The 71881-nt window shown below is 39.1% G+C and overlaps 2 protein-coding genes across 6 annotated transcripts; one reads left to right on the forward strand and one right to left on the reverse strand.

The window, feature by feature from the left end:
• The first annotated feature begins 33817 nt into the window (after window positions 1–33817).
• On the forward strand, window positions 33818–54528 carry ppfibp1a (PPFIA binding protein 1a). Of its 5 annotated transcripts, XM_041029960.1 has the most exons (27): window positions 33818–33939; window positions 40156–40235; window positions 41683–41888; window positions 43221–43301; window positions 43651–43764; window positions 43906–44016; window positions 45527–45619; window positions 45846–45884; window positions 46328–46445; window positions 47301–47362; window positions 47470–47536; window positions 47691–47809; window positions 48037–48110; window positions 48588–48615; window positions 48855–49008; window positions 49161–49193; window positions 49923–50058; window positions 50146–50262; window positions 50446–50596; window positions 50810–50921; window positions 51014–51102; window positions 51310–51432; window positions 51545–51670; window positions 52190–52378; window positions 52642–52800; window positions 52900–52965; window positions 53050–54528. In XM_041029960.1, the coding sequence occupies exons 2-27, from the start codon at window positions 40172–40174 to the stop codon at window positions 53140–53142; spliced, it is 2724 nt and encodes a 907-aa protein (XP_040885894.1). In that variant the 5' UTR covers window positions 33818–33939; window positions 40156–40171; the 3' UTR covers window positions 53143–54528. The 5 variants fall into 5 exon arrangements, with proteins under 5 accessions (XP_040885894.1, XP_040885895.1, XP_040885896.1 ...); XM_041029961.1 differs by lacking the exon at window positions 49161–49193; XM_041029962.1 differs by lacking the exon at window positions 45846–45884.
• LOC121176033 (NADH-cytochrome b5 reductase 3) lies at window positions 53264–58620 on the reverse strand. Its single transcript, XM_041029965.1, has 9 exons — window positions 58488–58620; window positions 58073–58198; window positions 57801–57873; window positions 57402–57508; window positions 57181–57310; window positions 56984–57067; window positions 56465–56550; window positions 56232–56331; window positions 53264–55566 (listed from the first exon to the last, which is right to left on the reverse strand). Exons 1-9 carry the CDS (start codon window positions 58506–58508, stop codon window positions 55394–55396), a joined length of 900 nt encoding a protein of 299 aa, XP_040885899.1. The 5' UTR covers window positions 58509–58620; the 3' UTR covers window positions 53264–55393.
• Window positions 58621–71881: the final 13261 nt, after the last annotated feature.

Raw genomic sequence — 71881 nt, forward strand, 5'->3', positions numbered from 1 at the left:
GTCAGGAGGAAATAGACCAACATTATAGAGACACAAACACTGCAGAGGGAGGTTGGGACAGTTGGACGGGGTCGACAAAATGTCTGACTTTAATACTGCAAGGGATAAAGAGAAGGTCACTGTTTGCTTTCTGTATCCTACCAACAGTCAGCGTCTGTTTCTTTAAACTACGACCACAGTTGCTCCCGCAGGGTCATTCAATGCCAACTCACCCAGCATTCAGAACTTTTCCCACATTCAAGAAACCCTAAGCATAATTTACAACAAGGTCACATCAATCTAATACACATTTTCACATGGTTTTCTTGAAGGTTTTAGGAGACTTTGTATGAAATAACCCAAACCAGGATCTTTCCCTGACACCAGCCAATTCATGTCCCCGTCTGAACTTATCCAAACTTCAACCGTAGCTGTGTAAGATCAGAAAACAGGTTTTGACAAACTGCAGCCTCCTGCCAATAGCAACATCTGATCGGAAAACGCTTATGTCTCTCTCCAGAGTGAAATGAATGTTGTTGTTTTTTTCATCAGATGTGAACACCACCTGAGCCCAAAGGCTTTTTGATGCGTAAAACATCATATTACTTCGGTCTTTGCTGCTTCAGGGACAGTTTTCCTTGTGAGGACAGCATCTCTAGAAGTTGTGGGACACAGGAATAATGTTTATGATTCTACTCTAATCAAATATCTTCATGTAAGCTTTCCTCTTGTGTTTTTGAGGCTTTGTAGAGGTTATTTTGGCCATTCTTCATGTCACTTCCCTTAATCCTTAGTCTCTGAATCATCAGTTGCCACTGACACTTTATCATTTGTGGGCAATTAGATGACTGATCACTCATCTAATTAGATAAAGATACTTGGACAATTTGCAAAAATAATTACTCTCAGGAGACGACATTATCGTGCACAGATGTTCACAGACATCATATCAGTATCAATCCTCATGGAATAGAATTGAAATTTCTTTACAGTGTTCACATATAGCAAGTTGCAACTACTCTAGTTTTGAGCCCACTAAGTTTGCCAAATCTCTCACACACACAGTTGATGCTCATCAGAAAATAACTGGGTGGAAAATGAGATTAGGAAACAAGGGCAGTGGTGTGAGACGGCAAGAATACCAAACACGCAAATCTGCATTTAATTTGAGGTTGTTAAGGTTTGGGAGGTCTGTTTCTATGTGGACAGACTAAGAAAATTCACCCCAAGGCTATACAGAACAAAAAACAGACAAGATCTTTAACACATTTTCATACAGTTATGCTGCCGGTGGAGAAAAATGTGCATTTTGTGAGTAAAACTGTTGAAGGAAAGGTTATATCTCTATTTCTAAACCTTGGTTGCATTTTTCTCCAAATGCATGTCTGAGAATGTCAAATGTCACAGTAAATGTCAGCGGAGTGGCCACCGAGAAGACAGTGGAGTGAAAGTGTTCATATCTCCGACGGAGGGCACAAAATGTTCAGTCTCCTTTACTTGCACAAGAGGCTAAACAGCAGGACCTGTGGAGTTTCTTCAAGTTGTATCGAGCGGAGTGAATATAAGACGAAATACTGTTTGACTCCAAGTGTTGTAGCATCAGCAGGAGGTTTTTCTGGCGTTAACAAACGAACTTGCATTACATTTAAAAAAAAAAAAAAAAAAGCTGTTTATCATCTTCAGCATTATGATGTTGTTATCATGAAATGTCGGTGAGAGCAGGCGGCAGAGGATCCTCATGGAGACAGAAATGCTTTAAGGACATGGCCTCTTACATTTGCTGACATTAAGGGAGCCGGCGAGTGAGAAATGATTTAATCATTATCATTCATGAGCAGGAACATGGGTGGCTTCCAGCACGCTGCGCCGCTGCCTAAAACAAAACACAGCCAGCACAACACTGAAATTACAGCCGTAATTGATTATTTTGGAGACGGCGAGAACATCATCAGAAATCTGAATGCATCAGCACAACTTGGGGAAGAGAGCCAGTCCACTGTGAATGTCAGCCACACTCACTGTGGAAAAGAAAATCACCCAGAAAATAAAAATAAATAAACACTTAGGTTAGATGGTGTTTATCCCTGAAGAGCTGGGTAAATTTGTAGACCCGACTCTCATGGCTGATTTCACAAGTTCTGCCAGTTGTGTTAGAGCGATGGCAAAGAGTGTGAGAGTGGATCAGTTTGTTATTAAACGGCGTAATGACACCCTGGCTGCCCTCGTAGCACGCTCCTTAAAAGGCTGTTTTCTGTTAATTGTTCTCACAACACTTCGAAGCCGCTGAGGCTGGGATTTGTTGCCTGTGAGCGCCATGTGGCAGATTTAAAAGCTTCAGCGACGTGACAGGGATTATTTTCTTATGTTTACACACCCCAGAGAGGGGTGCCTCCATGCTCAATGTATTTTTGAAATGAGAAGACACTGTTTAAAGAGACTGTTTAAATACAAGGAGCTGAAGGACTGAAAGCCTCAACCAACAGTGGAAGTATGAAAATGTATAGATTTTACACCACAGGAATCTGAAGACTACACATTCTAATGCTGTGAACTAGGAGCTAAGAGCCAAATGAACACCACTAGAGGGAAGCTGGATGGTGCCGATGGAGGCGTGATCAGATCCTGAAGACCGTCGCAGAAAGTATCATCCTGGGAGCTGATTGGGCAAAGCAGTTCCAACCCTCTAAAGCACGCCATTGACTCTGGGCAAGCAGCCAAAACCCACTGGCTGAAATACTGCAGCCACCACCCTGGGACCAGACGCTGTCCTTTTTGTCTGAGTTCACCAAGAAAGCTGTGCGGCTGGAGCTGACAGTCCCATGGCAACGTCGCCTGGAAGAGGCCTCTGAAAGAAAGCTCAGCAGCTGTGAGCAGGCTGGATGGAGGGCGAGGTGTCTCCCAGTGGAGGCTGGATGCAGGGGGATTTTCAGCCCATTCTTCAGCCAGAGCCTCCAGGAATTTGGGAGAGAGGAGGAGGAGAGCCATCCACAGCACCACCGATGCTGCAGAGAGGACTTCGAGACTGATTCCATTACTCAAAACAGGAGAGCCATGGAGTCAGTAGATAAGTAGTTAGCCATCTGGACACAAGATGGGGTCTGGTCAGCCCCGGCTGAGTCACCTGAGGGACAGTGTATGATGTTGAATGCTCCCGAAACACCCGATTGTTCCCAGTATATCACTGATGATATGTCATAAGTAGACACAGAACAAAGATGTTGCAAAAGAGAATGAAATACATTTAACAGCCTCCTGTTAAAGAAAAAAAAGCCTCATTTGTGGTTAACCTGTTAAAAAGACACTTTCATTCCCCTCATGGTGCAGCTCTGATTTAATCACGGATTTCCTAATGGCTCTGTGGTTTAATTAGGCCATTTAAAGGTTAACTGCCAGGTCTGCGCCCACATGCACAACGGTCAGACATCCTTCACCACCGCGCTCCCTCCGCACCAGTCCTATCAGCTCCACCTGTGGCTATGGAAAACGGATATGGGGCCGATTTTCGCTGCATACTTTTATATAAATAATGAGAGTTTCCCAGCATGCATTCGCTCCATGTCACCTCGCACATTAATGCCTACAGAGCCTTTTTGTCACAGCAGGTCTCTGTAGAGATAATGCATTATATCTAGCACAGGATGCAATTAAATTATTTTAACTGGAACAATAAATCTGTGAAGTCAAGCTCCTTTTTCTTTATGTGATCATTCATTAACAACAAGACATTCCGAGCATGCAGCCACGGTATGCAGCTTCACATCTGTGACACTGGAGAAGACAATACTTTATACTCAATGTGATGTTTTTATCCTCTGTTTTACATCTTCTTCTTTGTATATATATGTTTTTTTTCTGTTGCTTTTATCTTTTTTTCCTATGGACCAGATGTCTGAAATAAGTATGACTGAACTGGCTTTAAAGAGATTACCCAGGAGACCACGGGGCTTGTCCGTGGTTTCCATCGCATGTATTTATCTTAGCACCAGAGTATAAGCTCAGCGGTTAAACTGAGGAATGGCTGTGTCAGAGGTGTTTACCACTGTGTTATTAATATTGATCAAGCTGTCATGTGTTATACTGTGACATGAGTTTGCTCGAGTGCTACGTGTAATCAGTGTAGTTTTATCATCTTGTGCATACTTCATGTAGACTCTGAGTCTTTTTAACATCAGTGGTGCATGTCTGCTGCATTGTATTTATACAGCATGCTAATGATGATTCCTTCAAAAATTGCCTTCTATGCTAACTGGGGAACCTTTAAGGTTTTTTATTTTTTATTGTACCTCATAAATACTAAAAAATATATATATAATCTCAATATGGTGCCAGCTATACAAGGCCTGCAGATTAGAACTAAACTTTACAGTGCCTCAGTCCATGATAAACCTCAGTCTGAATTAATAAGGAGCCAATCTTTCCGTCTCTTCATCTCTGTTTCACACAGGCGAGCACACATACTCTCAGCACGGACGCACTCGGCTAAGCGGTGACTGATCACGCTGTGAGCGCCTCACTGGGATGTTCGGAACAATTACCTCTGCCTCGCTGCCACTCAGGACCCCTCAGGTGAAGTCATTATCTTAACCAGAGGCTGCTCACTACAGTCACAATTAATTCACATTAACAGTGGAGCTTGAGCCACCAGGGCCATCTGGATGCATGGCTCCAATTATACTCATTACTGGACAAGGCAAGGTCCTCGAAATTGGGACTTTTTATTCCTGTTGCACAGCAGCTACAAAGCGAAAGGCACTTTTTGGAGTCTGCTTTACAAAAGGAAATGTAATGGTTGGTGAAGTTTAATGATAGGTGTATGGCTAGAACTTAACTGATCCTCAAATTCAAAGGAGTAATTTGACAAAAACTCTTAAAACTAGATGTGAGTCACAGTGGCATCCTCTGCAGTGGACCTGGAAGTCCAACTTTCAGATAAGGAGCTTAGAGAGGATCGTTTTCTCCTGTAACAACAACGTGTATATCGTATCCCTGTGGTTCTGACGCAAACCGCTGACTTTACTCGACAGTGCGGTCGTTCATTTTCTCAGCTGCACAGGAGATCTGGCACTGATGGGCCCTGTTGGTGTTGTGTTGGTGTTATATAATCCTCTCAGTGTGAAGCTGAACCTTAAACAATGAATCCTAGAGAGGCAGTGGCATTCGAAAGAGGTGGACTCATTTTTAATTTAAACTTTCTAATAATCTTGTTTGTTTACTTAAGATTAAAAATAAGTGCAGGTTGTATCTATAATGAATGAATGAATGGGATCACACCTTTAAGAAAGCAGCTGTTAACATGATTAAAAAAGGACATAAAAAATCCTTTTTATGTAGGAAACTGTCAAGTTACTCCTGCAGCAAAATCCAAGTCTCCATGTGTTCAGTCTTTTCCAAGCAATCCCCACTTCACCAGTCATTTTCTAAAAATGCAACTTTTGGTGGAACAACAGCAATTTCATCCATTTCAAATTAAAAGTACAACATAATAGAGTGTGCATAAACTGAAGGGATCTGAAGCCTTTCTGAAGGCCACAGTGTCATAGATAGATAGGTAGTTAGACCGTGTGTGTGTGTGTGCTCGGCTTTAGACCAGGCAGAGATGTTAGAGTGATTCTTGATAGACTGAGACTTTATTAACTGTGTCCTGGAGGGAGGCTGAATACCAGATACAAAACTTCTTATGATAAGTGAATATAATATACATAAATACCGAACGGGCACAACATGAAAAACCATTTACCACTTTTAATGTTGTGGCTGATTGCTGTCTTTTCTCTGGTTGATTTTTTGATGCACGTTCAAATCAAGAGCTTTACAAGGACATACTGAAGGCATCAGGCGTTAATACAGATTTCCTTTGATTTGCCTTGTCCTTGTTTTCAATTCAAAATGATTTTCCTTTTCACTGTAAATGCAATGTAAATTCAGTTTGAAAAAGCAGATCTGACCTAAGGGGAGTGTAATCATTATAATCGATGTGCTGTCTGCAGTCGTATCTTTCTGATTAAAGGCGCTGCAGCGGGGACCGTATCAGCGAGGCTCGGCTGAAGTTTGCGGTGGCTATTCAAGTGTTTTTCACTTAACCTGATTGTCGGAAACAAAGAGCCGTGTGCTCACTGCCGCTTCCTGCGTCTTGAAGGGAAAAAGAACATGAAGACTGTTCTCACTTAAAGCTGTTGCATCACAACAGTGAAGATATTAATTCATGACCATTTCCAAACTAATAAAACCATACATGGTTTTCTTCCCTCCCACACCCAGACAGATGAGCGTACTTTGCATATAATGTATTCACTGTCATATTAACTAATCAAGGTGCTTTCACACCTACCAGGAGATGGGAATTAAACATGCTGCTATATAATTCACAGCATTTGATTTTATCTTTTTTATATTTCCTCCACAGTGATGATTCAATCTTCAGATCCCCTCCTGTGACCTCTCCAAATATTACTCCTGAGAAAACAAGACCCACATTTGAATACTGTATATATTATACTATAAATATGCACACACACACGCACACACACACACACACAAACAGTGGCTTCAGACAGTATCCAGACCCCTTCACTTTTTGCACACCTGGATTTGGGCACTTTATCCCATTCTTCCCGACTCAGGCTCCATCAGATTGGAGGGGAAGTGTCTGTGAACTTCCGTCTTCAGGTATCTCCACAGATGCTCCGTGGGGGTTAAATCCTCTGCTGTGAAGCTCCATGATGCTACCACCATCATGCTTCACTGTAGGGATGGATTAGTCAGGTAATGAGCAGCGCCTGGTGTTTGCCAGACATAGTGTTTAGAGTTCTGGCCAAAGCGGGGGCTCAGTTTTTCTCTCATCAGACCAGCGAATATTTTTCCTCATGCTCTTGTTCTTTAAATGCTGCTGCCTTTTACTCAAACTGTCTCCCGTCTAGCATCTGTACCTTAAAGGCCTGAGTGATGGAGTGCTGCTGAGGTGCTTGTCCTTGAGGCAGATTCTCTCCTCTCTGCAGAGGACTTCTGAAGCTCTGTTAGAGTGACCGCTCTTGGTCACCTTCCTGACCAAAGCCCTTCTTGCCCTGTTACTTTCCAAACTTCTGGGAACAGTCAGAGCTTTAGAAATGGTTTATACCCTTGACCCGATCTGTCTATCTCACTGCAGTTTTAACTGAGAGTTCCTTGGATTTCACGGCTTAGTTTTAGTCCTGACATTCAGTGTGAGTTGTGGGGCTGTATATACACAGGCGTGTGACTTTCTAAACTGTGTCCAATCAGTTCCAATTTCCCATCTCAAGGAAAATTAAGGGACACAGGATGTACCCGACCAAACATCACATTTTATTTCATATTTCCTGTTTAGATGGGGGAAACCGCACGTACAGTCATTTCCACTTCTCTGTCCAGAGATTACTCCAGTGCAGACTGCCACAATTCAGTGTTGGTCTTTGATTGAGGCGTTGTCATGGTTACCTGGATGTTCGATAGATACGGGGCTAGACCGGAGAGACTCTCCCCACTTCTCTCAGAGCTATAATTAAACACGATTTAAAGCAAACCACAGCATTACTCTCTCTCGGTGGAGGCTGGTGCGGTTGTGGATATTGCAGGGATGTGGACGGTGTGTATCAACTCAACTCAACAAACTCTGTGACCCTCTGGAGAATAGGTTGCTGGCGTGCCAAGATGAATGGCGTGATAATCTCACATCAGACAAAAGCGTGGCATTTATTGTTCCCTTTGTTTTTTTTATGGGGAGTTAAACAGTTTAACTGCTGTTTTTTGTTGATGTCTGGTTTGTTTGTGTGCATGTGTGTCTCATAAATTATGTTGCATAAAATCAGATCAGCTCGGTTAAACTCTGACGATCTGAACAGGAAAATTTAAATAATACTGAATGAAAAGTCATGAGTCAGAGTGAAAGTTTTTTTTTCAATTATGATGTAAGTCACCCTGCGAACATTTCACAAGATAAACAACTTGTTCAGATTGTTCCCAAAAGAGGAAAAAAAAAAGAGGAATGACAATAACTTGTTCATTTGTTCGATGTGACCGTGTGCTCCTTCCCTGAATAGCTGGAAATAAATCTCATGGGAGGGGAGCAGATGAGACAGGAACACATAATCCCCGATAAAGTCACACGGCCTCGGCGACTTTATTAGAATCCTGAGGTACGTTTGACAGAAATCAGCTGCGCAGACACCCAAACAAACAGAGCTGGAGAGCGCAGTATTGTGCTACTTGCACTTCATCATCTATCTACACTGACAATCCCTCGATGAACACTGGATAACCTGTCCTTAAACCCTTGCCCACACACCAAAACACAGCCATGAATGAAGCTTCATTTGAAGGGCTCTTCATCTTCTCCAGCCTCAAAGTTTTTTTGTTTTTTTTGTTTTTTTGTTTTCCCAAGGTTATTAAAGGACGTAGGGAGGCACAGTGCTGGTTGTGGTTATTAATAAAAGGCCAAGATGCACAATGCTGGTTACGTAAGAGTGGATAGGTATCTTACATAACACCTGTTGTGCAAAGTCCAGCACCTGCTGTGATGGACACACATGAGGTGAAAATCCTCTTTTCACTCAGAAAAACCCAACGAGTCCTTTAACAGTGACAAAACGAGTCCTGGTTGATTGATTGAAGCTTTATTTGCTGTTTCCCAGACAATTCTCCTATAAATGGAGTCTGGAGTCTTCCAGGGGAATGATTGATGACTTCTTCAGTGTTTAGCCAATTAATAAACTGAACATGTTTTTTTAAGGCAGAATAAATTGGTTGTTAATTTAAAACAAAATAAAGATCAGAGCATAAAGATCATTAAGTTTGCAATAAATAATTCAATTTTTCAGTTTTTAAATGATGTTTTTATTTAATGGATTACTATCTTGTTTTTAACTGATTTCACCTTTTCCTGCCCTGATGAGCATCTGCAGGTTTTCTTTTCAGTCTGCCTGCTGCCCCAAACAACCTCCAGCAATAAGGCAGGACAGCCTGTTTGTAGTCTGAGAGACAAGACCCAGGACAAGAAAATGTCTGCAAAGCACATGCTGCATCACTAGCTACAGATCGATGAAGCTTGATGATGACCGAAGGTGACTCAGATGAGCGCATCAACATTTTTATCAACTCAGACCGTCTCTCGTGTGGATTGTGGTGGCTGGGCAGTCAGAGAACAGAGTTCGGAGAAACTTCAGTGAGAAAATCAGCCTGAAACAGTAAAAGTGAGGGGACATGTCCTTCCCATCCTCGGTGGAAATTACACCCTCGTTAAAACTGCTTTGTCAAAGTCAGGGAAAGGTCGTTGTAATGTTTAAAAGAAACCAGCAGTGACTGGCATGTGAACACTGGTCTCCCGTGTTAGTCAGAGGTTTTGTGATGCTGTTGTATCACGTTACATCGGCCTGAGCTTCTGTCAGATAACAGACATTACTGCACAACCACAAGAGATCCTGGCACGAACGTAAACCGTCATTTTTCTGAGGAAGGCAGACAAATACATTCTGAGTGCATAAAACTGGCAAAGACTCCAGACTCCATACATATTTACATCACTTGTTGATTCTTTCTTGCCTCAGAATAACAGTGACAACAAAGGAGAGACGAGATGAAACCAGCGCCCTGTCTTGCCTCTGGCTCAGACCTCCTGCAGGCGATGATGCTATCAGGCCGTCTGCACCCTCTGTATGGGTGAGCCACAGAGATAGCGTGCCTATAGGGACAAGCAGCTCATCAGCACATCACCTGGGACAAAAGGCTGATGCAGGAGGAAGGGATAACACTGTTGTGTAATCACAGCTAACAGAGACGCTGCTTCAGTCTTGGTCTATCTTCCTTTCGTTGGACTGAATTATCAGACTCGGGGTAATGGTTTTGGGGAATGGACGGGGCAGGGATGTAAAAGCCAGCAATCTGGGCTGTCAGGCTCTTCTTTATTTCACTCTCAGGCTTTTAGGATGCAGAGATTTGAGAAGTGGAGAAACAGAAATAGAAAGGATAGGACAGAAAAGCACCGATGCTGCCAGAGAAGCAGCTTGTTGATGGATGGATTTTTAAAAAATTTTTATTACTTCCCTCTTGTTTTAGGAGATTAGAGTGAAGCCACAGAAGATTAAGTAGATTTCTACCATGAGTTTGATCAACAAACTCATGTAGATATTCAGTTCGTCTGTGTTGAGCCAATCAATTGGTCAAACTTGGCTCAGAAAGCAGACTTTATATGTGATATTACAAATGACGTCATTCATTGATCGCTCCTATTGTACCTGGATGTTTTTATTAAGCCTCAGGAAGGAAACTCATCTTGGCAAAAACACTCTGCTGAGGTAAACACTTGTTTCTGTTATGCAACTGAGCGGTACCAGCAGCAAATCCCATCTGCAGGTGAATGCAGCATAGAATCACTCTTGTGCACCTGTTTGCTCCAGAATAAGAGTAATCGTGGAGCGCAATAAAGAGCATTCTTGTTGATGTCTGTCATCAAAAGCATGATGGGGTGTTTTCCGTTCTTTAAAAGAAAAAAAAAAAATAAGGTGGGTTTTCTCTGGCTTCTGGCTTCTGACTGTAGTCCCCACAGTTACAGTGATGAGGAATGAACGGAGGTGTGACTTTTAAGCTTCATCTGAACTCTGTGTTTTAATTAACGGATGTTTATTAGACTTTACAAATTGGATTCCAGCGAAGCTTTTGAGAAATGTTTTATACCTACAACATCTTCAGATTGCACAGTGAATTATAGTGAGAGTGTTCCTGTACAAGGAAACAGCACATGGCACCTTTAAGTAGTAGCTTTCGTCTTTGTGTGAATGTGTTAATTTGTCCGAACACTGGCATGGCCATCGTGTGAAGAAATGTTCTGTTCCGTGTCCTGTGATGTATAATTTCTGACCTGAAAAGGTACAAAAAGAACGTGACATCAAGATCAGTTATCACCTCCACTGTCTGTGCAAATGGTTGGCTGTAAAATCTCGCTTCAGCCCACAAGCCTTCAAGTACGATCACCATGTAAGAGTTCCATTATGCCTTTTGAGAGCAGTGCTGCTCATTAATGTGAACAGTGGATTGCCTCGACCCTGCACGTGAGTCCCTGCAAGTCCCTCTTTAGGAAAATTCCCCACTTTTTTTTCCTGCTCTGTGAACAGATCGTACTGAGAGCCAGACTCTAACAAACACATTCTAACTGCGAACATGAAGAGAAGCCACTTAGCAATTCTCTGGTTTTTTCGCCAATGAATTAATGACAGTCAAGGCTCCTCTGAGCCTCCTGTGGAGACGCTGAGCACTTGAAAGATTTCCTATTACAGTAGTAACCAGAGGTGTGGACTCGAGTCACATGACTTGGACTCGAGTCAGACTCGAGTCATTAATTTGATGACTTTAGACTCGACTTGACAAAATGTAAAGAGACTTGCAACTCGACTTGGACTTTAACATCAATGACTTGTGACTTCACTTGGACTTGAGCCTTTTGACTCGACAAGACTTGCTACTTTCCTCAAAAACCCAAAGATTAAAAAGGATGTTATTAAGGAACGCTCTGTATCTTTCTTTGTATGTGTGCGTCTGTGTGTGTATGTGCTGTTGGCACAACATCCAATCAAATTAGATCAACGTTGTTTTGATCCGACAGCATCCATCCAATCAAATTGCAGGACAACCAATGAAGACGGACTGTCAAACAGCGCGCTAGCTGGAAAAAATGATACCAAAGATAGTTTCGTTCGGGTATAAAAACTACGAGGTGGTCAATAAAAAACGAATTGCAGTATGCAAAACATGTGGCTCGAACTTCGTTCGACATCTGAAGTTGCACAAAGAAAGGTAAGTTCTGAATGAAAGCTTACATTTATTGGCTAAGTAGCTAATTTTTCTTTGCTGTGTAGCTAAATCATTGCAAACACGGTAATTTGTTGCGTCTACTGCGAGTTCACTCCCTTATTCATACCTTTGTTAAGTATTTTTTTAACAGGGCTATGGTTGAGGTACTTATACATAACATTAGTCAAGGTATCACACAGTAGACGGCGGTTAGCAGCAACGCATATTTTAGCCACCTACAAAGAGGCAAACCTAATAAAATCAAGGTCACTTTAAATGTGCGCTATATTAAGAATATGTGTACCGTTTTAGCTTGCTGTCAGACGGATTTTTCCGACAGGAAAACAAAGTTATACTGCTCGTTGCTCTTACTCTCTTGCAGTCCATTGACGAAAAAACAAGTTAGCTTGCACACGTGAGTTGCTGGTCTACGTGCTGCAACGTAACACACTAAAATACAAAATATATTATCACACAATGTTAAGATTGATATTAATAATATGAGTAATTAAGAGTAGTTTCAATACAGTTCATGTGTTGCTATAAGGGATGTTCTGACATCTGTTTAATATGCTTACCTCTTACATAATATATTATTGCTGTGTGGTTAAAAGGACTCGAAAGGACTTGAAACTCAAAGTGTAGGACTTTGGACTTGACTTGAGACTTGTCAATCTTGACTTTGGACTTGACTCGGGACTTGCCTGTCTTGACTTGGGACTTGACTCGGGACTTGAGGGCCAAGACTTGAGACTTACTTGGGACTTGCAAAACAATGACTTGGTCCCACCTCTGGTAGTAACACATGTGGGTGAAGAGAGGCTTCGCAGGCTCAGCGTGCCCGTGTTCGCCTGAATCTCTGGAGACTTTCATTTGCTGGTCTCTTGAATCTGAATAAACTGCTAGAAACACTACGCACCAGTGCAGTGGATGGAGCAAGATAATACAGTCTGTTGGCAGCTGGATTGACAGGTTGATTATTCTTATGGTATTCGTCTTGCTATGAAAAGAATTGAAATCATCTTCTCTTCTGATTTATGGTCATAAATCAGCCAGTTAGCAAATCTCTGCATCCTAACAACTCATTTGTATTTCTTGTGGTGTGTTTTATTGCCAGTAAAATTGACTCGGGAAGCAAAAGTTTCTCCTTGAAAATAAACTTAAGTATTTCTCTTGCAGATTGTTCAGTCTGTCTGGGTCTGAACGCAGCTGTCACTATGTCTGAGCGCTCTCTGTGCCTCAATTCAGCAAAGTGCTCTTTGCCCAAAACCTCTGGAGCCACACAGTATTAGTATTAGTTTTAACAAAATGATGGATAGCCAGAATAGCCTTACTTTTCTGCCATTAGTGGAGTAATTCTGGCACTTTTACACACTGCTACACACACACAGTGTGTCATGGAAAAAATTGCATTGTGAGACAGGTATGCAGAGCCGTCCATTAAATATCTCATTAAATATTTTAATATGGCCTTGGGCAGAGATCCACAGAGGGTCAGGACATTTACTCCCTTCATTAACCATTCAAAATGACAATGTCTTTGCTTTCTGGCCCCCACGGTTGGACCCAGTAATTACCATCTGAATAGAAAAAGTCTTTGGAATATTGTGATATACGGCGCACACTATAGATGGAAGCTATTGTTGTGATATTGCGTTTTCTGCCTGATTGTGAGAAGAATTATCTTCACTCGCTCAGACTTGCAGACGTTGGGCCATCTGGAAGAGGCAATGTAATAATTTTTTTAAAAATGCCATCTACCGTCTCCACTATCAGTTTTCATTTTAAGGATCGTGTCATATTGACCGTGATCAGTTTATTTAATCCGTCATGTTCCTGCTCTTCCACACGCAGGTGGATTATTACAAACCTGTACCTATCTGCTGATCTTGGCTGGCTGTCCCTCTCTCCTGGAAGCTTTTGCTTTTTCTGATCCAGTTCAATGTGACTCTGACTGAGGCTCACTGCCCTGCCAAGGTTCATAAAAAAGTTTCAAATCGCAAGGTCACATGAAGTTTTGTGTACGTGTGTTCATGCTCTGAGAGTTGTTTATCTTCTTTTGTCCACACTGGAAAAAGGCTCCTTTGCCACAGTTGTGTGGGGATGTTTGTTGTGTTTACACACTCGCTGTTACGTTGCTGACATGTTTGAGAAGCTTTTCCCGCATTGCCCTGAATTGATGTTGTGTTTTCATTGTCTGGAGCTGCTGGCTTTTATTTTGACTGCATGGGCACAACACAGCACAGCTTCTTATAGCTGTTAAGTATGACATATATGAATCATTATGTTTGCTTGGTTTATCTTCTGCTTATATCAAAATTATATGTTTTTCGCTGTTTGTGATTCAGGCCTGCCAATTATCAAAGGCTTTCAGGGCTTCGGTAAGAAAATCTACAACACAACGTTAAACAAGACATTCAAATTACAAACATACAAATATGCATAATGAAAGTATGTTCTAAATACTGAGTAAAATACAACTGTGGCTCCGAAAACAAACATATCCAGCATCGTTATGTTCAGATGTTCCCAGGATACAGTGGAAAGTGTCAAATCAAACTGAATAAATACATAAAACGCTGAGGGCTAATATCAGTGTGGATTAGACAAGAAGTCCTGCTCTGAATTTTTATTTATTGGGGAAACATTAATAAAACCTTTGGACTTTGGATGTATTAATCTCAACCCTGTGCAGCATTAACCCGCTCATGACTTCCTATACCACAAACATCTCTGTAAAATTGCACCCATGCTTTTTTTTTTCTCCTCTGCTTTACAAAAATGAGTTTCCGGAGGGTTTTTCTTATTATTGGATTGAGTTGACCTCCCACTCCCGCCCGAAACCATTAGTTTCAACTGCCAACCAGCAGTTAAGAATTCTGAATGTTAATACTTTTATTTCCTCTTTGTGTTTTCTGAAAGAGTCACATCAAAAGACAACCCTCGCACGGTTTCATCCAAGAAGTTAGTCGGCGGAGGTGGTAAGAGCTAACAGATCCTGACATGTCTCATCTCATTATCGATGTAGTTACTAAATGCTCAGCCATTAAATGCAGTGCCTTTGCTGTGTGATGTAGCGCCTCTGTTTGTTTACCCGGAGGCTTAACAAGCTTAATTTCCTCCGATTTTAGTTACGGCAGACTTTATTTCAAGCGAGGCGAGCGCCTCTGCAGTAAAATGGAACTATGGAAAACCCTGCCTCTTTCTGGAAAGTAACATCTTTTTGAATCTGAAGAAGTATATCTCTCTTTCATCACCATCTCCCTGATTTTAGCTGTAATGCTACGTCATCTGCAAATTTGAAAAGTGGAAAGCTGGAGGGACACAACCCTGGAGAACTCCTCTTTTCCCCCCATAGTTTAAATAAACCACTCCCAACATGCCTGGTGAGAATCCACTCAAACACTTTGGTGAGACTCAACAGTAATTTATGTGTTTTTGTTCCTGGATATCACCCCCCCCCTCCACTCTTGTGTGTCTGTGCTTCATTACTCTCACATCTCCCATAACCTTTAAATGCAGATGCATGTGCCCCTCCCGGCTAGCTGGGTGGTTCTCCTGCTGCCTTAAAGGTTAATAGATTTCCTGCCCCCCTTGTGCAGCGAAGTACGACGGGATGAGAGTCGCGGTCGTGTCGTATGTGCATCACATTTGTCCATTTGAGACACAAATAACAGTGGGAGCTGGATGACATCTGTTTGACAGTAATTTGATTGTGTCCTTCTCTTAGATTGATTTTTTTGCGATCTTTTGAAAAATTTATGGGAACATTTTGGCAGAGCTTACACACACACACACACCAAAACACACACCCTAAATGTGCAAAATACTCACACATTTGCAGTTACAAAACCCAAAAGCACCATCAAGCCACTTCAGTATACTCTGTCTCTGAGCGCTATGTTTCATAAAGAATAAGCTTCAAACTCAGGCCAGCCTGTGTTTTGGTTTGTGGGCAGAGTGGTGGCCTTACTACTTAGTAACCATGAAGGGACTCCCACTGTTCACCCATACAGGGTGAGAACACATGCCAGTGAGGGAAGAAAGAAAAAGGATTGAGCTATTGGAAAGGGCAAGGCGAGAACCGATGGGGCAAATTGATTTCTCTCAGGGAGACAGCAGCGCTGATGATCATGAATCGTATGTTGTGTTACATAAGCATCTTGCCACAGCTGAAGGGGATGACAGAAGTAAACAAGGCATAATTGCGAATACAGGCAATTGGTAGTGACAGGGTCGGTGACGTGGGGCAACTGGAAACCAGGGGGGGAAACTGTGCACTGGAAAGTCACCAGGAAATCCAGTCGTTCTCCATGGCATGATGGTCTCGCATCACGGAGAGCGTGTTGGAAAAAAATCCCTTTAGGTTTACTATCCTGCTTTGGCTTTCAAATGGTTCCACAGTGACAGTAGTTGGTGGTTACAGTGATATTCCGGAGTGGTTTTGGCAGTGAATGAATTTTTATTTGAGTCATGGTCAAGTGCAAGTTTCAGTCAGAGATAGTGTTCCTTACTGAGGGACATCCTGTTGTTGAAACATGGATTCCTGATGTGAGGGACACAGTGAACTTGAGCTGAGAAAGACAAAGAAAAAAAAGCATTTGAAAGTTACCTGAAACACACTCTGATGAAGTCTACTGTGCAGACAAATCGGTGGAGACAGTCATTGCTGACTGGATTTATATCATTAACTATTCTTTAAATCACCAGTGCAGAAATTGTGTCCAGACAGGATGAGAAAAACAAACATTGTAATGATGATGATAATGAGCACGAGCATGATGATTAGATTGTGTGATTGAGAAGTGCAATAACAAGACTCAACAGTCACGCTAATGACTCTGTTAGGCTGTACTTGTGCACTGTGGTGCTGTGAGCTGAACGATGTGTATGTACCTGGTCTAATCTTTACCCTGTTCACCATTTTTATGTATCAGCATGATAACATTTGCTAATTAGCGCTAAAGACAAAGTACAGCTGAGATGGATGGGAATGTCATTAAACTTATTCATTATAAACAACCCACTGTACCAAACAGCTGCAAATGCAAACCTCATTTGAGAAACGGGAGCCAGGATTGGTAGATTTTGTTTTGCCTCTCTTGTCCTTTTGATATTTAAAGGATATTAATCTTGAACATATAAAAATCTTATGCAATATGAAAAAAAAAACAAGACTTCCTGCATCAAAAAATGTGAGCTTGAGCTTCTCACCCCATACGTGTGGCATCAAATCTATTTTAGACAGAGATACTGAACAATAGAATAATAATCGGATTATATGGATTTCTGTTTTGCGCTGATTTTCACCCGTGGCTGTAACCCAGTACATTTTTTTATAGTATTATCACAAATAACACTTCTTTGAGGAAAAATAAACACCAGGTTTTTGGTTCTGTTTGAATCTAATACAACAAAAACATCAATGTACACTTCACAGGGAAGTGCGAAGGTCAAATCTGTTCTTTTGTATCATGAAAATTAGATTTTTGTACCATCATTTGTCGAGCTTGTTGTACAGCAGAAAGAGCATTGATTCATGGAGGTGCCAACTGCTCTGATGGGAATAATGCACTGTTCATTTAAACACAGCCAGAATCCCATTCATTAGCAGTGGAGCAGGCCTGGCTGTCTCTCTTGATGGCATCGCTGATTAGATTCTTAGCTCTGTACCGTCTTAACGTCATGTTCATGCTCATGAATCCAGAATAATCCATCTAGCAGAGTAATTTTTGTGTATTGTCAGGCAGGCGGCATTCACTGTCACAGAGCAAGCTCAAAGCCTGGCAGCAGGCATTTATTTGCAAGAACTATTCATTTTGTCAGTAGTCTCGTTAAATGGTGTTGTCATCCTTTGATGTTTCTGTCAGAAAAATTGAGCAAGTTGAGGCGTGTGTCAACACAATACTACAATTTTAATATATTTTGTGAGCAACCATGTGACCGGCCATTCTCCCCGGGGATTACGCTCGACTCTGCTTTTCCTCTCAGCTCTAAGAAGTATTTTAGCATCCTGCAGTTCATTGTTTTGGTACGTAACAAAGATATTCCAGCCATGACTCCTGCATGTTCTTGGATATTTGCTCAAAGCCCCAGTAGGTATTTATATTTTTATTAAAAACCGACTGACTCATGAGTCACAGTACAGAACTGTTGAATGTGCTTCAGCCTTTTCGAGCAGTGACTGAGAGGTTTTAATGTTCTTGTTCTTCTGTCAGGAACATTCTCGTTCCTGTTTGCAGACCGTTTGGCTGTGACAAAGTTGGCAGCGAAGACGGGGAGTGATCCACATCTCTGTGAGGCTCTGATCTGCTCATTATCAAAATTGCTCACTGGGCAGACAAGTCGTCTTTGTACCCGTGTGCACTGTACTCTGCTTGATGCATGTTTGTTTAGTCCTGTTACTGTTTACAACTACTGTATATTTTACTTTTTTTTGGATTGCAGCTTCAAATCCTTTAAAAACCATGTTAACAGTTAAAAATGAGAAGCATATTAAAGCAAACCATCAAAAAGTCATTATTACTGCTGCATTAAGTGAGTCATTTTGCACAGGTGTTCATTTTCATGTCCAGCTGAAAGGAGGTGGGTTGTAAAATTTAATTATTTCTCCAGAGGATTAGGTTACATCAGCTTCTAAAACTCTGTGAATATGTCTGCTGATCACAGCGATGAGGAAATATGCAGTAAACTGCTGTTTTCTTGTCCTTATTCGTCTTTCTTTTATTTTTGCAGCTTATATTTAGATATATTTGTCTGTTCAGTGGCGTCTGGCCTCTGGCTTCATCACTGACCTTTTAATACCCTTTAGAGCTTGAGTGCAGGTTGGGACAGTTTTGGATTTAACAAAGTCTAGCCTGAAAACAAAAAGCAGCCAGGCTTGTTTAATCAGGTTTTAGAGCAACCAGAGCCGTGGGAATGGGATGGCCAATTTTTTTTTAGGTGTACTATTATTGTTCTTCTTCTTCCAGTTGTTCCTCGTTTCAAAACATGAATGTTAATAATGTCTAACAGTAGCCCTGTAAATTTGTTTTTCTTGCTGTTTCACTAAACAAAAAGCTTTAAGAGAAAAAAAAAGAAAAATCCTTTTCTGCAAACTAACTGCACAGTAACTAAAGCTACCATGGTAGCATAAAAAAAAACTCAGCACCTCAAAATTGTGCTTAAGTGGAGTACTTGAGAGGATACTTTCCACCACTCTCCATGTGTAATTTCATAGTAAAACTTTATTTTAATTTTAAGACAAAAGGTGGCAAAAGGCTCACATCTTCTCCTTGTCTCCTGCCAGCTGGACTCTTAGATAAATCACAGACTGCTGCCAACAGGTCTCAGCACACTGCCAATACAATTACCGGACGTCCGTTAACTTCCCCTTTTTGTCCTTCCCAAATGCATTACAGCCTCCGCCTCCCAAACCTTTCATCAGACCTGAGAGCACATTTTGATGGACACACAGCCAGTTGTCAAGCTAATCAAGGTGCCTGTGAGGTACGCTGCTCTCAGTGTGGTGTTGAAGCCGTGGATGGAAATAATGAGCCAAGTCCTGCCTGTGACCCACAGCTAATGCTAATGCACAGTGCAGTCCCTCACTCTGCCCTTCCTCCTCACAAACATCAATGTCAGAAAACAAGAAAGGCTGTTTCCTGCAACACCCTGTCTGCCACAATATCTCTGTCATGCATAATTGCTAATGAAGTAGCTTTAGAGATTACTAGTTACCTTACAAGCCCAGTAAGCTATTACATTATTGAGGTTAGAGGGTAATTGCAAGCAAGCTAAAATATGACTGAGTACATGCACGGCTTCAGCAGAATCCCATTAACAGAGGAGAGGCGTGCATATCCGTGTTGACATGTCTGAGACATCCTGTAGCTTAGGTGAGGTATAAAGCTGTATTTATGTCCTAGAATTTGCTGCATGCACACACGAGCAAATTAAGCAAATTAATGCTCGAGTGGTGCAGGAGATGAGAATGAAGAGCCTGCAATTACAGCTGGTACAAGAAATGACTGTAAGAGCAAATCCCTCAAGGAGGCAAACGCGCTGATTTAAAAACCACCGAAAATAGGTTGTAATGCATTTCACACAACATGATTTTACAGATTCTGAAGAAAAAATAATGTCACTTACAAATAAAGCTGATGCCATAAAATTGGCTCTTCTCTGAATAAATTTTAATAATTAAATTGGACTTATGTTTTGGTGGAAGTAGCGTAACATCGTTATAGCGCTGTGAAATTTCTTATCAGGAAAGTTTCCAAAATTTTTTTCTTTTTGGCATTTAGCTGTTGATATTATCAGTAGCTACAGACAGACAAAGCAGGGAGAGAGATAAAATGAGATAAGATATATTTCATTGACCTTTGGGGAAACCTTTCTTGGCCTCAGCGTGAGCATCACTGCATTACACATCATTTATCTCCAGACAGACTTTACCAACCCTGTCTGCTAAAAGAGATTATATAAAACTCATTTGCAACAGCAAATTGTGACCAAATAACATTTTCTGTTAATGTAATGAGGATATGTCGTTGCAAATAGTATTTGGCAATTTGCGAATATGAATTACTGAATGTCCGTGTTTGTTTTCGGCCGGAATATCTGATCTTGTATTGACAACAGCATTATTAAACTTTTTAATGGTCATGTTTAGACTCTCACATCACTTGGTTAAAGTTAGGGAAAGATGGCGGTCTGCTTTAATAACCATCATCTTTCACTAACTTAAATCAAAGTGCTTTTGTTGGGACTGTGGATCCAAACCTTGGTCTGCATGTGCATTTGTAAAAGACAGAAAGAATAAAACATATGGATGGTGAAAGAAACACCTCAAACAAAGACAGGACACAGAAACAGGCAGCTGAAAACAATGTACTGAAATCCCCTGAGGTGGGACCCAGACTCAGCAAGAGAAGCGCAGAATGCAGAAAAGTCTGTAGATCGAATCTACACTTCTGTGTGTGTAACTTACTGACATCAAACGTGTGTGTGTGCGCGCGTGTGTGTTCCAGACATCAGGAAATGGCGTGCTTGAGCTGAACTTTAAAGGTGTCTGCTGAGTGTCCCTGGAATCAAAGTACAGGGTGCTGCTTTTCAGTCAGGACTCCCTCAACTCTGCCACAGAGAGGGAGGCTGGAGGGACAGGGACAGGGGATGTGATGATATTTCTCCAAAAATCCTCCCTTTTCTAGAGATTTTGGAAATATTCCCTGACCTCATGAGTCAGTGACATCATATACACCAAGTGGAAACCAAATGTCAAAGAAGTTACACTTCAAAAAGTAAAGTTCTCATATTTTTGTGTCAAAATTCTTTTACACTTGTACATTTTAGATGAGAAACTACTGCGATTGCTTGATTACAGAAACACAATTGTAAGTGCAGAGTGGGTGACAAGAAACAGAAAATATATTCAGCTTTCAGCAGTGACAGCTTGTGAGAACTGACTGGCATCAGTTTGGAGCTGGTACAGGGCTAAAATCAACAGCAGAAAGGGGTAAATAATAGTGAAATTTACAAATGAAATTTACAAAGTCATTAGAAAGAATTAGTAATTCTTTCTAATGACTGTTTCACTAAACTAACCAGCTAAAATTCTTGAAAACAGCACCATACGTGGCTCTTTCCTGTGTTTTGAATGAAATGTGAATCTTCTGCTCGCCCTGACGTATCTGCTGTCTCAGTACTAAGCTGCTATAAAGGGAAAAAGCCAAAGGGAACATCAGCAGGCATTGACAGGCTGCCACTGAACTTACGCAGGAAACCAGAGGCCGATCCTTTAAAGCATTACAGAGTGAAAGTGCCGCTGACCCCTGCTCTGTGTCAGATGCTGCTGCTGCTACCAGCTATTAATATATAATGGAAGGATGAGATGAATCACTGGTTCAACCTTCATCCATCAATAACACTGCATCGCAGTGTACTATTACTTAAGGATCAGCGACCCTGCAGTGCTGTAGAACAGCCAAAATAACTAAAATCCTCAGGGGGCTTTGAATGTCTGGAGAAGATCTGAGAACTTTCAGCCTGGATCAAAGTGGTGGATTGACCGAGAGACAGACAGACCAACTTTGCCGTCCCTAGAAACATGCTCCTATTGTGAACCCTAATAGAGCTTTGAAGGGTCAGTTCATCCAAAACACACTATTTTGGCTTTTAGCACATTAAGAAATCCTTTCAGTGTAACAGGTGGCCATTTAAATCCACATTTAAGTTCAAAGATTACCTCATGTTCCCTGTTTGAGTGGAGTGAAAACTGAAACACGTCTGTTGAAAGAGGAGCACCGATGACTTTTAAATCACGCAGGCTTACAAGAAGATATCAGCAGGAGTCGTGCAGCGTTTCTTTCAGCACAGCAGTCAGGTTTACTGGAGCAGGAGCGAACTGTCTAGACGATGGTTGACCTTTCTGTTGTGACCAGTGTTTTGCTGGATTTCAAGGCCTTTTGCTTGTTTTAGCATAACGTAAACTGACTGGTTACAAACCTTGACCTTTTTTTCTTTCACAAACAACATTATACTCTCTAAATACGCACTAAGGATAATTTAATGCATAACAAAAATTTGAATGTGTGACGAAGCCTGCATATTTTACCCAGTTTTTAACTTTGTTTCGCTTCTGTTTTCTCAACTTTCTATGAACAAGAGAGTTTATCTAATAAATAATTCTATCATAATTATTTGATAAAAGTGTGCAGGGAATGGACCAGTCTCTGTGCATTAACCAGCAGAAGACTGACATCTTCCCAAAAATATCTAATCCTTTGATAAAAGCATCATCATTCTGTTGCAGAAACACAGCAGACAGACCCCGAGCAACCTTTCCAAACTTCACTTCAGTGCACGACCCCGATTGTCAAGTGGGATTTCAGTATGTGTGTTTGTCTTGTGATGTTAGTGTCAAACACCTCCAGCGTGACGTCTGAAAAGCAGTTGGTCTTTTTCTGGCTACGGTCCAGCACCTCCTGCCGAGATTTCTGGGTAGTGCAGGCTGTTCTTTCGTGCTGCCGTCAGCAACAAGAAAAATTCGAAGATTTATTGCTGAATTTCATGTTTGGATTAATCCCTGGTTAGTAAATCACACCGCTAAAGGATACAAGAGAGAGGAAGAAAAGAGGAAAAATAATGTAAATAAAAGAGCAGCTGAAGGACAAACAAAGAAAAGACAAATACAGCAATAACTTTGAATATTACAGTGCAACAGTGTTTAAAATAAAAAAAACTGGATATGCAGGATGTTCATCAAAGAGATTTTAATCAGTAGAATTTGTAAACCTCCTCAACATACTGCAGTGCATCTCTTATATCCCTTTTCTGTAGCTTCAGCTTCTGACCAAAGTTCCTTTGTTGGTACAGCTTGTCTGTGTTTGGCATAATTTTCCAGACTGTTCCCACCGGCATACGATGATTTGACAGTTTTTGACTGATGCACCTGCAGTCTGGGCACAGATGATTTGGCCTCTTCAATCTCTGATGTCTCATGTGGCTTTGAAAACTCTCATATCAAAGCCCTGATTAGCAGCTGTTTGTCATTAGAATTAAAATCCCAGTCTGTAATGTTTTGACCACATGATAAACCATCACACAGCATGAATAACCTAGATTTAGTTGTTTAGATTTAGTTGTTGTCTAGTGTTAACAGTACTGGTCTGGTCATAACACTGTCAGTGTACTAAACCCCATTCTTAACCTTACTAGCAGCTTGACTCTAAGGATGACCGTGTGGCTCGGGCCACCATTTTGGTCCAGACTAGAAATATCTCAATGACTGTTGGTGTATATTCATGGAATTAGCAACGGATTTTCAAGGTGTTTTTAGTTTTGGTGACTTGGGATTGCAGAGGACAGTCTGTGTAAGACAAACACATTTTATACTGTCAAAGCTAATATTAGCTCTTTATCCCCACTAGAAATTATGTAATATTAACACAATGGGAGGCAGAGGTGGTGTTTACTGTACACATGAGCTTATCCCCCAGTCATTCTGAGAGAGCTTATAGCCTGCAGGAGATTTATAACAGGAATACTAAAGCAGGGACTCAGAGGGACGCCTACGCTTAACCAATTGTTTTAATCTGGGGATTTTTGTCAACAACTAGCAACACCTTATGTTTTACACTGAGCCCTTGTAGGTCTGCACTGTTTTCTCACTCATGAGAGGTGCAGAAAACAAAGAGCCACGGTACCGTGCATCTGCATTTCAAGAGACATATTTATAATAAAGGCACATCTGGAGTGATTACTCAGTATAGGAATGCTACAGTTCAGAATGTGTGAAAAGGGTTGCTACCACCAACTGCTCCAAAATCAGAGGTAGATATTATTACCCCCTGTGGCCCGAGCACTGGCAGCATCCTCTAGTCTGGATATTATTTTTCATTCAGAATTGTCCTTTGATGAAATGGTACAGTTCTGCTTTGCCCAACTGAGATGGCTAACCCAGGTCTGTTCATTTCTTTCCTCTGCATATTTAGAAAAGGTTATTCATGCTTTTATCTCTTCCAGACTCAAATACTGCAATGCACTCTATTCTGTTATCAGAGGGTGAAACATCCATAGACTGCAGTTGATACAAAATGCTGCTGACAGGCTGTTAGCACATACTAAAAGAAACGACCACATTATGCTGCTTCTTGCTGCCCTTCACTGGCTTCCGGTGAGTTTTAGTAATAATCTTATGATTAAAGTTTTCTTTTTATTTGGAGGCAGCACAACAAGACGTAAAAACAACTTTGACATTCAGTGGTAAACATGTTGACCAACAGTTGCCTGTTCTTACATTCAGAACACGGGGAACTACATAATCATTTAGTGTTATGTTTAAGTTTAATATTTACTCTCCTTTACGCTCTGTTTTTGGTCTCCACCAACTCCTGCAGGAAGTATCTGGCTCTTTAGCTCCTGAATGATCCACTATGTTCACCAGCGAGCTGCTAACTTTGTCTGTCCTGTCTATTGTCTGTACCTGAACAGGTAGCATACAGTGAGTTCATCATGGTCCACATACAAATAGTAATTTTATCCATTGTTGATATAAGATTATTGATTACAGCAGATTCAATATCAAAATATTGATTGGTGCAGCTTTAAGCGAGCATATGTTCCATGTTGTTTCAGCCTTGAAACTGCAATTGATTAAAGTATATTTGTTTTCTATCTGTTAAATATAATAGTCATCATCAGTTGTTATATTGCAGTGTCAGGGTGGGTGAGTTTTGTACATTCCTCCATTACAAAATGTGCAAATGCTGCACTCATCTTCAAGTACCTGTTCAAACTGTGTAATCAACATGCTCACACACACACACACACACACACACACACACACACACACACACACACACACACACACAAGGGTGAGCACATGCACACAAAAAGTGAAGTGTCTCTTGGTTGAAGGAGGAGAAATTTTCCGAGATGAGGCAGTAATGTGATCGCCTATAGTCAGATGGAGAGCGGAGTGGAGGCTCAATATAATCATAATTACATTTATGACAGAAACAAGCCACATCTCATCAGTCAGCGGTTTCGTTGTCCTTCCAGAGAGTGAAGTGGGAATATCACTTCACCCACTTCTAGCATATTAGGCTACAGTTAATTGAATGAATTGGACAAAGCTGAAACCACGCCACGAGTCTACTCTCCACATCGCCCACTCACAGGCTCATCTGTAATGTCATCCTTCACGCATTTGAAGATTTTCATATTAAATGTTTTGTCCGCTTTGATCACGCCTTAATACTTCTGTGATGCTTTTGATTATTAAGCCAGAATGATGTGGGTGGTGCTATACTGGTACCAGTACACTAAATGTAAATGTGCATAAATATAACAGCATGTGAAAAATAGTACATGTACCTTTTGATTTCCATTTATTAATCATAGAGACAAGAGGTTTGTTTACCAATCTGTGCTTACCCTCACAGTGAATTTAAACTCAGAAACATCCAACATGTTTGCCAAGACAGTTTTATTAGACGCCAGATCAAGAAGAGGCTTGGCGAGAGAAAGTTTCAGAGAAGGCTGCCACTACACAAGACAAGACATCAGGTTACTGTAATTGTAACCACACATCAGACTGACTGGAACTTGTGTGTGTGTGTGTGTGTGTGTGTGTGTGTGTGTGTGTGTGTGTGAATTATAAAATAGATATATTTAAATATACTATAAGGCTTGCTTGAAACAAGCGTAGTTTTAGCCTATAGCCTAAATAGGAGTGTGTATAATCTTAATTTAGCATGTTAGCATTCTATTGCAAATTAGCATGAAACAAAAAATGGCAGAGGCTGATGGAAAGTTCTGTTCAGTTTTACAGATATTCAGTCATAAATCAAAGTAGTACACAAATTGAAATTTTGTCCTGATGATCGAGTCCCACAAATTCATTAAACTAAAATATTACATTGCTTGATTTTTTGGAAAACAGTTAAAAAGACACAGTAGCAGACAATATATGTAATGTGAATACATACTAAGGACTGTTCACTTTTTGTAACTGTTAGTGATTGTATGTTTCCAGAGAAATAACAACCAAACAACATCTTTTATCTGTCTCCTTCCAGGTTATATTTTTTTAACAAGGGACAGCGCGATAAAAGCTTCAGAGCACAAACAAACAACAGGGTCTCGGATGGGGCATATTTAGTTCAAGCAAAAAAGGACACCATTTAACAGATGAATCATTTGCCTGTGCGCTTTTTGATTAAATACAGTCGGCTTTGCCAGGTTCCTCTAAGCCACTCAGTGTCGTAGAAAATTGGGTCAATTTAGAAACGTCCACATGTGCCAAAATATTCTCATCTCGGCATTTGCTTTGGAATGATCAACAGGGTGGAATGTGTTCAGGTCAATGTGGTGTGTAATGTGCTTCCCATGGCTCAGTGTGTCCTGTCTACCCAGCTGAGAGTTACAAGAGATGCTCGTGTGTGTTTCTGTGTGTGTGTGAGCGTATTTGCTGATGTCTGTGCCTTGATAATCTGAGAGCTCTGTCTGCTGCAGCCCGTTGCTAGGTTTCCCTGCGCTCTACCTGGCAGAAGATAAACCAAACAGATGCTTTTGTCTCAGGAAACTGTCCAATTAGTGAGTGACTGCATGAGGTATGCACATAAACATGGTATACATGATTTAAAAATAAGAAGACGAAGAAACCACATGTTGAACTTTGAATAAATCTTTATTATAAAACTTCTCTTAATATTTACTGCCTCAGAATCATTATCAGTTACGAATGTTCACTATAAGTAAGTACCTCATTAAGTTGAGGTTCTGTTTGTGCCAAAACATTATTTGTACATGTTTTTGGATTTTATTTCTTTGTCATCTGTTCTGTCTATTTCTCAGAAACTGTGGACAAACACAAGCAACAGACGTGCTAGAGAAAATCAAACAGCACAAGTGACATATCATAACAGATGACGATATACCATGCAGGTGAAGACCATCTAACACAACATCATGAGTGGATCTGTTATGTTTTAAATGACAGAGGTCAAACAGAAGCCATATATACAAAGCAGAAAGCCTCTGAGAGTTTCTCATCAGAGCTCGCTGGTTGTTTCTTGCTGCAGATGTAAAGCTAAAGGTGACTGTGGCTTTGAAGTTGTGGATTCCAGACTTTGGAAATCTCTATCTATCTCTGGACTTTATAAACACCTGAAGACCGAGCAGTTTTTACGCCAGCTGTTGCTGTTGACGTCTCCTCTGCAAAGGTTGTTAAAATGTTGCTGCACAGGAGAATAGAAAGGGTGACAAAAGGTGAATCACAGCTTTACAGTGAATCTTGGCTGTGTGGTTGACATCAAACTTTTTCAGCTGTGGAGGGAAGTGGAGTCGCCGGTGAGCTTTGCCAACAATAAGGTTGGTGTTTAGTTCCCATGATGGGGATTGGTGGATGGTCGATAGGGATTGGTGGACAGTAAATGTCACCTGCAGACAAACAGCCAAGTCTCAGCTTTACACTGTGATCTTGATGCGACCACTTAGTGAACTACAATAATATTCTGACACGAGTAGTTAAAAAAAGAAAATCAGTTTCTTGTATCTTCAGAAAGAGCTCATTTCTCATGCCAGAATGAAATTCCAACCACTGTTTCCATTACAATATTGACTGTAACTCTGTTATTATTATGGATATATAACAAATGGTGCATGAACATATGCATCCTCCCACATACATCTGTTGTCACTTGCATTACATGATTTTATGACGTTACAGTTTTGTATGTAAGATTTCTAATGGACTCTTCAACTGTATATTTTACTTTTATCTCCACAAGCTTCATGATTATATGAGCGACTCTTCCTGTGCCTAAAACTATGACAAATTATTTAAAAAATAATGCAGTACAGAGTTTAAAGCCGTACAGAAGAATAGAAATGTCAGTGGTGCTGTTGGCAGTTGCTTCTTCAGTTGTGGTGACACAGTTTAGACCGTTTAGGAATGCAATTAGTTGTTCTCTGTCACTCCTCACAGTCTGGGAACCCTGCACTACTTTCCAATATGGCCACCAGTTTATCACACCAACGCAAAGCGCTCTATTTTCTTGTCTCCTTTTTTTTTGTTTCCCTTTTCATCTTAAACGGTGTCGACTCAATGTCGACCAAGCGAAAGTCATTGTCACTGTGCAGCTCATTTGTGGTCCATCTCTCTCGGCCTGTTCACGTTGCCGTGGCTTCTCGCCACATCTGAGTGCAACATTTCAATTGGCTCTCCGCAGGGCAGCCGCTACTTTATTATTAGTCTCCTGACAACCAGGGAATAATTATGGGATGTCAGGAAGTTCTCCGTGGCTGATGGACAAAGCTATTTGTGGTGTGTTCCTTTCTTTGTTAGTGGAACTTGCACTTAAGAGGCAGAAGGGACAGCATCTGTGTGACATGCAGGGCTGAATGACTCTTTTCAGCAGCCTAGGAATAGAAATGCAGGGCTCAATGCCTGCAGTCAGTGGTGACGGTTGCTAGTGTCTTGTCACAGTATGTAAATCAGTTGTCACATGAGATTAGCAAAGTAAATCCTGCTTGCTCTTTGTGTAAGTGGATATAGACTATATGTAATGCAAGCTGGATGAGCGTTCAGTGTGCACAGAGAGAAATGACGATCAAACAAATTAGTCAGTTGTTGAATCTGGGAAGTCTGAAGAGTGATAAAGATTCCTGGAAGTTAAGATGAGTGAGAAAAGTGAGCAGTGAAGATGCTTTGAAGTGCTGTGATGAATACCACTTCACCGGGTGGATGTACATTAGGCCATGGATTTGAACCTGTCACTGAGGGGGGACTCAGGACCTTCAGGGACCCTGCCACCTGAGCTTTCATCTCATTAATTATCACCCTGTCAGGTGTGTCACATAAAAAATAAAGAAATAACAAAGGAATGTGATCTCCCGGACCTCATCAGCAGGGAGATGACTGATGAAATAAAACCGTCTCAGCGTCGCTTCCCTCAACTCTCAGCTAATGAAGGGATCACTCGTCCTTTCAAAATTGATCTCAGCAAATCCTGCGGGCTTGACGACAAGGAGAGTTTGAATCTCGTCACTTCAGCTGCTCTTTGCCTCCGGCGTGGTCACTTAACTTTTCTGATTATCTTCAGACTGAGAGAAGCTGTTTTGGCTGGAGATTTTGAACTGTGACTCAGCTTTTGTGTTGAATCTCACTGACTTTGGTGATCCCCTTACTTTTCTCTAGCGCCACCATGAGGTTGCACCTCAGGGCTTCAGTACAGCCTCACACAGCAACAACCCTTAGTCCTTCTTGTTAATTTCTGCTGCACCAGTATTAATGTAGTATGTAGTGTAACCCACATGGTCTCCAATCAGCTCTAATACACTCAGCTACATGGGTTGCATAAGAACTGAAATTGCTGATTGGAGTTTTAAACTAATTTTTATAAACAGTCATGAGCTGAAGAATGAATCACTCATGTTCAAAGCTCAGGATATAAAGCGATTTTAAGCTACTTGTTACTGTGACATGGTTGTTGTTTCTTCCATTTATCTCTAGAGAGAAGAGAAAGCTTCTGCAGTAGAAGTAATATGTAAGACATCACATAAAAAGAGAGAGAGCTGCAGCAACAGAGAGGAATTTTAAAGAGAGTAAAATCTGGATTTACTGTACGTGTCCACACGCATCCTTTTCAGGCTTCAGTGTCCACTGAGCTTTTGTGTTAATGGACTTCCTTCTCCTGCTGACAATAATGGCACAGCGAACGGTCAAATACAAATTGGCCCTCTCGAGATATCCTCCATAAACCTCATCCGACAATATGTCTATTGAAAAACAACCAAAACTAATGATTATTTTCGGTATTTTTGCTGTAGATGTTTTTCTTAGAGCGTGTGCACTGAAAAAAGTCATGTAGCTACAGAACAAAGAGCCCAACGTTAGATCTGCTTCTTTTTGCACGTGGCTCACCATGTTGGGAATTCAGTGCAGCTTTTAGGGCTGGCAGGTGACTCAGATTTGAATTATGATTTCTGTTTGCACTGCTGGATATCTCTGTAACCTGAGTGCTCCCACATCTATTAATGTGCACAAACAGGAGCACTTGACCTCAGCCTGGAGCCTCAACCAGAACAACTTGACATCAGTTCAGCCATGTTGGTTTTGAGTCACTTCTGGCTCCCCCACCATGCAAAGAAATTGAAAAATTAAAAAATTGTTACAGGGTTGTATCGGTACATCCAAGCAACGAGGTTGCCATGGCCACTAAAATCCCTATGATGCATGATAGGATGCTTTGGGACATTGTCTCCAGAGATTGTGCTAGATAGGCAAAACACTTCATGGAATCAGAACGATTGCTGGCTGAAGAGTTAAAGCTTTCAGCGACATAATTTACCTTCAAATGATCAGAGAAATGTGTCAGAATTCCAATCAGCTGTAGACGTTCTCCAGGATTTCACCAACAGTCGGCTGAGTGCTGTACTCAGAAAATCAGAGAAGCCCAGAGGAGGTGGTGAAAAATTAGTAATTGCTTTTACTGCTGTGATTGCTATACGATGAGGTGAGCAGGGACACTTTCCCATTAGACTGTGGCTCAGAGGAATATGCCTTATGAGACTCATTTGTGAGATGAGTTAATGCAATGTATATGACACCATACATGCTGAACACAGATGCATTCACAGAAAGGCAATGAGGCAGCTGAAATGCCATTTAAATTTACTTCATTACTCAGTCTGAAACGATAGTTTTGTAGGAACTTTATTGTCCACATTGTTGGAAATTGTCTTTGGCTTCCCCAGATAGAGTTAAAAATAAAAAGAATGATGAGAACAGGTGGCAGGGACACTATCAACTAACAACATGATTTGAAATGCATAAATACCTTGAAACTAAAAATCAGAACAAATCAAATCAAATGGGAAAGGCCTAGATTGAAGTCATTTTGGGTTAGCAATTTTTTTCACATCATTTGAAGAAACAGGCCAATTTAAGAGATGTTATTTCTGTAATTTGACTTACAACAACATATACAGGTGTGTCAGTGTCAGAAATACAGCGTTACATTCGGCAATGTTCTGATTGGCTTTATCGCTGGCACTGTACCAGGTTTATTGAATTACACAAAGAAAATCCAAGATATAGGCGATGATTGGAGAGGATTTGACTCATGCCAAGTCTCAAAAATAGTTGAGACAGAGTGAGACCTTGGTTTTTAAAGCTCAGTGTACAGAACTGCTGGAAACAACAAAAAAATATATTCTCAATATATTTTAATGTGCTGATCCACATTCAATACAGAATCTTTGTCACTGTCACAATAAATCTGTGTTTTCAGTATTATTCACATTCATTTAAGTCACAGCAGGCTGCTGCCTCCAATGTTAGTACCACAGCCATGCCTGGGCTTATGAACGAGTTCCACACAGTAAATTTTGGGAAACACTGATATCCAAGATCCAGTATTGGAAGAAACACTGAGTTCAGGTTTTGGAATTGGCATCAGGAGAGAAAAAGTCAGATTGGTGCATCCCAAATTTTATATTTTTCATGTCTCAAGGTGATTTGGAAATACATACATTTAAAAAAATGGTTGCTTAGCCTTTATCCACCTGACTAATCCTCTGATTCAGTGCCATGCCTACCTCACATCCACACACTGATCAGCCGAGCTATAGGTTAATACTTTAGCAGACAGTCCTTTTGTGCAGCCGCTATCAGTATGCACCATATTGATCTTCAAATCCAGTCAAGGAACTCATATGTGGAGGAGAATTAAATTTTAAAATAGAGCATAAACAGAAACACTTGCAAAATTTGTTTAGGATGCCAGACATGTATAAAAGCATAGAGAGGGCACAGCATTCTCCTTTCTACAGTTAAAACAAAAAGATTTGTCTGAAACTGCTGGTTATGGAAGCATCTGTTTAGTGTTATTACAACATATTGCACAACAGGCTGCTACAATATTGCCCCTTTGTTTCTCAGTGAGTCGGTGACTGATGTTTAAGCTTATACTGTCATTAAATCCAACACCATCATGCACTGTCCGTGTTTTCTCCAGACTTCATTCAGGGAGCCGAATCCCCTTCAGCTGTTCTTGTGCTGCAGGGACAGTCTGTTACATCGTGTCTATAAGACATGCACTTGTTGTATTGTGAGATAAAGTCAAGGCTCTTTCATAAGGGCAACTCACTGTGTTCCCTATTGTACTCCAAAGATCATGAGAACACCTCTAACTCCACCTGCTGGTTGAGCTGTTTTTGTGTTTGGCTGAACCCTCACATCACCCTCTAACTTGACTGTGTGAGAAAACATTTTGCAGAGTGTATTTTTTGACTAACAGTGGGTGATTATTCTACAGTGGACTGAAAATTAATATGACCTTTGTAGCTAAGTATAGGGCTTTTAATTTGCACTCAGTGTAATGTGATTTAGTGTCAGTTTACTCCCACCCAGCCCACCCACCCATTCTCTGACCACTCTATTATAGCTCAGACAGCTCGTTTGAGAAAAAAAAAACTGCCCTCACTAATCTCACTAGCTTCTCTGTTCTTACCAGTGCTATAAATACTGTGACAGCTGCTAATTCCTGATAATATAAGTTTACTTATTATGGGTAGTTTGCACATTCAGTCTGTTCAGGTTCACAGTTCTTAGTCTTATGCTATCCAGTATATGTATATACTGCCCTATATTCTTTATATATGTTGTTTAATGTGTTGCACCAAAGACATGATGATGATGACAAACATTTAAAAGCCCTGAGACAATTTAGATTTAGGTGATTTTTCACCTCATGCTTTTTACTGCTATAAAGCTGAGTTCAGGTTTTGTAGGTGAGATCGATGAACACACACAGGTGTTGCCTTCAATGTCGCCTCGAAATTTTCAGAGTTTAAGGATTAACTTATTGGCAGTGGTTCTTTAATATTTTGTGAAGATGGAGAGGAAGTGGAGTTTAAGTGCACTGAGGTATAACTATGACATATCAAGTTGTGTACGCTGCTAAATGCTGACAAGTAATAATAAAATATATTCAGGTAGACTTCTTCTCAGAGATTTATTACTTTCTTGAAAGGCCGCGAATATATTGAACGCATGCGCAGTGTTAAGCTGGAGAATAACAAAAATCATTTCCGGCAAAAACATTCAAAATACAGCGCATACTAGCCATCGGCTACTGAACTATGTTTCGTTCAGTTGACGTGATCACAAATGAATGAGACATTTAATGCTTGGGAAATATGGAGCAAAACATATACTTTGGGAATATATTACATGGAAATATATTAAAGCAGGAGTAACACTAGACCCGCACACTAAGCTTAAGGCAAATTGCACAAAAAGTGTGTGAACAAAGAACTTTCCTGTGAGGGTCTGTACATACAAACGAGACATTAATTACATCAATTATAAATCACGAAAGATTTACTTGCATTTACTGAAGAAGATCGAATTTGGGGAAAAAAAAGTTTTTATCCGACGAAGTTTACGCTTTTATTTTGAAGCCCAAAGCGTCGGGCTTCCTTTATGTGGCTCTCCGTCTGTTTAGCTTGACGCCGCTTCTTTAGTAGTTGGAATGAAAACTTCAGTTCACAGAGAAATTCAATGGGAAGGTGAACGCTAACTATGAAGCCCCGCTGAAAAGCGCTCAAAGTGTTTGGAGTAAAGCCTTCTGGAGACTGCGGTGTCCCTTCCTTAACATTTCTGGGTCGAAAACTGTAAGTTCGCCGAAGTTTCAGTGAACTTTTTTGGTGCTTTGAAAAGCGGAGTTAGCGTTAGTTTTAGCGGTTTGTTTATCCAAACTTCGCTGGACTGCTAGCTTAACTTTATAAAGTTCGCGACCAAAAAAAGCTAATTTGCGTGTTGTACTCATTTTAATTGGGCTTATCTTAGCTAAATATCAAGTGTTTGTGTTAGCTAATGTACTATCAGAGATTAGCTCATTATCGTTTGTTAACATTTTTTGACTTTCGAAGAAATCGTTTATCCCCGTTGGTATTTACAGTACATCCAGGATCTGTGGTGATTTAAATGGTTTTATTTTACAGCTTTGGTGTCTACAGAAACTAATCCAGACTTTACTCTCTAACTAATTTCCTCATAGCTAATATCCTATAGCCTTGTAGTGATATTTCATTACTATATTATGGTTTAGTGTATTTAACTTAGACTTCTCCACAAAGGCAAACTTCAGCATCACTGGTGCCCAGATTTCATATTAAGAAAAACTACATGTATAAACTAATAATTCGTGTCTGATACCATCCATGATAAGATAAAGAAGAAAATGTTATGAAAGAAAATCATATTTTTTCCTCATATTTGGTACATTATACTTTTAGTATGTGGCATTGTATTTGCTTTGTATGTGAAGGGCTTTTTTAATTTAACCACAGCTGATTTGTGCATCACATGTCCATTAATGTAGAAGCCAAATTATGAATCATTGCGGCGAACCTCCAGTCAGACTCAGTTTGGCTCCCGGCAGCAGTCACTGTAGCCGACAGTAGCAGCCAGCGCAGAGCCAGCAGTTTAAAGCTGGTCCAGTGTCAGCTTCTTTCATTATCAGCCTCAGACTTCTGCAGCCTTTGTTTGGGTAAACCTCTGTAGTATACAGTTCAGGAAAAACCTTCCTCCTGAGGCGCTGCATGACCTTCTGGCAGCCCTCCACTCTGCGTACGTCTGATGATGTCTTGGCTTCCAGGCAGAGAGCTGAAAGCATAACAAAGGATTTTATTTCCCTTTCTGACAATAACCATATTTGTATCCCCTGCCACACTCAGCACACACAGCTAACAGCTCGATCAGCAGCTCAGGAAAGTCATTCTGTTGCTAACAGCCATATCTGATGATACGGCGGGAGAACTTTTTGCATTGCTCTGTGATTGTTTAAGGGACACAAATAAATAAATCTAATCCCCTGGTGGCAATCATCTTCTTTCCACAGGCAACAGGCAATTTCTTGTTGCTCAGTCAGGTAAAGACAAAGTCCATTATCAACCCTGGTTTGCAGTAGCAGCAAACCTGGCCTGCTGTAAGATCAACATGCAGGAAATCCCAAAAAGGTTTCTAGTTTTTAGATTTTATTTTTCTTGACGCCTTGTGAAAGAAAATCGACTGGGATCTTTCCGTCTCAGGCACCTTTTTTCTTGACATTTGCATTCCTTGCATTCTTGGTGCAGTACTCTTGTGGTGCAGTATTTTGAAAGAAGGGACGTGTCACTTTTAAGTCACATGATATATTGGGATGTTTACACACTTCTGAAATCAAATTAAAATCTTAACTTAATCTGAAACATTTGTTTTGCAGGAACATAATTAAAGGCCAAGTTTTATATATGAGCTGTATAAATTCCTCCCTCACTTTAGGAAAGTTGATACTCTAGTGTGTGGTGTGATGTGATGAAAGCTGTACAGTGGCTTTTTTAGGTTCATTTTGTAGTGCTGTTAGTGCAGGCAGTACTGGGATTAGTGGGAAATGGCAGTTTCTGACAAAGAGGAAGACATTTCTCCAGAATGTGCCAGGAAACGCTTCCTGACAGGGCCGAGTGAAGGTCTTCCTGAGTGTGGGGATGCCTCTGTTTCAAGGCTGTTTATGATTTCAGCCCATTCATTGTAGGTACTCATGTAAAACTCATTTAACTTTGCATTACTTTACTTACAGAGTGTCTGAAATGATAGAATTCATACTTAGATATCTGCTTCTTTGCTGAAACCTTGATAACAAAAGCAAAGAAAGGCTGTTTTTCTTGGCTTGCTTAGATCTCTTACTCAGTTCCTCCAGCCCCTTTCCACCACCCTCTTTATTTTTTTCCCCCTCCAATGTGATTTCTGACTGTGATGTAGTTGGGGCCACGTGGAAAAACTGCAATAATTTGGGCTCAGTGTCGCGGTGCTAGCATGTGAGTCTCTGAAAGACAAAGACTTGTTTGTGCGGTGTCTCGATGTGGCCACCTCTGCTGCAGTGTGAAATAAAGCACTAGTTTAAAGCCTGGGCTGTTGTTTCTGTCAGGCAGTCTGACCTCACAGCAGCCCAGACTAAAACTCCACTGGACCATCTCTCAGGGGGATGTGTAAACAAAGGCAGTTGACTGGAAGTTGGATTTCACATGGGACTGACTTCCATGACTTCATGACGTGCTTCATGTCAACGCTACCTCTATAAGTACTACTGTAAATATTATTGCCGCTCTTAAATGATAGTAAATTAAATAGTTTGGAGTTTTGGACAGACAAGATGAGACATTTGAAGATGTGTTCCTGGGCTCTTTGTTAAATTTTCACTATTTTCTAGCATTTTATGTATAAAACAAACAAAATATAATCAGTAAATCACTCAATAGACTCTAAGATACAGCACAACCTGCAAGTGCTGCAGTTAAAACTATACTTATACTACCTAGTAATACAACTGCTACAGTGACTACTACAACTGCTTCTTCTGATACCACTTGTAGTTTAGATAATTAAGGTTTATTGAATTAGAAATTTTCATTAGATCAACATATCTCTTTCAAGAAGCTCCCCAGTGTATGATTGGTGTCACTTACCCTGTTACTTACCAGGACCGAGTCACAGTCACGCTTATTGCTGCTACTAATTGTCTTGCTGTGCTACAACTAATGCTACCGCTATTACTACTCTAAGCAAGTGCAGGTCTGAAATGCACATCTGTATCACAGCTGGAGCACAACTGTTTGAGGCACTAGCAGAGGTGTGTGTGTGTGCGTGTGTGTGTGTTTCAGAGGCCGACCACTCAGCATAGGGTCAAGTAATTCCACCCTATTTTCTTTTCACATGCATTGTCCCTCCCCCTTCCATATCCTTTCCATATCATATCCTCTCCATCTGGTTGATGTTAAAACCACCTCACAGCATCAGGAAAGTCAAAGCTTGCTTACTTATTTGCCTTTCTGTAGTTTTTTCTTCTCAGTTTTTGACTGAATAAAGCAGGATTTAGTGGTAAGGGGCTGGGGGAGGGAGAGTCTCAGAGGTCGGTGGCGATGTCAGTACCAGGCGTCAGTGTTTGGTTTTCAGGAGAACTAACCTGCTCAGGAATGTGTGCAGTGCTCACTCCCACACTGTGGAGTTATCAGTCATCATTACCTCATGGAGACACTTCTTCACGTGGCTGGAGAGATGGGCCCTCGTCTGTGGGCTCCTCTCTTGAGGTTTTGGTCAGAAGGTTCTTTCTGGATGACCTGTTCATCACTGATGCGAAAAGAAGTGGAAAATGTCTCAGCCTGGCATTTTAGAGGGTCTGGTTTCATGAGTGTGAAGAATGGAGGGACCAGTTTATTAGTTTCAGTTCTATTATCTTCCACATGACCAGCACATGATTGATTTTATTTTTTAATTTATTCCTGGTTTGATTCTTTCTCAGATGTAAATTGAAGCGAAATCCAGAATTGTGTGTTGACTGTTAAGAAGCTGTGTTTTCTACACAATGGGATTTCACATGAGACTCATAACACCACCTCTGATGTGGCTTTTATCACAGGAAAACAGAGGCAGGAGGATAGCAGCCTCTACTGTGCCAGAACACTGATTGGTTTTATCTTAAAATGTCCAGATTCATCTGTACACCCGTGGTTACACTGTGAGCAAAAGACTATATAGGATAATTGAATGGAGCGTGTGATAGCACACGCTGGTTTCCCTCTCTTCATGCCATTTGTTGTTTTCAGCATTCACACACGGAGATAGAAAATATTTGGATTCACAACAAAAAAAACGTCTTTTTGGAAATGAGACAAGCTTAAGGTTTCTCCCCCGGGGTGAAACGAGCAGCTGACCAAACACAGCTTCCACCCTGATGAGAGTGAGTGATGGTTTTCCATCATTCTCCGGAAATACCTGTGGAGGAAAACGCATTAGTAGTAAAACGTGTATCTGTGGCACTCCTCCACCCTCAATCCCCATGGGAACTGTAAAATTTAATTAGACAGCAGGTTGTTTTGTTTTGAAATCTGAGGCATTTTTGGGCTTGCTTATTGACCAAAGTCCTGTTTAGTCTTGTTCTGAATGACATGAAATGGTTAATGTGTGCATGTACATAACCAGTATTTTGGTCATAATCAATCTAAATGATATGTTTTATGCAGTAGTGCAAATACACAGCAAAGTGCACAGTGTTTTGGAAGAAATTTACTCCCCTCTCTGTGGTGTGTGAAGTTGAATTTAGGCAGTGGAACATTTAAAGGCCCCTTGTGTTAACAGCAGAGCCCCAGCCCCCAGCTCATGCAGAGGCCATTGGTTTAATTACGCTCTTAATGCCCATTTTTTACCCTGCTAGGTGTGACACTGTGACCCCAGAGAGGGAGGAAATGAAGTAAAGCCTGCAGCCCCTACCCCCGACCCCCCCACCACCATGGGCCGTCTGAACAAGTAGAGCCACTGTTTTTATGTTGTTAGTTCTGGACTTTAGCTGCTCCTTCCACAAACTGTGTGCTGTCTCGACTCCCTCAAATCAGATTTTGTTTGGAGTGATAAGTGTGTGCTCAGTGCAAGTAAAGCGAGAGACATGTGATAAGTGTTTGAATTCGGCGGTCATGGGGATACTGTCCAACTTTGTTGTGGAAGTTTGAGATGCCGAGCATGCCAGTGCTACGGGGCCTGAGACCCCTGGGAGAATAGTGCCATTATTCCAGATAGGAGCCCGGCCATAAGCACCCGTGACTGCTCGGCCACCGGAAATAAGGCCTGCTGGGTAATAAGTCCTGAAGATCACTTTGTTTTTTGTCTCTCAAGCAGTTTTTTTGTGGCACAGGCTGCAGGGTTAATTTGATGCAGCAGTCAATTGAAAAGAAAGAATGAGAGCTTGTACCATAACAGGATTAGTGATAACACAGTTATATTATTTTCAAATGGAAATGTAAAAGAGCATACAAGCAGGCTTTGTAGTTTGTAACTGACGCTTGCATGGGAGTGAAGTAATGCTCTGAACAATAAAAGTAATAGGGATGTTTACTTGAAAAATGATTATAAAGGAGTTGCCAGTTATTTTTCTGTGAAAAGACTAACCAATAAATTGACCAACCATTTCAGCTCTAAGAGTTTCTCTGGGGATTTGGATTTGTTCTCTGGCACTTATGCAGAATTCTGGGCTTAAGTCTTACTGACTGAAAAAAAAAATTACAAATCAACTGTTTTCTTTTGTCTTTCTATAAACATTTTTAATGCTTTTGTTTGAGTGAAGCCAGTGTGATAAAGTCTGTATTAGACTCTCCTTCGTGCTGTACATTTTGATTGGACTTGTTCACATGTGTCATGATCACTCAGAGCAAGTGTCCCTTTTTTCCAGCTTCACATGTATGAGAACTAAACATCCTTCACACCATTACTGGCAGCTAAATATCCAGCTAATCTCTTCTGTCGACTGCTACTTTTATATATATGTGTTAGTAAATTTCCTTGTTTCGGCTTGAGAAAGTCTGAAGAGGCAATGATGTTTACTTTAGTGAGCTGCTGTGGTTTTTGGTTTTGTTTAATTTGATTGAGATGGCTGAAAAAAGATCACATGGTCTATTTAGTAGCTGCTGTTGAGCTTTTGATCCTTTCACATGATCTTATTTTGCAGAAAGTTTTTGCCCAGTTGTCATAAAATTGTTCTGTTGATTTCCAGATTTTTCCACTTGAGATACTTTTGCCTCATTCTCTTTTTTTTAAATGTACAATAGTGCAGTATTTTGGAGGATGGTTGCTCTTCTGTTCAGATTTGAAATTCAGCATTGGAGCTTATTATTTTATGAAGTTTAAGGTTAGCTTATTAATTGACAAAAAGAACATCACCAGAAAAAAAAAACTTGTCTTGCTGCTGCAGACATCCAATAGCTGGCCACTGTAAACTTTGTGAAACCCCTGTCTGTACAATACATTGAGAGGTCTCTGTTATTGTTGCATTGGCTTCTCTTAAAACTCCTTTTCTGTTACAGATTCATTGAGCGCAAGATGATGTCTGACGCCAGCGAGATGTTGGCAGCAGCCTTGGAGCAAATGGATGGGATCATAGCAGGTAACCACATTGTACGCTTGGACTTTAAGACCTGGCCACAGCACTTTAGGTAGGCATGGCATACTATGGGGTCTAGCCACATCTGGAAACCATTAAATTGCAAGCTAGGAGTACTACGTCCAGTGGACGGTAACACAACGTGTCCTTCTTCTCCCACTCCTACCTGCAATTTAATGTAATCCTCCTGAATATACATAAAAGTTTGGAATAAAGATGAAATTGTGCTGCTAGATCACTGGCTCTTTCTCCCTCCACTCGATTGCTCCGCCATGTGAAACGAAAGAAAGTTTCCATTGTCCCCGCAGTGACGGAAACTAATGATTATTCAAGCTCGGCGAGTTTGGAAGACAAACTCCTGCTTAGGAACTTTTGGCCACATTCAGTATCCTTGTGCCACTGCAGATGAGCACAGCAGGCTTCAGTTTCAGAGTCCCTACTTTTCCGCTGATGTGTGTAATTATAGCGCTGACCTTTCCAATGGGAGCGAGGCGGCCGATCACATGACATCCCTCAGTCCCCCCCCGTTTCCACAGAAACCACAGCCGTCATCAAGCCCCACTCCCTCGCTACTGTTGCGGAAGCCATGATTGTTTGGATATTTATTTATTTAGCTCCATCTTTGTTACCACTGGACATCTTCATTATGGCTGACATTTAAGACGGATGACAGATGGCGTGGAGTAGGCTGATGCACGCCATGGGAACATCATGCACTTGTGTTCAGTCAACACGTTGCTGCATTTGCTTCCAAGAAAAATCAGAAAATGTGTTTTGAACACATATGACGGGGGGGGGGGGCATTTAAGGGTCATTATTACTGTGTCATATGATGCTTGATAAAACTTGACTCAGTTGCAAAAGTATGCAGACAACCTCTGTACAGTAAGGCCAGGCATTCAGCTCTGAAATCATCTGAAGTTGGCATGTTCTCATTCTCATGCTGTAAATGGCCAAAGCTGATGGCTGAAATTCTTGGAGATTTGTAGAACAACACAACCTGTACACACGGTTTTATAAATCTGACAGATGTGTATACATATTTCTTTGTTCATACAGTTTTAGTTGTGAACCTACAGAGTTTTATGTATTTGACTGCTGAGCTCTTTGTTTAACGGATGAAGCAGTTTTCTACCATCTGGAAAGAGACACAAGTTTGGAAAAAAAGAAATAAACATACAGTTACACAAAAACTAAAATTTATAGTTTTGGCTTGTCGTCGTGCCTCCACCACACCCACTGATCAACCAAAAGTAGCTTTGGTCATAAATTCTTCTTTTTAGTCGTAGCTTGTCATTTTGTCTGTGAGAACCCAACACATTAGATTTTCATTTGGAGTTTCATACCAGCCTAATGAGTTCTTGTCATTTCACAACTTCACTTTTTATGATTGTGTGAAATAATTTCTCGGCTTCAGTCAACATCTGACTCTTCCTTCCTGCTTCCTCAGGCTCCAAGGCTATGGATTACTCCAACGGGCTTTTTGACTGCCAGTCGCCCACCTCACCTTTCCTGGGCGGCCTTCGGGTGCTGCATCTGCTTGAGGACCTGCGGGCAGCGCTGGAGCTCATGGACAATGAGGAGAGGGACAACCTGCGATGTCAGATCCCTGACTCCACCGCAGACGGGCTGGCGGAGTGGCTGCAGGGACGAATGGTAAAAAGGCCACCTGTGAAGTGTCATTTAGCTTTCCATGTGTTGTCTTTGAGTGAAACAGGAAAATACTTGTGTATATTTAGACAGTGAGGAATCCCTAAATGTGGTGACCAGTAAATTAGACACACAATGAGAATCAGATTTTGTGGCCTTTCTGTAGCCCCAGGTTACAGTTGCCATTTCAAGTGTCTCATGTCCAGATGAAATCCAGATTTCATACACTTAATCTGAGCCACATGTGTGTCTCAACTGGCAAGATGACAGATCTGTCTCATTGCCATCTGTCCTGGTTTTCCTGGACTACATGCAAATCAGATGAGTGGGTAGTGGTATTGGAAATAATCTGGAAAACATTTGAAAGATTGTATAGAAGAACGTTTGAACATGTTTACAGGTTATGTATCTTATGGACTGATGGCTCTTTTACCCACAGAGATCGTTCAGTGATTAAGCTGATCTTGGATCAGATAAGCAAGCGAAAGAGTGAAGGTTAAATATTCGTCAGAGACAGATGCATTTGCACCTGGCAAAGACACAAATATTTATGCTGTGAAGTGGAAAGTGGGCTCTCTGATTGTTCTTATCATTGACTACGTCACTGGGAATCTTATAGTCAAAATTATATTGAATTTATTTGACTATAAATAAATTAAAAAAAACAAAACATTTTTCTGTTGAAGCCCAAATCTGTGTATAATGATATCAGTGTCTTTGTACTGAGAAGTTTTAAAACGTCACCTGGTATGAATTATCCTCTGATCTGCTTTGCGTCTCTTGATCCTGCTCCATTGCCTATACGTGACTGTGTTTATAGTAAAAGTGCTGTTATGACTTGCTTTGCAAATGATGGAGTTTCTATAGGAGTCCCTGCTGCAAATAGTTTCCACCTTTTAAACTCACGTTGACTCAGAGCGAGGCTCTTGTTTTCCTTCCCTCACGGCCTCGTCTCTCCATGTGCGATATTTGAGCGAGGAGTTTGCTTTTGATTCAATTTTCAAATAACTTGCATGTGAGAGCACAACTGACCCTCACATGTTTCTCCGGGAAGCTCAACTTGCACATCTCTTCTTTTCTTCAAGGGAAAAACCATGTGAGTTCATTGTCAGCGAGGTTGTATGGTTACACACTTACAGCCATTAGAAAATGTGTGTGGCTCAAGGCTGATGTGTATTTTCATTTGGCCACCTCAGCCAGATCCGTATTTCAACGTGACAGCTAAAGGCCTTCCCTCTCTTTTTTTTCATGAGCTCTCTTTTCAAAATAAATAGCAGTTTAAAGCTTTATTTATCTGAAGCAGCACATGCAGCTGTTAGCTGTTGTTTCTCATTTCAGACTAATGGGCATGGATCAGAAGCAGTCTACCAAGAACGCCTGTCACGACTGGAGAGCGACAAAGAGTGTCTTATTCTTCAGGTACGGATACAAAACTCCTCATCAGACAGCAAAACAATTGCACTTCAGTGGGCAATTATGTTGTATTGTGCTTGGTTCCTCTTACGTAGTTATCTCTACCAGAGGTTATGTTTTCAGCCCCAATTGTTTGCAGAATATTTTAAAACTACTTTTGATTTTTTTTTCTTATAGAATTAAGTATTCATGACTACATAAGGTAATAATCAGAATTATTTGAGTGTTGATACTTTAACTGGCAAAAAAAAGGGTCCTTACTCTGAAAGAAAATTTTCTAGGATCTCATCACTCAGTAAGAAGCTGCCTGAGAAACTAAAACATTAGTTAACAAAGATTTCTCATCACTGTGTAGGTAAGTGTTCTAACAGACCAGGTGGAGGTGCAAGGTGAAAAGATTCGGGACCTTGACAATTGCCTTGAGCATCATCGGGAGAAACTAAATGCTACTGAGGAGCTGCTTCAACAGGTGAGGCCTCTTAGTTCAGTTCTTAAGCTTTCAAATGTGAAATCTAGAGGTTTCAGAGTGTGGATGAACACGCGCTTATCTCAACAATAGTAATTGCAATATTTTAGTGCAGTTTTACAAAGTGTGCATCTTGGTCCACAGGAGCTGCTGAACCGGACCGCACTGGAGACCCAGAAGCTGGAGCTGATGACCGAGGTGTCGAGTTTGAAGCTGAAGCTGACGGCTGTGGAGAGAGATCACAGGGACAATGAGGTAGACGCGTACGGCGTCTCAGGCTGTGAAATGGGGCAGAGAGAGTGAAGTTCTCAGACCTGCACCTGCACCTTGTTTCATGTCATGTGTGACTCTGAATCCTGGCAGCCGCCCAGTCATTGTTTTAAAGTCACAAAGGTCTGTCTCACTTGGCTGGTGGACTCAGATCTGTCATGTGGTGCAGGGTGAACTTCTTCAGGGGTTACCAAAGAGGCTTAAACACCCCTTTTGCTCCAGCAGCTGTTTCCTGCCAGAATCCCCCCACCCACCCATGCCTCTCCCCCTTTCCTCCCCTCCCCTCCCCTCTCTGAGGGGATAAAAGTCTGTGGGAGTTATAGTTTCCATACTATCAGTAAAAGCTTTAAGGGTTGTTTTTCCCGCAACTGCACATATTTATTTTTGTAGCCGTTTAGCCTCCGTTATAAAATACATCACATCATTCTTATCTAAACAGTGCTGATGCATTCTAACTTCTGTGTTTGTTTACCCTTTGGTGCCTGATTTACGAAAAGAAAATCTTAGTACCTATTCTCAGTGTCATAACTCAGTCAAACCAGAACACACAGACAACTTAAGGCGACCAAATCAGGGCTTAGGTTTAGCTCACAGCTACCCCAGCCGCTGTGATGCAGCAGCTGAAGGGATCCAAATAAACAAACAAGTGGCTTAGTACCTCACTGACTCCAGGGCTATATTAGTGTGATGGAAACGGTGCTATCCAAAGTCTGAACATATTCCAGGGTTTCAGTTTTGTCAGCTGAGGTGCTGATCAATTTAGTAAGCAGATGATGGCTGAAACAACAGCCATAGGAAATATAACGTTGGAATCTTTTTGCTGTTTGGAATAGCACCTCTGCTCTCTTTCTCTGAAGGCTAATGATGTATTTTATAAAAGTTTATTAATTTTTTTTACGATGTTCAGGGAAGTCCTAGTTTCCAGCGATAAAACTGTGGAAAACCCAGTATTCATTACAAATGAGAAGGAGTGACTATGAAAATTTCAACTGAGGAAAATGCTTTCCATGCATAGTACCACTCAGCTGCCAAATGCCATTTCAGAGCAGCACAACTTGTCCTGCAAAATACCATATATGACTATACCATAATCCTGTAAATGACGGGAGTGAAAACTGAGGGAAAGCAGCCTGGTGTTCGAATTCAGAAATGAATGAGTTGATAATGATGTAAAAGTACACATTGTCAGTACACATTCCCTTTAATGTCAGTTTCTCACAATGCTCCTACACTGGGATTAAAGCAGTTTCACAGTAACTGTCCGGGACGCTTCCTTTTACTCCAGGATTTGTCTCTGTGTGGACTCAGCTTCTCAAATTCTCTCCAGAGGGACATCAGTCTGAAAATAATGTTTGGTGCCTTTGGCAGAAATTCCCCCCGTTTAAAAAAAAAAAAAAAAAATCAGAAATCTCCCCCACACAGTCTCCATAAACGTCCCCAGTGCAGGTTGCTCTCAGAGTTTAATGGGTAATGGGAGTTCTTTTCTCCTCCCCAGGGCTTGTACCAGGAAGTAACAGACCTGCGGTTCAGGGTGACTGACATAGAGAATGAAAGACTGCAGTGTGAGAAGAAACTAAAAGCGACCAAAGTGAGTGTATGCTGATGGATCATTCTTTTACATTTGGCAATGAGAACAGAGGATATCAGAATTGGTTTTTGCACTTTGAAATGCGTCATTACATGTTTAAAACCTTGTGATTTCCCCCATGACTTTGTTTTTCTGCTCATTCCTCCCTTTACCCCCATTTTCTGCTCCTCCTCCCTCCTCCTGTCTGCCATTTTAACATCTTTCTGCAACATGCTAACCTGTCAAGCGTCCAAAGTGGAACACTGAGCGGTTCACTGGAGACGAGGTGAACGAGGTTTAATCTCCGGCTTGTACTCTTCTCCTCTCTGGCCCTTAAGATCCTTTAAAGCTGCTCCTTCTCCACTGCTGCACACTGCTTTCCTGACTTTCACTACACTTGCTGTAAGTGCTTTCACCTGTACCGGTTCCAGGTTTTTTTTTTTGTATTAACACCTGTTAAACTGTATTTTGGGGCCTATTTCTAAAAGGTACAAACCTTTGAGACAGTTTGTGGTAATGTTGTGTCTGTTCAGGTTTTCGATGTGTCCACTATTCTGCATGTCAACCATCCTGCATATTATTGGTTTAGTGAATAGTGTGAACTTGCACTGAATCTCACAAGACGCCCAGAGCTGGACTTTGGCACAGTGTTGCTTTGAGCTAAAGGCTAACACACATATAGAGTGATGTGAGCTGCAGAGTGGTGACTTTACCTCTTTCCTCTGTCAGGAGGAGCTGCAGCTTCTGCAGAGGCAGCTGGAGGAGCGAGAGTTGGAGCTGAGGAGGCTGAAGGACGAGAGCAGACTGAAGGTGGAGAGCCACAGCGGAGCTGGTGGAGGAGACGGAGGTGGGAGCTGTTTAAATACTTTGGAAGTTACTTGTACCATTTCAAACAATCCAGCTCTAATATTACAAAATGAGATTTGGACAAATAGACATTTCACAATCCAGCAAACACCAGATCCCCCTCCAGCAGCTTTCCTAAGAAATAATAGGTGCTTTACTTTTATTTGGATTTCTCCATTAATTATTGTTGCAGTGTCTTACATTTCACAGACAGTCCAAATTATAATGAGGTGATTTGAGATTGTTTTTTTTTTCTTCTTGAATCCTTATCAGCGTGTCTGTAGGCTCCATACCAAACATTTGACTGTTTTACTCCTTCCACCCACTGCTGACCTTATCTTATCCACTCTGATGGTAGAGGAATGCCATTCATTTTAAGGGGAGTCTCTTATACGGGTCTGCCTGTGAACACATGCTGTAGAGTAAAACCTGCAGCGCATGAGGTTTTTGTTTTGTCTCCCAGCTCCCTGTGCAGGCATGAGATGTTTATTCAGACACTGACTACATCAAACATGTAAAGCTAACCACCTGAGTTATAAAAGATGTTTCCATTTCAAACCTGGTTCAAAGTTAAAACGTCAGAGATCACATGACGCCAGATAAACCTGGTTTGGATTAAATTACCAAGTGGTTGGCATATGTTTAATAGTAAAACACACAGAAAGTCCCTGTTTCTGATCATTTGTAGTGATAATTGAATCAGTTGTTCGTTGCGGCCCCAAGCTGAAATAGGAGACCTGCTGACCAGCACACTGAGCCTCAGTGGTTTCATTATTTCTGGTTTCTACTGGCTGCTCTCAGAGCCTGGGCGAGCTGAAGCTAAAGTAACCTTCCAGAAGTGTGTTTCTTTTTCCAGATACAGAAATGCTGAAGATGAGGAGGGTGTTGGAGACGCTGACGTCAGCTAACGACGAAAAGGTACAGCGTGATGTGATGTGACGTCGTGGTCATAAGCAGCAGCTGAGAAGCTGCTCTGATTTGCTTAAAGCAGTCTACACTGTAACGTCATGCATGTTTATTTACAGGAGAGAAGGATAAAAGAGCTGGAGGAGTCGCTAACAAAGTGCAAGAAAGTACAGGAGCTGGTCAAAGGTCAGACTTTTGTGGGATCAGATAGAATAAGGACTTCACTCATTAATCAAAGTAATTTTCAGATTGTTGATTGTTAAATAAAAAGGCTAAAAAAACTGAGTTTAGTGGGTTTTCAGTCCAGTACATCTCTACTAACTACCCTATCCATTTTCAGAGAAGTTGAAGGAGGATGACTATGATGATATTCCAGACGATCCCTCGGTTCCTGTAGCCATGGAGGTGGATCAGGTCACCGTGGTGTTGGAGGGGGAGGCAGGAAGGAGCTCTGGCGAGGTAAACACAACCTCTGTCAAAACAATTCGCACACAGGATGAACCACAGACTGTGGACTTCCTTTCAGAAAAAAACTCAATTTTGGCCTCCCACTCTGAAATTGTTTCTCCCTGGAATTCAGAGCTTCTGTTCGGGTTATTATTTGTTGGGCTGGGTGAACGTCCTGCCGTCGAGGAAAAAAAAAAGTCCAACTAATCATGTTTTCCTGTCCTTGTCTGTTGTCTCAGTCTATTCCATGTATAGCCGTCCTCTCTGAAATGAACGAACTGGACAGGGAACGACAGTTACAGGCAGCGGAAAGGTAAAACTGCCATCTGAGTTTTAAATCTTATTATTGCTCCGTTATGTTACTGAAACCCCTGTGTTTGTGTTTTATTTAGTCTCATGGGTGGAATGAATTACACTGAAATATCACCACAAAATATGAAATCTTGCTGGTTTTGGTCCTAGACCTTGTTGTTAAATGAACAATAACAGTTAAACTAGTCTGTTTTTTTTTAAAATATCTGTTTCTAACAGTTGTAACAGTCTGTACTCTGAAGTCATGGAAACACAATCTCGTTAGATCCAATTGCGATTTAATCAAATGTTATCAGACCAGAAACTTCAGCTTGTTCTCAGTCTCCACTAACTGATGTTCCAGTCATGTTCTTCTACACGACATGTTTGGCTGCACTGACATGATGATCTGTGATCATCAGTGTTTACGATGTGTGGTTGGTGTTGAGAGTGTTTCAAGACTCTTATTCACCTGTTTTGTTTTTTTTTTTTATTTCAGGTCAGCCATAACCAGGAGCACTGACCAGGTAAGACCCTGCCCTCTCTGATGCAGACATGTTGAGTCTCCAGTGGACGGGCAGTAGACTGTCTTGAGTGTACAGCATTAAAAAAAATAGTCCTCTTCTGACACCTAGTGGTTAAATGGCGCAACTGAACTTTTTTTCCTTTTTTCTTAAAATTTTCTTAAATTTAAAAGTGAAATGGTTTGTCATTGGTCGTATCCTAACTTTTCTGCTGCCCTGTATTTTTCATTAATTTCATTAAGGTCATTAATAAAGCAGGGCCCGGTTCCTCCTCCCCTACTAAAGCAAACACCACAAGTGATGAGAGTTTTGGTTCCAAGAAGGCCCGCTCCTCTTTTGGCCGTGGATTCTTCAAGCTGCGTGGAGGCAAACAGACGGCCAGCGCCCCAAACCTGGGTGAGCATCACCTTTTTAAAATACTGAAACATAAACTGGTATTTAAGTCTGTCATTGTTAAGTATTTTTGATTTTTTTTCTTCACTACTTTAATGTGTTGTGCTTCACTGTTGATTCTGATGTTTCTTTTCTTGCCTCTGTTAATTATGAAGATCGCACCCGGAGTGCCAGTGCACCTGTGTTAGGTACAGTAGAGCAGAGTGGCCTTGTTGGCCTGCAGTATGGCTGCTCTGGATGATACAGCTGGATGTGCTTAAGGACAGTACTGACGCTGTGGCCATTTAACTTACATGAACTCATTGTCAAACTGTCCTGTTATAGATATAGCAACATTTCCCCAACTTTTTTTCTAAATAAGTGATTCCCAGCCTTTTTTTTTTTACTTATGATTCCTGGTTTGCATGTTTATAAAGTGTGAGTTGTCAAATGTTTTTACCTTAAACTAACTGGTTTTAAAAATTATTCATTATTCCACAAGAAAAGTTGAGAATCACTTTTCTAAATCAGTGCTGAAAACATGATTTACTATAGTTTCTTGCTCTGGTGTGAGGTGTTTCTGTCCATGAGCTCTCTAAATCATCCAGTTGTCCCTTATCCACGACATTAAAAACCATCTGCAATGAGGATGTTTTGATGGTTCTTGTCAATTAAGATGTGAAGAATTTCTCAGTCATTCTAAATGATATCTCGTGGTACTTGACTAGCTCTTTGCATGGATGGTGATGATCAGGTTTTATGTTAGTAACCTCGGGTTGTGATGGTGCTTCTGTAGCTGCTGTGCTGTGTAACGCTGGCAAGACATTTCTGGGAGAGGGTTTTAGTGCAACCTGATCAGCTCTGAGTGGTGGTGGGATGTCCAGTCTTGTTGCAGTATATAATCAGTTACGTTGATGTGTATATAATTATTTCTGCAGCTGAGACAGAACGTAAAGGCACGGATCACCTGGACTTGGCCGGCGTTCCTTCACGGAAGTCCCACGATGGAGCTCCTCTGCCGTCCTCCTCAGAAACCAAAAAGAAGTCTAAAGGCTTTAAGAGATTTTTTGGCCGGTAACACTCAGCGTTGTGTCAGCTGTGTTTACAGTAATGTGAGCGGATTATCTGTGGTCATTTATGCTGCGATATTTACTCCTGCAGGCTAAAGAGGAGTCACTCTACCTCCTTCAACCTCGACGATGAGATGGAGTTCAGGAGGGGTGGAGTCAGAGCCACAGCTGGCCCACGACTCGGGTGGTCGCGTGAATCTAAACACAAGTAGGTGTCAAATAATAATCGTAAATATTTAGTGTGCCATCAAAGAGAAATGTAGCCCAGAATGTTGAAATCTTTTGGAGCTACCCAGTATACAAGATAAAGGCTTAATTTACAAGCCATTATAGCAATGTACAGAATACACACAGTCCATGTAATCGGTGTCTTGTCTCTGTCCTTGCTCAGGGCTGTTGAAGTTCCTTTCTCGCGGTGGAGTAAAGATGAAGTTTTTTCGTGGCTGCATGAGCAAGGCCTGGGTTTATATGCTGCCCAGGGACAGAGCTGGATCAAATCAGGACAGACACTGCTGCAGGCATCACAGCATGATCTGGAGAAGGTAGGGGTGCCATATTTTCAGGTCTGGGTACAGTGTATACAATATGTCAAGCATTTATTTGCGTTTCATGAATTGTGATGTTACTTTATAATCAGACAAGGGCCAGAGGAAGAAGCAGGATGCATCTGTCTCTCAGAAGTTTTACAGCTTCACTGCTGCTGCCTGTAGGAGCTCCTTGTGAATGATGTTGTGTTCCTCTGTTTACCTGAGCAGGAGCTGGGCATGAAGCAGCCTCTCCACAGGAAGAAGCTGCAGCTGGCCTTGCAGGCTCTCGGGTCAGAAGAGGACGACCTGAAGGGCAAACTGGACCACAACTGGGTGACCAGTGAGTGACAACTCCAGCAGAGTACCTGTACTGTCACCCACAACTTTTTATTAAGTTTTTTTTTTAAACATACTGCTGTGTCTATATTTCAGGATGGCTGGATGACATTGGCCTCCCACAGTACAAAAGTCACTTTGATGAGGCTCGTGTTGATGGACGCATGCTGCACTACATGACAGTGGTGAGCTGCCAGGGCTTTTCAAACCTTGTCACGTTGCACTGGAGCCTTTATGGAAGCTTGTAGAGCTGCTTTGATATTAAAGTGTCAAACTTTTCTAGTGTTTCGTTTATATTCTGCCTGAACTTTCCCACAGAATAAATCATTCAGTAGGTGACATGACTTTGTGATAACTCTTTGTTATTGTTTGATCCTGTGGCTGTTTCCCAGGAGGACTTGCTGTCTCTGAAGGTGGGCAGTGTCCTCCATCACCTCAGCGTCAAGAGAGCCATTCAGGTCCTGCGCCTCAATTCCTACGAACCCAACTGTCTCAGGCGGCGACCCTCTGACGAGGTATCACACAAGACACCACAGTTTATTTTATTTATTCATTTATTATTTTACATTTAATCTTGGATGTATGTAGATCTAAAATCTGGATTTTTACTCCCTCGCTTCTGTCCAGAACAACATCACACCGGCAGAGATCTCCCAGTGGACCAACCACAGAGTGATGGAGTGGCTCCGATCTGTGGATCTGGCTGAGTATGCCCCAAATCTGAGAGGCAGCGGCGTTCATGGAGGACTGATGGTGAGCGGGCAGGGACAAAGGAAAAGGAGTTTTTAAAATTCAGAATCTTTTTAGCTCAATCCATATATATGAGGAAATTATTAATATTTAAAGAATTTCTGTTTATATTTCCCTCAGCCTTAGAGGTAGTTCTTTGTATGTAATGTTTTTACTTTAAGCCATTGTCTAGCCTTTGCCTTAAAAGGCTTAAGGACTTGACTCTATAATTAAAGTGGCCTATTCTTGTCCACAGCACCAGCTTACAGAGAGGAGTCCTTACTGGTGTCATGTGTGCTTCAGCCTCCTTCTTCAAAACAACTGAAAAAATATTTAGAGAATTTAAATTAATGGTTGATACACACACTGCAGGATTGTGTGACCTGCATACTCGAACAATGAATTACATAAGGATTCGACACAATAGTTGACAGAAAGAAAAAATGTATTCCCTGGTGTGACTCTACATCACTTTTTTTCTGTCCTGTTTCCCTTTTTGACCTCTCTCCATGACGTTTTCTCAAATACCTACGTGCTCTGAAGGTGCTGGAGCCGCGCTTCAACGTGGAAGCACTCGCCCTCCTGCTCAACATTCCTCCCAACAAAACCCTGCTGAGACGCCACCTGGCCACACATTTCCACCTGCTCATCGGCTCAGAGGCGCAGCGGCTTAAGCAGGAGTGTCTGGAAAACCCAGACTACACTGTCCTCACGGCCACTGCCAAGGTCAAGGTTAGTGTCCGTCCACACAAACCACCGTGGTAACACCAGCTTCAGGACACTAAACCTAAATATTATAATTAAGTTTTAACCTTTCTTTTAACCAGGCAAATTCCACTGAGGCTGGAAGCTTCTTTTTGTGAGGGAAACCTGGCCCATAATGCAGCTGCAAAAGGCTGCAGACAAAACGAGACAACAAAAACAGAAAAGTGTACTCAGTCACTGTCAAATGCTCCTGCTGAAACCTGCTAACTGTGTCTGTTTCTGTCTTCCAGCCTAGACGCCTGTCGTTCGGTGGTTTTGGCACTCTGAGAAAGAAACGCCAGGACGACACCGAGGAGTACGTCTGCCCCATGAACGTGGAAATGCCCAAAAGCAGCAGCTTCCAGAGCGGGGTCCGAATGTACGAGGATAACCTGGACCACCTGGAACAGGTACACGGATCCAGATACTTCCACATCTGTTTAGCTCCTTTCACCTGTCTGGAGCTTGACTCTGTGTCCTGACCCACTGCTTGTGTTTCTTTGTGGCAGATGGAGGACTCTGAAGGGACCGTCAGGCAGATAGGAGCATTTTCAGAGGGAATCAACAATCTGACGGTGAGAAACTGACAATTAAAACTAAAAGCAGGTGTGCTGGGTAGAACGTTTCCTTTATTCTCTCCGGTCGTGTCTGTGTTTCAGAGCATGCTGAAGGACGATGAGTTTTTTCCAGAGATCTCAGTCTGCCAGCCGGAGGTCAACGCTGCAGAAACATGCAACAGTTCCAACATCTAGACGGCGAGCTTCATGTAAGAACCAACTGTGCCAACAGCAAACTCATCCCACCAACGTCCGTAGTAGAACATGTGAGACCTACTTTTACACTATTCATTCAGAAGTAAAGCCATAGCATCTGTGACCATATATATATTTATTGAAGCTGTCAAATATAATGCATGAACTGAAAATGCAAGATTTTATTGCATTAATGTACCTCTTTTTACATTTATCATTACTCAAGCATTTGTGTTTTCAGCATATTTTAGGTGTTTGTTTCTTTCCCCTTATTTTAAAGGCTGTTATTCCTCTCTTGAGTGTAGCTCTCAAGTTTTCACGTCCACAGCTGATCAGTCAGATTCATTTTTATTTGTGGTACGTAAAGTTGCTTTATGTCTTCTCTGTTTCTAGTGATATGGAGCTGCAAACATAGTTCTGGTTTTATTTGCTCAGGACTCTGAGATTTGTCTCCAACACTGTGGCTTTAAAAAAAAAAAAAAAAAAAAAAAAAAGAAATACAGCTCCGTATCTTTCCAGAAAGTGTCCAGTTACCCTCCATATAACCACTTGTATTGGAATCACTTTCTACTGAAGAAGTAGTTTTTATGTAAACAGATCTGTGTGTATCGCCTTGGACACTGCCACTGGACAGATGCTGCCGCCTTTCAAAGCTGTAAGCACCAAACACACATGATCCCGTTCACAGTATTGGGGCTAAGACAAATCTCAGAGGCAGGCAGATATGTCAAAACCAAAACTGTTTGTTGCCACATATCGCTAGAGGGAACAAAAAGAGAACTGTTCAACATTTTGAGAAATGTGCTTATTTGCTTTCTCACCAAGAATTAGGTGAGAGGACCGACACCACTCTGTCTGTGCTTTAAATGTGAAGAACAGGAGATGATTGAGACTGGAAACTGGTAGAGAAACTTGTTTAATCCAAACGCTGCTCACCACAAAAACAGTTACAGCATGTGACTGTTCCTAAAAAAAAAAAAATCACTGTTATTACATTTGTTTTTCTGCAGATTACACAAACGAGATGCCTGCTAGTGAGATTTAGAGGTGCAGGTATGTGTCTTTTTACACTATGCTAGCTGTTTCCCCCTGTTTCCAGTCTCTATGCTAAGCTAAGCTTACCATCTCCTGTAGGTTCACATCTACTGGACAGATATGAGGGTATGAATCCTCCAATCTGACGCTCGGCAAGAAAGCAAAGCCGCACGTTTCCCAAAATGTTGAACTGTAACTTTAAGAAAAGAAACATGAATGAAAAGTAAACATGGGAACCAAAGTCACTGCTTCTACAAACATTTAGCCAAATCTCTATTTTCCTGCAAACCAAAATTATGGTTTTATTCTATGTTGTGTTTTTAAATTTTTGGTAATAAAAATCAGAATGCATTTTTTTTCCCCGTCTTTACTCTCAGCAGCATCTTGCTTCGGTCAAGGGAGACACAACAACACAGTTATTATCCAGCACTTGCAAATGAGGATTTCAGTTTCTGACGAGTGTGGGGGACATCAGAGTACAAGAAATCAAAAATCAAAGCGCCAATAATTCAAGAGCAGTTGATGTTTATGGTGCATATCCAAACACGAGCAGCCACTGTTGCCAGACTTGCAGCAAAGACATCGTATCAGTAACCACATCACCTTCAACAAATCACTGAACACGTTTTAGCAAAATATAGACATCTTTGATGTAACAATATCGACACAGCCGGACAACAGGTAGACGGCAGATAGCTAACACATTCCCAACAGCCATAAATGGAATAACTGATTCCGTATAAATGGAACAAGTGGTCATAACTCTTTTACTGTGCATAAAAAAAAAAAGCTTTGCAAGTGTTTAAGGCACTCAGAAAGCAGCCAGTAAACCTCAACTCCTCTGATACTGAAACCAAAGTGAGGCCACAGCAGGACAGTGGGTTTGACTGCAACAGATCTGGAATCACATCCTAATGTTCTGAACCGACGACATGAAAAAATGTCTAGCTATCCTTTTTCCAACTCCAAGATCCAACTCCACATACTCAACTTTAATCCTAAACAAGCCCAAACATCCGCCATTTTCCCTTCCAAGACACTTACTACTAACATGAATTGGTCCGTGCTGTGATTCTGTTGCATGATGAATATCATGGCATAAATATGCTGTATACATAGTGCAATTCCCACTGCAACTATACGAGTGCTTTAATGCTTTTGGGGAGATAATAATAATCAAGCGCTCCTCATTCCCAACCTAACCTTCTTTGTGAGTCTAGAAGGTGAACCTCTGGCCCTCGGAGTGGCCCACTTTGTCCAGGTTGGGGTTGCAGGCGAACTGGATCATCGGCGGCGGTCCACACATCAGAATGAGGGTGTCGTCGCCGGGAGGAGGCAGGTGTTCTCTGATCATGTCCTCGCTGATGAAGCCCTGGCTGTACTCCCAGTCTGAAACACAGAAAAGACCCTAGAGTTTAAAAACAGCTCAGTATAGGAAGGTTTAGAGTTTAGATTTCCGTCCAACTACATCTCCAATACAATCACTACTCATTTAACAGTGTACGCTAGTGACACATGCTGGTGAGGACATTATTAACATCCTAATTTAAAAATAAAGTACTGTACTTAAGTACAATTGAGGTACTCTTTTATAGTTGCAGTGTTTTACTGCTGAACTACACACTGATGTGTAAAAGTACCTAAAAGTGGCTACACATTGATAAATTACAACATTAATTATTTATATTTTTGATTAATCTGCCAATTATTTTTTAATCGACTTTAAAATGTCAGAAAATCTTTTTTTTTTCATTAAAGAAAATTAATTAAATGAGAATCAAAATAGTTTTTGATTAATTCCTTGACAGTTGACTGTACTGTGGAAATGTATTTAATACTGAATTTACCATGTGAGCTGTTCACTTCCATGTTTTTTTGTTTTTTTTTTAACCCAGATCCTATTAATCTGTTAGCAACTGGACATTATGTGAAAACTGGCTTTTACTGTATATGAGAATTTACAGTATCTGCTCTGCATGAGGCCATTAGACACCTAACGTCAGTGAGAGAAACCAGACCTGTTCTCAGATTTCAAGTATTGTTAGAGGACTCACTGTCAGGCGCCCTGTCGACGGTGAACCACAGCTTGAACCGGTCCGGGTTGTTCACCTCAATCTCCTCCAGCTCAGGCCGCAGCAGGATGTCTTTCTCAGTCTGAGGCATCACAGACAAAGAGGTGTTTGATTTTTAATTCAGCCTGCGTCACACAGCGTTCCCCCTCTGTTTGATACAAACCACTCCTCAGTTATATTTCAAACACAAGGTGACCTGGGCTAATGAACCTCACCTGGTTGGCAAACAGCAGGTGACACACGGTCTGGTCCTTTGGATCCTTCATCACTGCTGTGATGAGCTGCAGCATGGGAGTGATCCCTGTAAGAAAGCAAAAGAAAAAAGAAAGAGGTCACATTTTTGGCTTCAGACATAAAACTACTTTCATTATTCATAACATGTAAAGTCCAGAGGTATGTGGCTGTGCTTCTGACCTGGACTATAAGCCCCTAAAATATCTTTAGTTAACATTTACTAAGAGTTTATCTCTCAAAAACTCAGAGAGAAACTGGGTGTGGCCTCATCGGATATGAATTTGTTTTGAACTCTTTAAATTCGGAGACCGTTGTGGGTGAATCAGCAGTTTCAGAAATACGATTGGCTGACTGGATAATTGCATGAATAAGCAGATGTACGTTGGCACTCTGTCTAGAGTTTTGTAGTTTATAAATCGTACTTTGGGTTAATCTGATGGGTGGCTGAAACCTCTGCTAAACATTTTCACAGGATTAATTAAGCTGGATGTTTCCCTTACCTGTCCCTCCAGCAATCATGCCCACATGTTTGGCCGTCTTGGTCACAGCTGGGGACTTTTTATCTGGCTGAATGTCGAAAAGTCCTGTGGAGGAAAAAGTCACGGCATCAAACATCTGAAGCTCAAATTTGTGTTGTTGGAAAAACTGACTATGGTTCACCTCTTACTGTGTATTAGCACCATGCTATGTTGCTCACCTTTGCCTTTGTAAACAAGAAGGCCGCTGGGTCCTCTAAAGTCAATAGTGTCGTTGATCTTGAGGCTCTCCAAGTGTTGACTCATCTTCCCACCCTCAGGGAATTTTGGATGGACACCTTTAAAGTAAACCTGTCAACAAGGGACCACAGGAGAAACTGGCTCAGGGAAATAAAGCGACAGGTTTACATTTACAGGGAAACAACTTTCCTTCAGGCTTTACCTTCACCACCAAGTCCACATAGCCTTTGTCGTCATCACTGGACACCGGCGTGTACGGACGGACGACCAGTTTACCGTCGACTTTTGCAGACAAATAGATGTGCTGCCCTGGGAGGAAACACACACACAAACGAACAACTGAGGACAAATGAACCTACAACTATTCTGATAATCGATTCATTATTTCAGTCTCTGATTCAGTTCATAGTTGCAGCGCTAATAAATTGCACAAAACAGGCGGAGCTCTGTTATCTGTATCTACCTTATATTTATTCTCTGATACCGATGTTTGTATTTTTGTATATGTGTATTGTATATAATCCACATGTCCATGATGACTGTTAACGCTACTTCCCATATGTTACATACTGATAACGATCGTGTGAGAGGACAAACTAACCGACTGGGAGACCGAGGACGTGCTCAGGAGACGGCAGGGCGAAGCGGAACCTCCTTGTGTCATGGCTGACGATCTGAACAAGCAACAAATACAAAGCAGTTTGTCAGAAAGAAACCTGCGTTGAAGAAACATGTCAAAAACAACAGATGAGCAGTGGTGCGTGGACGCAGCTGCTGCGGTTATAAACTGAGAGACTGGCGATTTTTCTGCAACGGTTTTGTTTTTTTTATTTATTCATCGGGTTTTTATGAGGCGATGTGCAGACTGCTTACCTGTTTGTCTATCAGCCGCAGTGCATACTTAATGTTGGGGTCCTCTAAGGTGATGGCAGGTCTCCTCTTTGAGAAGAGAAGTCTGAAGATGAGGTTGATGATGCTGTCAAAGCCGCCTCTGATCAGCTGTGAGAAAAGGTCACATGCGGGAGAGTGACTCAGACCGCCCTGCTAGCATTAGCTACCCACTGTTTGAGCCCTCCGCAGGGCGTTGTCTAACTAAAGTCAAGTCATTTTTGTTTAATCCAAAGCGGGAGCAATGAGTCATGGCAATTCCTGTGGGCAGGCCGGACCAAGCTCCCAACAGAACTCGGTTAGGAAAAACTGAGCGCTAGCTAATGGTAGCCTGAGCTTACGCGCAGGAATTTGATAAAAACAGAAAAAGCCTGGCTACTTTTCATCAAAGCATACTTACACCGATGATGTAGGAGAGCATTTTCAGTCCGTCTCGATGACTGCAAGTTTGCTTGTCAATGCAGAAAGCAGCACCAAATGAGTTTACAGCAACTAAATGTGACGGTCGCACCAGCTGTCATGCACGTAAAGCTACCTAATAAGAAAATAAACATCCGGTGACGAATATCCGTTTTTCAAAATAAAAGAAGTTTAAGAAAACAATGCGCAGTTTAAAAATAACACATCTCAGCTCAGTTATAAATTTGTTTTTGACCTCAAAATGTCACAAAAAACGTCATAGTATAGTATGGCGTTTTTTTCGGGCAAAAAAAGTCAAAAATTTTTTTGACCTCAAAATGTCACAAAAAACGTCATAGTATAGTATGGCGTTTTTTTCGGGCAAAAAAAGTCAAAAATTTTTTTGACCTCAAAATGTCACAAAAAACGTCATAGTATAGTAAGGCGTCAAAATCGGACAAAAAAAGTCAAAAATTTTTTTGACCTCAAAATGTCACAAAAAACGTCATAGTATAGTATGGCGTTTTTTTCGGCCAAAAAAAGTCAAATTTTTTTTTGACCTCAAAATGTCACAAAAAACGTCATAGTATAGTATGGCGTTTTTTTCGGCCAAAAAAAGTCAAAATTTTTTTTGACCTCAAAATGTCATAAAAAAACGTCATAGTATAGTATGACGTTTTTTTCGGGCAAAAAAAGTCAAAAAATTTTTTGACCTCAAAATGTCACAAAAAACGTCATAGTAAAGTATGGCGTTTTTTTTCGGGGAAAAAAAGTCAAAATTTTTTTTGACGCCAAAATGTCATAAAAAACGTCATAGTATAGTATGGCGTTTTTTTTCGGCCAAAAAAAGTCAAAATTTTTTTTGACCTCAAAATGTCATAAAAAACGTCATAGTATAGTATGACGTTTTTTTCGGGCAAAAAAAGTCAAAAAATTTTTTGACCTCAAAATGTCACAAAAAACGTCATAGTATAGTATGGCGTTTTTTTCGGCCAAAAAAAGTCAAAAATTTTTTTGACCTCAAAATGTCATAAAAAACGTCATAGCATAGTAAGGCGTCAAAATGGGACAAAAAAAGTCAAAAAAATTTTTGACCTCAAAATGTCATAAAAAACGTCATAGTATAGTAAGGCGTCAAAATGGGACAAAAAAAGTCAAAAATTTTTTTGACCTCAAAATGTCATAAAAAACGTCATAGTATAGTAAGGCGTCAAAATCGGACAAAAAAAGTCAAATTTTTTTTTGACCTCAAAATGTCACAAAAAACGTCATAGTATAGTATGGCGTTTTTTTCGGCCAAAAAATTCAAACATTTTTTTGACCTCAAAATGTCATAAAAAACGTCATAGTATAGTATGGCGTTTTTTTCGGCCAAAAAAAGTCAAAATTTTTTTGACCTCAAAATGTTATAAAAAACGTCATAGTATAGTATGGCGTTTTTTTCGGGCAAAAAAAGTCAAAAAAAATTTTGACCTCAAAATGTCATAAAAAACGTCATAGTATAGTATGGCGTTTTTTTCGGGCAAAAAAAGTCAAAATTTTTTTTGACCTCAAAATGTCATAAAAAACGTCATAGTATAGTATGGCGTTTTTTTCGGCCAAAAAAAGTCAAACATTTTTTTGACCTCAAAATGTCACAGTATAGTATGGCGTTTTTTTTGGCCAAAAAAAGTCAAAAATTTTTTTGACCTCAAAATGTCATAAAAAACGTCATAGTATAGTATGGCGTTTTTTTCGGGCAAAAAAAGTCAAAAAATTTTTTGACCTCAAAATGTCACAAAAAACGTCATAGTATAGTAAGGCGTCAAAATGGGACAAAAAAAGTCAAAAAAATTTTTGACCTCAAAATGTCACAAAAAACGTCATAGTATAGTATGGCGTTTTTTTCGGCCAAAAAAAGTCAAAATTTTTTTTGACCTCAAAATGTCATAAAAAACGTCATAGTATAGTATGGCGTCAAAATCGGACAAAAAAAGTCAAAATTTTTTTTGACCTCAAAATGTCATAAAAAACGTCATAGTATAGTATGACGTTTTTTTCGGGCAAAAAAAGTCAAAAAATTTTTTGACCTCAAAATGTCACAAAAAACGTCATAGTATAGTATGGCGTTTTTTTCGGGCAAAAAAAGTCAAAATTTTTTTTGACCTCAAAATGTCATAAAAAATGTCATAGTATAGTATGGCGTTTTTTTCGGCCAAAAAAAGTCAAAATTTTTTTTGACCTCAAAATGTCATAAAAAACGTCATAGTATAGTAAGGCGTCAAAATCGGACAAAAAAAGTCAAAAATTTTTTTGACCTCAAAATGTCATAAAAAACGTCATAGTATAGTATGACGTTTTTTTCGGGCAAAAAAAGTCAAAAAAATTTTTGACCTCAAAATGTCACAAAAAACGTCATAGTATAGTATGGCGTTTTTTTCGGGCAAAAAAAGTCAAAATTTTTTTTGACCTCAAAATGTCATAAAAAACGTCATAGTATAGTATGGCGTTTTTTTTTTCGGGCAAAAAAAGTCAAAATTTTTTTTGACCTCAAAATGTCATAAAAAAACGTCATAGTATAGTATGGCGTTTTTTTCGGCCAAAAAAAGTCAAAAATTTTTTTGACCTCAAAATGTCACAAAAAACGTCATAGTATAGTAAGGCGTCAAAATCGGACAAAAAAAGTCAAAAATTTTTTTGACCTCAAAATGTCACAAAAAACGTCATAGTATAGTATGGCGTTTTTTTCGGCCAAAAAAAGTCAAAATTTTTTTTGACCTCAAAATGTCACAAAAAACGTCATAGTATAGTATGGCGTTTTTTTCGGCCAAAAAAAGTCAAAAATTTTTTTGACCTCAAAATGTCATAAAAAAACGTCATAGTATAGTATGATGTTTTTTTCGGGCAAAAAAAGTCAAAAAATTTTTTGACCTCAAAATGTCACAAAAAACGTCATAGTAAAGTATGGCGTTTTTTTTCGGGGAAAAAAAGTCAAAATTTTTTTTGACCCCAAAATGTCATAAAAAACGTCATAGTATAGTATGACGTTTTTTTCGGGCAAAAAAAGTCAAAATTTTTTTTGACCTCAAAATGTCACAAAAAACGTCATAGTATAGTATGGCGTTTTTTTTCGGGGCAAAAAAGTCAAAATTTTTTTTGACCCCAAAATGTCATAAAAAACGTCATAGTATAGTATGGCGTTTTTTTCGGCCAAAAAAAGTCAAAATTTTTTTGGACCTCAAAATGTCATAAAAAACGTCATAGTATAGTAAGGCGTCAAAATCGGACAAAAAAAGTCAAAAATTTTTTTGACCTCAAAATGTCACAAAAAACGTCATAGTATAGTATGGCGTTTTTTTCGGGCAAAAAAAGTCAAAATTTTTTTTGACCTCAAAATGTCACAAAAAACGTCATAGTATAGTATGGCGTTTTTTTCAGCCAAAAAAAGTCAAAAATTTTTTTGACCTCAAAATGTCATAAAAAACGTCATAGTATAGTAAGGCGTTTTTTTCGGACAAAAAAAGTCAAAAATTTTTTTGACCTCAAAATGTCATAAAAAACGTCATAGTATAGTATGACGTTTTTTTCGGGCAAAAAATTTTTTGACCTCAAAATGTCACAAAAAACGTCATAGTATAGTATGGCGTTTTTTTTCGGGCAAAAAAAGTCAAAATTTTTTTTGACCTCAAAATGTCATAAAAAACGTCATAGTATAGTATGGCGTTTTTTTCGGCCAAAAAAAGTCAAAAATTTTTTTGACCTCAAAATGTCATAAAAAACGTCATAGTATAGTAAGGCGTCAAAATCGGACAAAAAAAGTCAAAAAATTTTTTGACCTCAAAATGTCACAAAAAACGTCATAGTATGGTAAGGCGTCAAAATCGGACGAAAAAAGTCAAAATTTTTTTTGACCTCAAAATGTCATAAAAAACGTCATTGTATAGTATGGCGTTTTTTTCGGGCAAAAAAAGTCAAAAAATTTTTTGACCTCAAAATGTCATAAAAAACGTCATAGTATAGTAAGGCGTCAAAATCGGACAAAAAAAGTCAAAATTTTTTTTGACCTCAAAATGTCATAAAAAACGTCATAGTATAGTATGACGTTTTTTTCGGGCAAAAAAAGTCAAAAAATTTTTTGACCTCAAAATGTCACAAAAAACGTCATAGTATAGTATGGCGTTTTTTTTCGGGCAAAAAAAGTCAAAATTTTTTTTGACCTCAAAATGTCATAAAAAACGTCATAGTATAGTATGGCGTTTTTTTCGGCCAAAAAAAGTCAAAAATTTTTTTGACCTCAAAATGTCATAAAAAACGTCATAGTATAGTAAGGCGTCAAAATCGGACAAAAAAAGTCAAAATTTTTTTTGACCTCAAAATGTCACAAAAAACGTCATAGTATAGTATGGCGTTTTTTTCGGGCAAAAAAAGTCAAAAATTTTTTTGACCTCAAAATGTCACAAAAAACGTCATAGTATAGTATGGCGTTTTTTTTCGGGGCAAAAAAGTCAAAATTTTTTTTGACCCCAAAATGTCATAAAAAACGTCATAGTATAGTATGGCGTTTTTTTCGGCCAAAAAAAGTCAAAATTTTTTTGGACCTCAAAATGTCATAAAAAACGTCATAGTATAGTAAGGCGTCAAAATCGGACAAAAAAAGTCAAAAATTTTTTTGACCTCAAAATGTCACAAAAAACGTCATAGTATAGTATGGCGTTTTTTTCGGGCAAAAAAAGTCAAAATTTTTTTTGACCTCAAAATGTCACAAAAAACGTCATAGTATAGTATGGCGTTTTTTTCAGCCAAAAAAAGTCAAAAATTTTTTTGACCTCAAAATGTCATAAAAAACGTCATAGTATAGTAAGGCGTTTTTTTCGGACAAAAAAAGTCAAAAATTTTTTTGACCTCAAAATGTCATAAAAAACGTCATAGTATAGTATGACGTTTTTTTCGGGCAAAAAATTTTTTGACCTCAAAATGTCACAAAAAACGTCATAGTATAGTATGGCGTTTTTTTTCGGGCAAAAAAAGTCAAAATTTTTTTTGACCTCAAAATGTCATAAAAAACGTCATAGTATAGTATGGCGTTTTTTTCGGCCAAAAAAAGTCAAAAATTTTTTTGACCTCAAAATGTCATAAAAAACGTCATAGTATAGTAAGGCGTCAAAATCGGACAAAAAAAGTCAAAAAATTTTTTGACCTCAAAATGTCACAAAAAACGTCATAGTATGGTAAGGCGTCAAAATCGGACGAAAAAAGTCAAAATTTTTTTTGACCTCAAAATGTCATAAAAAACGTCATTGTATAGTATGGCGTTTTTTTCGGGCAAAAAAAGTCAAAAAATTTTTTGACCTCAAAATGTCATAAAAAACGTCATAGTATAGTAAGGCGTCAAAATCGGACAAAAAAAGTCAAAATTTTTTTTGACCTCAAAATGTCATAAAAAACGTCATAGTATAGTATGACGTTTTTTTCGGGCAAAAAAAGTCAAAAAATTTTTTGACCTCAAAATGTCACAAAAAACGTCATAGTATAGTATGGCGTTTTTTTTCGGGCAAAAAAAGTCAAAATTTTTTTTGACCTCAAAATGTCATAAAAAACGTCATAGTATAGTATGGCGTTTTTTTCGGCCAAAAAAAGTCAAAAATTTTTTTGACCTCAAAATGTCATAAAAAACGTCATAGTATAGTAAGGCGTCAAAATCGGACAAAAAAAGTCAAAATTTTTTTTGACCTCAAAATGTCACAAAAAACGTCATAGTATAGTATGGCGTTTTTTTCGGGCAAAAAAAGTCAAAAATTTTTTTGACCTCAAAATGTCACAAAAAACGTCATAGTATAGTATGGCGTTTTTTTTCGGGGCAAAAAAGTCAAAATTTTTTTTGACCCCAAAATGTCATAAAAAACGTCATAGTATAGTATGGCGTTTTTTTCGGCCAAAAAAAGTCAAAATTTTTTTGGACCTCAAAATGTCATAAAAAACGTCATAGTATAGTAAGGCGTCAAAATCGGACAAAAAAAGTCAAAAATTTTTTTGACCTCAAAATGTCACAAAAAACGTCATAGTATAGTATGGCGTTTTTTTCGGGCAAAAAAAGTCAAAATTTTTTTTGACCTCAAAATGTCACAAAAAACGTCATAGTATAGTATGGCGTTTTTTTCAGCCAAAAAAAGTCAAAAATTTTTTTGACCTCAAAATGTCATAAAAAACGTCATAGTATAGTAAGGCGTTTTTTTCGGACAAAAAAAGTCAAAAATTTTTTTGACCTCAAAATGTCATAAAAAACGTCATAGTATAGTATGACGTTTTTTTCGGGCAAAAAATTTTTTGACCTCAAAATGTCACAAAAAACGTCATAGTATAGTATGGCGTTTTTTTTCGGGCAAAAAAAGTCAAAATTTTTTTTGACCTCAAAATGTCATAAAAAACGTCATAGTATAGTATGGCGTTTTTTTCGGCCAAAAAAAGTCAAAAATTTTTTTGACCTCAAAATGTCATAAAAAACGTCATAGTATAGTAAGGCGTCAAAATCGGACAAAAAAAGTCAAAAAATTTTTTGACCTCAAAATGTCACAAAAAACGTCATAGTATGGTAAGGCGTCAAAATCGGACGAAAAAAGTCAAAATTTTTTTTGACCTCAAAATGTCATAAAAAACGTCATTGTATAGTATGGCGTTTTTTTCGGGCAAAAAAAGTCAAAAAATTTTTTGACCTCAAAATGTCATAAAAAACGTCATAGTATAGTAAGGCGTCAAAATCGGACAAAAAAAGTCAAAATTTTTTTTGACCTCAAAATGTCATAAAAAACGTCATAGTATAGTATGACGTTTTTTTCGGGCAAAAAAAGTCAAAAAATTTTTTGACCTCAAAATGTCACAAAAAACGTCATAGTATAGTATGGCGTTTTTTTTCGGGCAAAAAAAGTCAAAATTTTTTTTGACCTCAAAATGTCATAAAAAACGTCATAGTATAGTATGGCGTTTTTTTCGGCCAAAAAAAGTCAAAAATTTTTTTGACCTCAAAATGTCATAAAAAACGTCATAGTATAGTAAGGCGTCAAAATCGGACAAAAAAAGTCAAAATTTTTTTTGACCTCAAAATGTCACAAAAAACGTCATAGTATAGTATGGCGTTTTTTTCGGGCAAAAAAAGTCAAAAATTTTTTTGACCTCAAAATGTCACAAAAAACGTCATAGTATAGTATGGCGTTTTTTTTTCGGGGAAAAAAGTCAAAATTTTTTTTGACCTCAAAATGTCATAAAAAACGTCATAGTATAGTATGACGTTTTTTTCGGACAAAAAAAGTCAAAAATTTTTTTGACCTCAAAATTTCATAAAAAACGTCATAGTATAGTATGGCGTTTTTTTCGGCCAAAAAAAGTCAAAAATTTTTTTGACCTCAAAATTTCATAAAAAACGTCATAGTATAGTAAGGCGTCAAAATCGGACAAAAAAAGTCAAAAATTTTTTTGACCTCAAAATGTCATAAAAATCGTCATAGTATAGTATGACGTTTTTTTCGGACAAAAAAAGTCAAAAAATTTCTTGACCTCAAAATGTCACAAAAAACGTCATAGTATAGTAAGGCGTCAAAATCGGACAAAAAAAGTCAAATTTTTTTTTGACCTCAAAATGTCATAAAAAACGTCATAGTATAGTATGACGTTTTTTTCGGGCAAAAAAAGTCAAAATTTTTTTTGACCTCAAAATGTCATAAAAAACGTCATAGTATAGTATGGCGTTTTTTTCGGCCAAAAAAAGTCAAAAATTTTTTTGACCTCAAAATGTCATAAAAAACGTCATAGTATAGTAAGGCGTCAAAATCGGACAAAAAAAGTCAAAATTTTTTTTGACCTCAAAATGTCACAAAAAACGTCATAGTATAGTATGGCGTTTTTTTCGGGCAAAAAAAGTCAAAAATTTTTTTGACCTCAAAATGTCACAAAAAACGTCATAGTATAGTATGGCGTTTTTTTTTCGGGGAAAAAAGTCAAAATTTTTTTTGACCTCAAAATGTCATAAAAAACGTCATAGTATAGTAAGGCGTCAAAATCGGACAAAAAAAGTCAAAATTTTTTTTGACCTCAAAATGTCATAAAAAACGTCATAGTATAGTATGGCGTTTTTTTCGGCCAAAAAAAGTCAAAAATTTTTTTGACCTCAAAATGTCATAAAAAACGTCATAGTATAGTAAGGCGTCAAAATCGGACAAAAAAAGTCAAAATTTTTTTTGACCTCAAAATGTCATAAAAAACGTCATAGTATAGTAAGGCGTCAAAATCGGACAAAAAAAGTCAAAATTTTTTTTGACCTCAAAATTTCATAAAAAACGTCATAGTATACTATGGCGTTTTTTTCGGACAAAAAAAGTCAAAATTTTTTTGGACCTCAAAAAGTCATAAAAAACGTCATAGTATAGTATGGCGTTTTTTTCGGACAAAAAAAGTCAAAATTTTTTTGGACCTCAAAAAGTCATAAAAAACGTCATAGTATAGTATGGCGTTTTTTTTTCGGGGAAAAAAGTCAAAATTTTTTTTGACCTCAAAATGTCATAAAAAACGTCATAGTATAGTAAGGCGTCAAAATCGGACAAAAAAAGTCAAAATTTTTTTTGACCTCAAAATGTCATAAAAAACGTCATAGTATAGTATGGCGTTTTTTTCGGCCAAAAAAAGTCAAAAATTTTTTTGACCTCAAAATTTCATAAAAAACGTCATAGTATAGTAAGGCGTCAAAATCGGACAAAAAAAGTCAAAATTTTTTTTGACCTCAAAATTTCATAAAAAACGTCATAGTATAGTATGGCGTTTTTTTCGGACAAAAAAAGTCAAAATTTTTTTTGACCTCAAAAAGTCATAAAAAACGTCATAGTATAGTATGGCGTTTTTTTCGGCCAAAAAAAGTCAAAAATTTTTTTGACCTCAAAATGTCATAAAAAACGTCATAGTATAGTAAGGCGTCAAAATCGGACAAAAAAAGTCAAAATTTTTTTTGACCTCAAAATGTCACAAAAAACGTCATAGTATGGTAAGGCGTCAAAATCGGACGAAAAAAGTCAAAATTTTTTTTGACCTCAAAATGTCATAAAAAACGTCATTGTATAGTATGGCGTTTTTTTCGGCCAAAAAAAGTCAAAAATTTTTTTGACCTCAAAATGTCATAAAAAACGTCATAGTATAGTAAGGCGTCAAAATCGGACAAAAAAAGTCAAAATTTTTTTTGACCTCAAAATGTCATAAAAAACGTCATAGTATAGTATGACGTTTTTTTCGGGCAAAAAAAGTCAAAAAAATTTTTGACCTCAAAATGTCACAAAAAACGTCATAGTATAGTATGGCGTTTTTTTTCGGGCAAAAAAAGTCAAAAATTTTTTTGACCTCAAAATGTCATAAAAAACGTCATAGTATAGTAAGGCGTCAAAATCGGACAAAAAAAGTCAAAAATTTTTTTGACCTCAAAATGTCATAAAAATCGTCATAGTATAGTATGACGTTTTTTTCGGACAAGAAAAGTCAAAAATTTTTTTGACCTCAAAATGTCACAAAAAAACGTCATAGTATAGTATGGCGTCAAAATGGGACAAAAAAAGTCAAAATTTTTTTGACCTCAAAATGTCATAAAAAACGTCATAGTATAGTAAGGCGTCAAAATCGGACAAAAAAAGTCAAAATTTTTTTTGACCTCAAAATGTCATAAAAAACGTCATAGTATAGTATGGCGTTTTTTTCGGACAAAAAAAGTCAAAATTTTTTTTGACCTCAAAATGTCATAAAAAACGTCATAGTATAGTATGACGTTTTTTTCGGACAAAAAAAGTCAAAAATTTTTTTGGACCTCAAAATTTCGTAAAAAACGTCATAGTATAGTAAGGCGTCAAAATCGGACAAAAAAAGTCAAAATTTTTTTGGACCTCAAAAAGTCATAAAAAACGTCATAGTATACTATGGCGTTTTTTTCGGACAAAAAAAGTCAAAATTTTTTTGGACCTCAAAAAGTCATAAAAAACGTCATAGTATACTATGGCGTTTTTTTCGGACAAAAAAAGTCAAAATTTTTTTTGACCTCAAAATGTCACAAAAAACGTCATAGTATAGTATGGCGTTTTTTTTCGGGCAAAAAAAGTCAAAATTTTTTTTGACCTCAAAATGTCATAAAAAACGTCATAGTATAGTATGGCGTTTTTTTCGGCCAAAAAAAGTCAAAAATTTTTTTGACCTCAAAATGTCATAAAAAACGTCATAGTATAGTAAGGCGTCAAAATCGGACAAAAAAAGTCAAAATTTTTTTTGACCTCAAAATGTCACAAAAAACGTCATAGTATGGTAAGGCGTCAAAATCGGACGAAAAAAGTCAAAATTTTTTTTGACCTCAAAATGTCATAAAAAACGTCATTGTATAGTATGGCGTTTTTTTCGGCCAAAAAAAGTCAAAAATTTTTTTGACCTCAAAATGTCATAAAAAACGTCATAGTATAGTAAGGCGTCAAAATCGGACAAAAAAAGTCAAAAATTTTTTTGACCTCAAAATGTCATAAAAAACGTCATAGTATAGTATGACGTTTTTTTCGGGCAAAAAAAGTCAAAAAAATTTTTGACCTCAAAATGTCACAAAAAACTTCATAGTATAGTATGGCGTTTTTTTTCGGGCAAAAAAAGTCAAAATTTTTTTTGACCTCAAAATGTCATAAAAAACGTCATAGTATAGTATGGCGTTTTTTTCGGCCAACAAAAGTCAAAAATTTTTTTGACCTCAAAATGTCATAAAAAACGTCATAGTATAGTAAGGCGTCAAAATCGGACAAAAAAAGTCAAAAATTTTTTTGACCTCAAAATGTCATAAAAATCGTCATAGTATAGTATGACGTTTTTTTCGGACAAAAAAAGTCAAAAAATTTCTTGACCTCAAAATGTCACAAAAAACGTCATAGTATAGTAAGGCGTCAAAATCGGACAAAAAAAGTCAAATTTTTTTTTGACCTCAAAATGTCATAAAAAACGTCATATTATAGTATGGCGTTTTTTTTCGGCCAAAAAAAGTCAAAAATTTTTTTGACCTCAAAATGTCATAAAAAATGTCATAGTATAGTATGACGTTTTTTTCGGGCAAAAAAAGTCAAACAAATTTTTGACCTCAAAATGTCACAAAAAACGTCATAGTATAGTATGGCGTTTTTTTCGGGCAAAAAAAGTCAAAATTTTTTTTGACCTCAAAATGTCATAAAAAACGTCATAGTATAGTAAGGCGTCAAAATCGGACAAAAAAAGTCAAAATTTTTTTTAACCTCAAAATGTCACAAAAAACGTCATAGTATAGTAAGGCGTCAAAATCGGACAAAAAAAGTCAAAAATTTTTTTGACCTCAAAATGTCATAAAAAACGTCATAGTATAGTAAGGCGTCAAAATCGGACAAAAAAAGTCAAATTTTTTTTTGACCTCAAAATGTCATAAAAAACGTCATAGTATAGTATGGCGTTTTTTTCGGCCAAAAAAAGTCAAAAATTTTTTTGACCTCAAAATGTCATAAAAAACGTCATAGTATAGTATGGCGTTTTTTTCGGCCAAAAAAAGTCAAAAAATTTTTTGACCTCAAAATGTCACAAAAAACGTCATAGTATAGTAAGGCGTCAAAATCGGACAAAAAAAGTCAAAATTTTTTTTGACCTCAAAATGTCACAAAAAACGTCACAGTATAGTAAGGCGTCAAAATCGGACAAAAAAAGTCAAAATTTTTTTTGACCTCAAAATGTCATAAAAAACGTCATAGTATAGTATGGCGTTTTTTTCGGCCAAAAAAAGTCAAAAATTTTTTTGACCTCAAAATGTCACAAAAAACGTCATAGTATAGTAAGGCGTCAAAATCGGACAAAAAAAGTCAAAATTTTTTTTGACCTTAAAATGTCACAAAAAACGTCATAGTATAGTATGGCGTTTTTTTCGGCCAAAAAAAGTCAAAAATTTTTTTGACCTCAAAATGTCATAAAAAACGTCATAGTATAGTAAGGCGTCAAAATCGGACAAAAAAAGTCAAAATTTTTTTTGACCTCAAAATGTCACAAAAAACGTCATAGTATAGTATGGCGTTTTTTTCGGGCAAAAAAAGTCAAAAATTTTTTTGACCTCAAAATGTCACAAAAAACGTCATAGTATAGTATGGCGTTTTTTTTTCGGGGAAAAAAGTCAAAATTTTTTTTGACCTCAAAATGTCATAAAAAACGTCATAGTATAGTAAGGCGTCAAAATCGGACAAAAAAAGTCAAAATTTTTTTTGACCTCAAAATGTCATAAAAAACGTCATAGTATAGTATGGCGTTTTTTTCGGCCAAAAAAAGTCAAAAATTTTTTTGACCTCAAAATGTCATAAAAAACGTCATAGTATAGTAAGGCGTCAAAATCGGACAAAAAAAGTCAAAAATTTTTTTGACCTCAAAATGTCATAAAAAACGTCATAGTATAGTATGACGTTTTTTTCGGACAAAAAAAGTCAAAAATTTTTTTGACCTCAAAATTTCATAAAAAACGTCATAGTATAGTAAGGCGTCAAAATCGGACAAAAAAAGTCAAAATTTTTTTTGACCTCAAAATTTCATAAAAAACGTCATAGTATAGTATGGCGTTTTTTTCGGACAAAAAAAGTCAAAATTTTTTTGGACCTCAAAAAGTCATAAAAAACGTCATAGTATAGTATGGCGTTTTTTTCGGACAAAAAAAGTCAAAATTTTTTTGGACCTCAAAAAGTCATAAAAAACGTCATAGTATAGTATGGCGTTTTTTTTTCGGGGAAAAAAGTCAAAATTTTTTTTGACCTCAAAATGTCATAAAAAACGTCATAGTATAGTAAGGCGTCAAAATCGGACAAAAAAAGTCAAAATTTTTTTTGACCTCAAAATGTCATAAAAAACGTCATAGTATAGTATGGCGTTTTTTTCGGCCAAAAAAAGTCAAAAATTTTTTTGACCTCAAAATTTCATAAAAAACGTCATAGTATAGTAAGGCGTCAAAATCGGACAAAAAAAGTCAAAATTTTTTTTGACCTCAAAATTTCATAAAAAACGTCATAGTATAGTATGGCGTTTTTTTCGGACAAAAAAAGTCAAAATTTTTTTGGACCTCAAAAAGTCATAAAAAACGTCATAGTATAGTAAGGCGTCAAAATCGGACAAAAAAAGTCAAAAAATTTTTTTACCTCAAAATGTCACAAAAAACGTCATAGTATAGTATGGCGTTTTTTTCGGCCAAAAAAAGTCAAAATTTTTTTTGACCTCAAAATGTCATAAAAAAATGTCATAGTATAGTATGACGTTTTTTTCGGGGAAAAAAGTCAAAATTTTTTTTGACCTCAAAATGTCATAAAAAACATCATAGTATAGTAAGGCGTCAAAATCGGACAAAAAAAGTCAAAATTTTTTTTGACCTCAAAA

This window comes from Toxotes jaculatrix, chromosome 22, assembly GCF_017976425.1.
Source record: "Toxotes jaculatrix isolate fToxJac2 chromosome 22, fToxJac2.pri, whole genome shotgun sequence".
Lineage (NCBI taxonomy): Eukaryota > Metazoa > Chordata > Actinopteri > Toxotidae > Toxotes > Toxotes jaculatrix.

Excerpts from the sequence above, each read along its gene's own strand:
- ppfibp1a (XM_041029960.1), top strand. The coding sequence starts at position 40,172 with ATGATGTCTGACGCCAGCGAGATGTTGGCAGCAGCCTTGGAGCAAATG. Across the intron at positions 51,433-51,544 it reads GGCGGCGACCCTCTGACGAG|AACAACATCACACCGGCAGA; the intron begins GTATCACACAAG and ends GCTTCTGTCCAG. Across the intron at positions 51,671-52,189 it reads GCGTTCATGGAGGACTGATG|GTGCTGGAGCCGCGCTTCAA; the intron begins GTGAGCGGGCAG and ends CGTGCTCTGAAG.
- LOC121176033 (XM_041029965.1), bottom strand. The coding sequence starts at position 58,508 with ATGCTCTCCTACATCATCGGT. Across the intron at positions 57,311-57,401 it reads ATGTGGACTTGGTGGTGAAG|GTTTACTTTAAAGGTGTCCA; the intron begins GTAAAGCCTGAA and ends CCTTGTTGACAG. Across the intron at positions 55,567-56,231 it reads CGTCGACAGGGCGCCTGACA|ACTGGGAGTACAGCCAGGGC; the intron begins GTGAGTCCTCTA and ends TCTGTGTTTCAG.